Source organism: Rhinolophus sinicus, chromosome 1, assembly GCF_057876585.1.
Source record: "Rhinolophus sinicus isolate RSI-liver-muscle chromosome 1, RSI-T2T, whole genome shotgun sequence".
Taxonomy (NCBI): domain Eukaryota; kingdom Metazoa; phylum Chordata; class Mammalia; order Chiroptera; family Rhinolophidae; genus Rhinolophus; species Rhinolophus sinicus.
In genome coordinates, this window is record NC_142501.1 from 26,391,221 (window position 1) to 26,448,622 (window position 57,402).

Consider the following 57,402-nt stretch of genomic DNA (forward strand, 5'->3'; position numbering starts at 1 on the left):
GAAGAGAGAGAAATAATTTCTCTCTATTTCCCAAATGCTCTAATTAATTTTAGTTAACAAGAGTATGTACCTTTTTGATGTGATGTTTTCGTGATTAAAAAGTAGTTGCAAATAATGTTTATAATGTCAGACATTGTAAATGTCTGCAATAATGATAACATTCCCAATCTTTTGCAGATGAAACATCTACATACTAAACCACAGGTTTTCCAGGCTTCTAAATGTATCATTTCACTGCACATTTCAGCTATCAGAACAGACGACCTCCCACAATAAAGCATAAGATGCATTCAGTTGACAAGTTTCTTTAACTACATATGTTCCAACTACATACCTGTAATGGAATTAATCATATTTTTAAGTTGCTTGCTCCAATGAACTAGAATGGCAAGTAAGTTTAAAATAGCATCCTTTTGCAAAGAACTCAGACTTTTAATTCACTATTATAAAATAAGTTGATACTCATTGCCCAAGATTGGTATTATTGAGTTTTTGTTAAAACAATCTTAGTGATTTGCTTTGTTTAAAACAACACAATCACAAATGTCACTGTCTCTCAGATATTTGAAATTTTTGTTTCAGTTTAGGTACATATTGAGTGAACACATTAATCTAGGCAGAGAAAGTTTTTTCTATGCCTCTACTCCAGAAATTAGCACATATTTCAGATAAAAGGGGCAATTTTTAAAAAATACTAATTTTGAAGACTTCTAAAAAGAAGACCAGAAAAAGGTCAACACTATGGCCTAAACCACTTACCCAGAAGATATATACATTGTACTTTAGTTCCAAAGTACTTTATTATTAAAAGCAAACAACTTTTACTTAAATTACTTTATTTCCCATTGATGTATGTAAGTCAGGGCTCTTTGAAAAAATCAACATCTAATAAAAACATGACTTTGTTTACTGAAATTTAAACTTGATGTGATTTTTCAAATAAAGTCAATGCTTTTAGAAACATAGTGAATGTGTTCCTAGAGTTCTGAAATAGTATATTAGTAATTTTACGTAATACCTATTTTAGAAGCTGGAGAAAGAAACGAGAAAATAACACAAAGAAAGCAATTTGAATGCAATTTCTAAGTTTTCTTTTTAGGGCTCTGAATTTTGCAATGGTCCCTAGAGTCAAATTACGAATTATTCCATTGGTTTGTGTATAAAAATATGCTACGGAGAACTCTAGAGAAAACAGAGAACTTCATAATCTTGGTTCAAAACTTATATAATTTGAAGGTGTCTGTTATATATCAGTATTGCTGAAAAATAAGCATAACCTAGTGGCTTAAAACAACTACTTCGTTATTTTCCACCATTCTGTCCATTGATTGAGACTCAGCTGGATGATTCTTCACTTAAATGTCACTCTTTAAACAATAAAATTACATAAAATCTATTATATACAATCTTGATTTAATGGTGATCTAGGGAATATTTTTTAAAATAGGCTCTGAACCACATTCATAAATGTAATGTGCAGAGAGGAGAAAAGTTCCAGCACTAATATTACCATTCTTCTTTTCACTCCATTTTAAGCATATCTATTCTGACAAAGGCATTTAATAATGTAGTTCTTTTTGCTCTTCCTACAATCCACTCCCAGATGATTGAAATATAATAATAATGGGAAAATCTCACTGTAAATAAAGTTTCCCCAGAATTATTATGTAAGTTGCTCTCTGGGAAATAAACTGGTAAATTCTATATACAATAAATATGATCAGACCTGTATAAAAATAACTAAACTTTAGATATTGTTTGGAAATAAGTGGCAAATGTAATTACTGAGTTGTATCAAGAATATCAGGGTATGATCTCAGGTCATATTGGGATAACCATGGTGAGGATTAGCTTTATCATGATCAATTATAACTACTATACTAAAGCAATGAATTACAGGCTTTATTGTAAATATGATATATTTTATATTGTTGTAGAAAGAAAATGATCTGTAAGAACTGTGGTAAAAAGGGGACTACAAATACACCAGAGGACCTTTGGAGTGGCAAACCATACATAGAAACCATAAAACTTAACCAAAGAAAAAAATGTATCAAAACACCTGAGGAATATAAATCTGTATCAACTCACCAGTGTTAACCTAAAAACAAAAGGCCAAAGTGAGAGGCAACAAGCATTTGAGATCCAAAAGCTATGATTCAGGCAGAAACCCAAATAGCGTTCCAACTATAAGTTGAAGACAAGGTGTGTTTATGAGAAAGGTGAGGGAAACAATTACATGAATAGAAGGAAGGGATTTCTATAGGTGCAGAAAGACTAACATAGTAATGCTATTTCTAAAGAATGTCTTTAATTTTCAGCCAGGTAGTCATAATATCAGCTTTTTTTGTTATCCTTGCAAACAGCTGTTTGGGATACAGTGCTCCTTTAGGTCCAGTACAAAGGTTATTTTGCCAAGTTTTAACATCCCGAAGGAGGAGTAAGACATGCAAGGCACTTCTCTGGGATGGCAACTCCAACTCCCTTTTTAAAGAGGCTCTGTTTATATTCTTTTTCACACCAGTAATAACTATAATTCTAAATATCCAATACTCAATCTCTGATTAGTCTATGGCTGTACTCTGATGTTAAATAACAATCCAAGACCAAACAGAGAATGTTAAGAGCCCAAGAGCCCACTGGACCAAAGCTGGAATTTATCTTACACTGAGGTATATAATATTCCAACTGCTACATAGTTTGCTTTCAGTGAAAATAATAAATCTCTCTGAGAAATGGAATGTAATATTCAGTATTATTTTCTTTTGACCAACCCATAAAGAGAAAAATCTACATCATATCATTATATCAGTATCAAACTCCTTAGCAATTAGACCAAAATTGGGATGGAGGCTCATGCTTCCTCTGTTTGTCTGCAGGTAGGCTCTCCAGTATGTGTCTGCACATGGAAAATGCTCAGTATATTTTCATTTTATTAATGAATAAATAAATGAATGTGTACACTGATTTTATCATAGGTGGACTAGGTGATAGCTTACTGGAAAATTCTATGGAGATCACTTATACAAGCTTATACATAAAATTTAAAAAGCAAATTAGGGGCGGAGGGATGGCTCAGTTGGTTAGAGCCTGAGCTGTTAACAACAAGTTTGCTGGTTCAATTCCTGCATGGATGATAAGCTGCAGCCCGTGCAACTAAGATTGAAAACAGTTGCACCTTTCACAACTAGATTGAAGGACAAAGATTTGACTTGGAGTTGTTGGGCCCTGGAAAAACACACTGTCCCCCAATATTCCCCAACTAAAAAAAAAAAGGTTTGAAAAAAAAAGTAAAAAGCAAATTAGCTCTCTTTAACGGTGGACACCAAGTAAACCACATGTTCATGGAGAATTTTCATTCATAAGTAGATCTTCATCATCTCGCAAATTGATCTGTGAGGTAGATCACAGGGGACATCATTCAAGCCCCATCTCTGCTGACGAGTATTCAGAGAAGCACAACGCTCATCATGATGACTGGGTTCACCTTGGTGCCAGAATCTGAAAGGGGGAAAAAGGATGAGGATGTGTCTTCAAATAGTGAGAAGGATTAGAGACAGTGAGGGAGAAAGCTAGGGTTTAACTTTGTGAAAGTCAAGGCAGATGTGCCCAAATCATTCCTTTCCTTCTTCTCATGCAATGTTTTCTCCATCTGTGTCTCTGACATTTCCCTTGAAAACTAAGCCTACACCATCCAGTACTGTGTTATCTTAGGGCATAAACACTTTCCTAGTAGATATTCCGGAGGCTCCCTTCTATTTGTCCATCTATTCGCCCTGTTCCTAGGGAACTGCCACTGCTCCATTAAATGATGACAAGGTTTTACCTTGGTCCCCTGGTTCCAAGTATCAATCAATGTAGTTTGTTTCCTTCTTTTTTTTTAAATGTACTGCTTTTGGAGTCTAAAAAAATAACTAAAATCTCTGAATCTGCTACTATTACTGTTATCTTGGACAAGTATTTTAATTTCACTCATTTACATATCTTAAAAAACAAAGAATAAAGTAGTACCTCTATATATTTCACCTAAGGACCAAAGGCAGTAATGTACTAAAATGTTCTAAAGTACTTAAGAGTTTCAAAGTACCTTCATAAATATGAGATATTATAAAGCTATCAGAATTTAGCTTATTTGCTTTATGAGAGAATATTGTCAATTGGTTATAATCATTACAGACATAAATATTAGTTATATTTAGAAATATAAATGTACTGGTTAAAAGCACAGACTTTGGAATCAGATAGACTTGGTTTAAGGACCACTGACACCACCACTGGATAATATTCACTGAAGTATCCTAAACTCTCTAAACTCAGCTTTCTCAGCTCTACAGTGAGAAAAATAATGTGTGCCTCATAGAATTCTTTGTGATTAAATTAGATAATAAATAAAATTATTTAACATAGTGCCCAAGAGTTAAAAGAAGAGTGAGCTATTTTATTTTAATACCTGACAGTTGGCATTGATAGTCGGGACCCCCTAAAATGCCTGATGATCCAAGACACAGGATTCCTTTACCTAATTCTATACTCACGTGGCACTTTGATTGTATGGTGTCTGATCAACCCACTGCCAGTGTCCTGTCCCCTCTGGGTCTGACAGCCCCACAAAATAAGCGTTCCTTTTTTCCAGTTTCCCAGTGATAAATTTCTGAAGGAAGAAAAGAAAGCAGTGACAGACTTTAGAGTATTCACATTGAATTGATTTCTTTATGGCTTTAGGGAGAAGAGAAGGAAAGGAGAAGATGCAGGAACAAACACATGGAGGCCCTGCCCAGGATCCTAGGCCTTCTCCCACTGTGCAGTGCAGGACCATACGTAGACATCCCTTGTGAGCATGATATTTGTCTTAATCTACTTGGGCTCCTATAACAAAATACCACAGACTGGGTGGCTTATAAACAACAGAAATCTATTTCTCACAGTTCTGAAGGCTGGAATCCCAGATAGGGTACTAGCATGGTGGGGCAAGTCTGGCACCTTCTGGCTGTGTCCTCACATAGTGGAAAGGCGATGTAGCGATTTGGGGTCTTTTTGACAAGAACACTAATCCAATTTATTGGTGCTCATGACCTAAGCACCTCGTGAAGGCCCCACTTCCTAATACCATCACCTTTGGGAATCAGAATTTCAACATATGAATTTGGAGGGGACACAAACATTCAGAGTATAGCAATGTTCAATACATATGGAAGCAGTTTCTATCCATGATCATAGTGAATTCTCATCTCAGACTCACTACCCTTCTTTTCTTCACTAAGAGATGATATACTTCAAAGTTATGCATGAGAAAACATTTGCAGATTAAGTTATTTTCCTTTCACAACCTCAGATTCTTTTACTTCATTTCTGATTGTTGATGGTGACTCTTCCTGATTGAACTTTATTTCCCTATTTGACCTAATACCCCTTCTCTGTTAAACTGTAATTTATAAAATACTTACATGTTGCAATAATAAACTGATATCTCAGGCTGAAATAATTTCATTCTTCCTTTCAATCCCCACATATTATATTTTAAATGTCCCCATTTATTTTGAGGGAGATCAGTTTCATGGAAGCAGGAACAAGGTGTGGAATGTAAAAGCTTAAGTGACATTTCCCATCTATTTTAAAGTCTTTTGCCACAGCGCCAATATCCCAAAACAATGAAAGATGTTCTCCCTAGCCAAAAGGTGGACAAAACCCAGACAAAATTCCTGACTTCATTATTTATTAGAAAGTACCTGCTCAGCCTTGGTGTTGATCACTAGAAGGTGAGCCTTCATTCCTGAGCAGTTCTTCTTACTCTCATCCCAATTTTCGTCTTTAGTAGAGATGAAGTAGCAATTCAAACTAAATGGCTCCCAACCCTTTGGGCAGCAGCTCCAGTCTTTGTCTGTAGTGACATAAGGCCATATAGGTACAATATAAGAAAAGTAATTCACAAAGTGTGTGTTAAAATTAAGGACCAAGAGGGATCCCATGGAAACCGGAACTCCCGTCTGCATCCAGAGGTAACAAGGAGCCCCCGTCCATCAGATGTAAAGGTCAAGTCTACCTACAACAAGCAGTAACAAAGCAGGGCCCCCTTTCCCTTGCCAGAGTGCTATCAGGAAAAGCCAGCTAAAACAGGTTTAAATAAGATCCAGACACTCAGAACATTATACAGAAACATCTAGGTTTCAGTGGGAAATCACTCATTATACCAAACACCAAAATGTTCTCAAAATTAATGTAAAAGAAAAAGAAAACAAGTACATGGCAATACAACAGAAATATTAGAATTATCTGATCTTTTTAAATTAAAGTTTATTGGGGAGACAATGGTTAGTAAAGTTACATAGGTTTCAGGTGTACAGTTCTGTAATACACCATCTATATATCATGTTGTGTGCTCACCACCCAGAGTCAATTCTCTTCATCACCATATATATTACCCCGTTTACCCTCTTATACCATCTCCCTCCCCCCTTACCCTCTGGTAACGACTAAACTATTGTCTGTGTCTATGAGTTTTTGTTTCCTTATTTGTTTGTCTTGCTCTTTTGTTGCTTTCTGTTTTATATCCCACATATCAGTGAAATCATATGGTTCTTGACTTTTTCTGTCTGATTTATTTCTCTTAGCATAATAATCTCAAATCCATCCATGTTGTTGCAAATGGCACTCTTTCGTGTTTTCTTACGGTAGAGTAGTATTCCATTGTGGTATATATACCACATCCAATCTTCTATTGGTTGTTTCCATGTCTTGGCCACTGTAAATAAAGCTGCAATGAACATCAGAGCACATATGTCTTTACAGATAAAAGTTTCCAGATTTTTTTGGGTAGATACCCAGGAGAGGGATTGCTGGGTCATATGATAATTCTATTCATAATTTTTTGAGGAAACTCCACACTGCCTTCCATTGTGGCTGCACCAATCTGCATTCCCACCAACAGTGTATGAGGGTTCCTTTTTCTCCACAGCCTCTCCAACATTTGTTATTATTTGACTTGTTGATGATAACCATTCTAACTGGTGTGAGGTGATATCTCATTGTGGTTTTTATTTGCATTTCTCTGATGATTAGTGATGTTGAGCATTTTTTCATATGTCTATTGGCCATCTGTATGGAGAAATGTCTGTTCAAGTCCTCTACCCGTTTGTTAATTGGATTATTTGGTTTTTGTTGTTGAGTTGTATGAGTTCCTTATGTATTTTGGATATTAGCCCCTTATCCGAGGCGTTGTTTGCAAAAATCTTAGGTATTAGATCCTACTGGAATGTTTGGTAGAATTCACTAGTGAAGCCATCTGGTTCTGGACACCATACATCGTTATTACACTACTGGTTATATTCCTTATGCTATATCCTACACCCCAGGACTACTTTGTAACAACCAATTTGTACTTCTTAATCTTTTCCCCTTTTTCACCCACACCCAACCCCACTCCCATCACCATCAAAATGTTCTCTGTATGTATGAGTTTGTTTCTGTTTCATTTGTTTATTTATTTTGTTTTTTAGATTCCACTTATAAGTGAAATCGTATGACATTTGTCTTTTGCTGTCTGACTTACTACACTCAGCAAAATATTTCTAGGTGGTATTGGCCTAATTGAGTTGAAAACTTATGCCCACACTAAAATCTATATGCAAGTGTTTACAGCAGCTTTACTTATAAGCATCAAAAACTGGAAGGAATCAAGATGTCCTTTAATGGGTGGAAGGATAAACAAACTTTGGCACACCCTACAAAGGAATAGTATTCAGTGATTTTTAAATGAACTATTTAGTCATGAAAAGACATGCAGGACCCTTAAATGCATATTGCTAAGTAAAATAAACCACTGTAAATTGACTACCTACTATATAATTCTAATGATAAGGCATTCTGGAAAAGGCAAAAGTTTAGAGAAAGTAAACATTTCTGTGATTACTAAGAGTTTGGAAAGGAGGAAGGAGCACAGGAAATTTTTAGACCACTGAAACTATTCTGTGTGATACTGTAATAATGAATATATGACAGTATGTATTTGTCAAAAATCAATAGAACTTTACATATTTATTGTATGCAAATTTTTAAAATTCATTTAGGAGGTCAGGGGATCCCATTAAAGAATGAAGACTGTGACAATAGAATCTAACTGTATTACAAGTGTAGGAAACAACCACACTGAAGAGGGTGATGACCTAAGTATCTTTGGAAATGGAGTCTATAAAAGACAAAAGAAACTGTGCATAAGCTCTGTATTCTAGTTATAAAGTTGTTTCCCATGGTGGTATGAGTTTCTGATTCTGATACTATTATCTATGTTACTTGGAATTGAATAATTAAGTAAATGTATTGGGCAATGGTGAGAACCAGATTTGTCACTTAAAGATATCAAGGGGTGTAGACTAGAATGATGCATGTGATAATGGATTAGAGTTGGAGACATCAGTAAAAACTGATGTTTAACTTATAGGTACAGATAGTTACATGTAGAAATATTCATAGATATATGTAAATACACAGGTTAGTACACACATATATAATTTTTTGCTCTATCAGCTGAGAAGGCCTAAAAGAAATGATACCCCAGTAGCAATGAGCATACCTAGTGTGCAGAGCTTGGTTTCTAATACCGGTCTTCAAGAACAGGAGCCATAGCTCCTCAGACCCAAAACATAACCTCTCAGGCTTTTCTGATAACTTAGGACACATCTTGTTGCTAATGGATGCACAAAATAAATCAAGATAAAGCACCAAAGCTCACAGACACAGATCAAAGCTGTGGCAGCTTGATGCTGAGATGCTGAGTGCAGTTGCCTGGGAAGGAGCTTGGCGGGGCCACTCTTGCTGCTCAGGTGTGTGCTGTCTCTGTTAACAGCTTGCTGCAAAACAAACAGTAACTGCTTTGCTTGCTTTTTGCTTTGTTCTGTAAAAGTGAAAATCCTCTTCAGATTTACTTTGGTTAACAAAAACAGATACTAATTTAGGTCTTTTGTGTAAGTGAAGTGGCAAAATGCAAACTTCTGAAAAGCGGGGGATACCTATGTTTTGTTATGGCAGCCCAAGCAGACTGATACAATGCTCCACCTTAAAGGACAGGGAGGATAATTCCTCAATACTTAATTGTGGGCTGCATACAGCAACTTCCCTCCAAAGAGTACAGCATGAAAAGGGGGGGGGGTATAACTTTATAATGGAGAAATATGACAAACATTACCTCAGCCATGTGATCAAAGTCAACATCAATTGTCAAAAATCATGTTGATAGTATATAATGTGATGAAAATATGATATAATGTGATGAAAATGGTACTTCATGTCTGTGATCCTCCTCTCAAAAACCAATAACCACAGTCTAATCATTAGAAAAATACCGCTACTTTCCAACAGAGGGGCATCTGACAATATACCTGGCCAATATTCCTCAAAACTGCCAAAGTTATCAAAACTAAGAAACATCTGAGAAACCATCACAGCCAAGAGGAGCCTAAAGAAACATGAAAACTAAATGTAATGAGGTATTTTGGATGGGGTCCTAGAATAAAAATTTAAAAAATAACATTAGGTAAAAGCTAAAGAAATCTAAGTTGTGGTATATATACACAATGGAATACTATTTGATGGTAAGAAAAGATGATATAGGAACATTTGTGACAACATGGATGGATCTTGAGAGTGTAATGCTGAGCGAAATAAGTTAGACAGAAAAAGCAGAGAACCATGTGATTTCACTGATATGTGGTATATAAACCAAAAACAACAAAAGAACAAGACAAACAAATGAGAAACATAAACTCATAGACACAGACAATAGTTTAGTGGTTACCAGAGGGTAAGGGGGGTGAGGGGTGAGAGATGAGGGTATGGGGGATCAAATACATGGTGATGGAAGGAGAACTGACTCTGGGTGGTGAACACACAATGGGATTTATAGATGACATAATACAGAATTGTACACCTGAAATCTATGTAATTTTACTAACAATTGTCACCCAATAAATTTAAAAAATAAATTTAAAAGAAAAACTAAAGAAATCTGAATAAACTATGAACTTTAATTAATGCTAGTATATTAATACTGGTTCATCAGTTGTAATGAATGTACCTTACTAATGTTAAGATGTTAGTAACTGGGGAAACTGTGTGCAGAGGGGAGGGGAGTGACATGGGAACTCTGTATTATCTGCTCAATTTTGCTATAACTATAAAACTGTTCTTTAAAAATTGTCTATTTTTCTAACTAAATAATTCACATTCACATTTATATCACTATAAAGTATCTTTATATCAACATCATCATCTTCATAAAACAAAACTATAACTTTCTCTTCCAACATCTTCAATCCTAGTCTCTATAGGTAAAACCCTGTAAGAGTATTTTATGTGTTCTTCCAGAAATGTTTTATGAACATACAATATGTTTTCTTCCATCACCATGTGATATATAGATGATGTATTACAGAATTGTACACCTGAAACCTACGTAACTTTACTAACAATTGTCAATCCAATTAATTTTAATCAGAAAAAAATTTTTTAAAAACACAAATGGCTTAGATCTCTCTTGAGAGTGTAAGTTTTAACTGATATGTGAGAAAAAGAGGAAGTGTGCACAAAAATTTCGGAAAGAAGTGAAGGCTGAAGAAATCCAAAAGCAATGTAACCTTTTTTACAACTAAGACTATTTCCTTGCACAGATAAATTAAAGATATTCACATAAGAACTTTAGATCCTATATATCTGTATACTTAAAGTTTAAAATGATCATGAGACCCAACTTAGTATGACCCGTGAATTTTTTTCACAGAAATATTGATTGAGGATCCTTACACAGTATAGTCAACAATTGAATTATAGGAACATTAATTTTTACCTTCCATGGTCAAATTTTCTTTCATACAGGCCAAAGATGTGTGAGTGAATTCTTTTACAGTCTTTTTTTCTTTAAGAAGCTGAGAATATTTTTGAAAGAAAACTGAAAAAGAGATTAAGACCATTCATTTTCCTGGCAGTGTTATACCTTTGTTCTTTATTGTTCCTATTCTTTATAGGAACAAAACCTACAAATGCCTAATTGTGCAGAAGAAACCTGACTGGAAAGATTTCCCATCACCCCATATTCAATGTTATCCTAAACCTGCTGATTTTGAAACCATAAATTTCTCCAGAAATAGCTGAAAGATCAGTAGTTGAAAGAGGACCTAACAGGTGTATTATATATCTAAACGGACTTATCCATGTTCTCTTTCAGTGCTAAATATATGATGCATGCAAAAGCTAAGGCTTGGAGAAAAGAGAAGTAGAGAGAAAAATGGCTTCTGCTTCCACCACTCCAATAAAATCACCCTTGCAATGGTCATCAGTAATATCCTAGGGCGCCTTCCTCTTTGACCTCCCAGTTCTCTTCCCCCTTAACTCCTGGTGTCAGCCATGATTAGCTGAGTGCCAAATCACAAAATCATGAGCTAAATAAATAGCCGCTGTTTTCATCTATTAAGTTTTTGATTGGTTTATTAAGCATCAGAAGATAACTGATACAATCACCATCAGGGAAAAAAATTAATTCTTTAGAATTGTACACACTTCATGATTTGAGCCCTGCTTATTTTTCCCACCTACAACTTCATTTCTCACAGTTCACTTAGCACCATATGTTCAGTCATTTATACTTGGGTTTCCTAATATTTTTCCATGCTCTCTCACATCTCTATATCATTTTTTGGTACACACAGCTCAAGATGTCACCTCCTTCAAGAAGCGTATTTTGGCCTTCTGTGCTTCTTACCTATACAACACTTAGCGTGCAATGTTGTAACCACTGGTTCATGTGACCAGTTACCACCATTCTCTGAACTTTTTGAGAGACTAAGGGCTCTGTCTAGATTCTGTATGGCACAGTATCTAATATAAAGTTGATGGCCATCCTTGCTTATTGAATGACAAAATGAATGAATAAAATATCTACCCAAATGGATGTACTAGGTTTTATGCCTTTTAACAACTTGATAAATTCTTAAAGCCAAAAATAAACAGAAATCCACCTATTTGCCAATTTGGCCTTTAGATCTCACAAGTCTTGTGCAGGACAGAAATAATTAAGGTAAAAATTCAATGGGAAATTCTTCCTGGAATATTTCTTCCCATCTCCTTGTCCACCTGCTCATCCTCAAATATGTATCTGTGTATGAAAGAAGGCCTCGCCTTATAAATACTACTAAGGAAATCTAGATTTGCCGTCACTTACACAACTGTCTAGTGTAGAAATGGTACCCGACAGATTTTACTTTACAACACAAACACATTGTACAAACATATAGTCTTCAATTTCTATAAAGAGAGTGGATTCCATTATTTTTATAGAAAAGTAACTAAATTCAAATAAAAAACATTTCCAGTGGAGTCCCACTAATTATATCACCCCCTCACCCAAAGAAGACTTTTTTCCTAGATTTCTGGATAAAACCATTGTTAAATATCAGTATATAATGGATATCCTCTCTTTGTGTAAGGCAGACATTCCTTATAGTTTAATTTGGATACTTACTGATGAAAGCGATAAAAAATGAGATTGCCAATAGCAGCAGAAGTATCAGCAATGAGAGAAAAAGTGCCTTGGAAAAACCAGGGTTACTTTTATAAGGGCTGGTCTTCTCTTTGGGAGCTGAAGGAGAAATTAAATTAGTTTCATCAGTAATATATTCTGACCTTTAATTACTCTTTCTCCTTCTCTTCCTCTTCTCCCTTTTCTTGGATGACATACTAGGTATTACTAACAATACAGCGTTTGAAATAATGTAAAACTACGAAGGAAATAATGTTCATTGTAGAAACTTTGGAACATAAAAAGCACTAATTTCTGCCATTGATGACAACTATTGTTAACACTTTGATATATATCCTTCCAGCAATTTTTAGAGTATATACCGGGGGTGTCAAAAAAATGTACACACATGACTTGTAGTCATCTTTTGTTATTAGTATATATTGAGTATTACAATTTTAACAGTTTTTTTCTTTCTTATAATGTGTATACATTTTTTGGCACCGTGTGTGTGTGTGTGTGTGTGTGTGTGTGTGTGTGTGTGTAGAAAGAGACAGAGAGAATACGTATATACCCATACATTTTCCCACAGGACTGACACACCATATATCACACCATATATAATGGTTTCTGACCTATTGTTTTTGTACTCGCTATATCATGAACATTTTTCATACTGCCATATTTCTTCTACAACACTCTCTATTGTGGTTGCATAGTATTTGATTACATATATTTAAATAACCTTCCAGATTGTTTCCAACTTTAACTACTTTAAATAATACCATAGCACATAAATCTTTATAATCATCCCTCATTACAGCTTTAGGATAAGGTCAGACCTTTGTAGTCAACATTTCATGGTTAAGAATTATTTTCTCAAAGTTATGATATATTGCCGGTGGGGGGGGGGGAACCCTCAGAAATGTATACTATGATCTCATTTTTAGAAAAAAATACATATACACATTTATGTATATATATATCTCTATCTAGAAGGATGTATACTAAAATGTAAGTTATAGTTATCTCTAGATGGTAAGAATAAAATAAAATTTTTTATGTACCTCTAGTTTTTAGTTTTTCTTTACAGTGAACATTTTACCACATAATAAAGAAGATACATACATTTTTAAGGGGGGAAAAAAACAGGTTTACAGAGCATTCTCTATGTCTCCACAGAAGTGTCTTGGAAAACATGAGCAATCATGAGATGACCCCCTCCCCCATGGCTTCTTATACTTCACATGCCTTTTTTCTTTCTTTTGCTCTATATCTGAGATATTATATGTGCTACTCAAATTACCTTTTATCGATTCCCAAACTTAGTTGAATCTATTTCAGAGATGCAGTATTCAACGGATTTTCTGATTACAGAGCAATTTCCCTTGAGATATAAGGGACTTTTTAAAATAAGGCTTTGTAGTCTTTTATCTGCAATGATCTTTTGTTCCACTTTAGTCCAGTATAAACAAATACACCCACAACACTCTCCACCAAACTCTTTCCCTCTAACTAATCAAGAAACAAAGTCCATGCACCTAAAACTAAAACAAGCAAAAACAAAAAACTAGAATAAACAAAAAAGAAACAAAGCCCACTAGTTCATCAATCTGCAGGGACTACAGATAATTTAGTGGGCTTTGTTTCTGTACCCAAATTCTTGACTACAGTCTCACTGAGCCTCAGAAGACACAGGAGGACAACTTTTCCACATAATTAGCACTCTCCTTAGCTCAAAACTAGAGTGGATTTCTCACATGTGTTTTATTATAGTACAAACGTACAACACCTAATGCTTATCCTCAAGCAACTCAATCGTCTAAGAATCCTATATTTCCAAATGTGGCCAGTCAGAAAACCAGCAAGTAATATCACCTATGCTTCATTTATAGTACTTTTTCTTTACCCTTCACCTCATCATTAACTCTGACCACTAGAAAATGTTTCTTACCTGCCGGAGGCTCTGATTTGGTACCTGAGGACTTGGATTCGTTTTGGAACCTCACTTCAGCATAAGTAATCTCTGAAGTCATATTGGTAAGAGATCTTCTACTTCCTTCAAAAAATCACTCTCATCTCTTCCTTAAAACATTTCAAAATGAAAACCAAACATGATGGCAACTTGTCAGACTTCCTATTGTGCAGCTAGATGAGAACAGAGGCCCCAGTTAGGCAAGTAGCCCAAAGATGAATTTCATGAGAACTGAAAACCTTACAACAGAGACCCAGTCTCCAGGAACAGCACAGTGAAAACCATAACTTTTAAAGATATGCTACCAAAGTAATAAAAGTAGAAAGTCAAAGGGTAGGAGTAAGAAATAGGAAGGAAAGAAAAAGAGGAACTAAGCAGTTAGAGAAATATTTTCTGAGAACTGTGTCATCTGAACTCACAGCAAGAATAAAATTCAAATGTTTGCATTTATCTTAACATGCAAAACATGATTATTTGTAGACCGATCAATATTGGCATATACTCACTCACGCTACATTCTCATCAGTTTTGGCCGTATATCTGTCCCAAAGCAACTTTTTGGGACCACATTCTAAGAGGATCATTGACAAAAACTCACATGTGAGCTTCCCACTTTCAAGAGTCAGCATCCTCTGATGTATTGGGGAAGTGAAAGTTTAGATCATATGCCTTTTAAAGCCGTACCTCAGTGCTCTCTGCTTTTCTCTGTTGCTCTTAACTGCATCATGAATCTCCATTCATTTTGCTACAGCCAACTCCAGCAACTTCTGAAAGCATCTCTTTCTATTGGATGTTAGAGGACTAGGCCACCCTTCTCTATCCCTTTAATCTCCACAACACCACAACAAAAGGCTACACAGGTATGTATTACTATTTTAACAGTTAAGATAATTGAATGGAATCACAGTTTAGAAGGAGATAAACTGAGTGCTAAATATGATTCTTTTCCAAAGGCCAAGAGAAAAACACTCCCAAAATTATATCCTTCTTGTGGAATTTTTCCACAGACATGCTCTCCTGCATAATACACAGACACAGACACAGACACACACACACACACACACACACACACACACACACACACACAGACACACACACACCTCTATATTTATTTCTATATCTAAACATATTGAAAATATGAGTTTACACTTCTACCTCTAATTCCAATCCAACACCAGTTATTCCAGTTTTCTCCCTTTCCACATTTCTAACTTCTGTGACAGTAAGAAATTCACTTCCATTATCTTTAACTTATTTCCTTATTGGATCAACCCCTTGGATAGAATCAATCTTCAATCTTTGTCGCCACTTCCTCACTAAGATGCCTTTCTCTCCATGATTGGGCTCTGAGCACTCAATCTAGGCACCCATTGTTGATGATGCCCTCTTCATTCTGCTTGGGTGTTTTTGCATAAGGCCAGCCAACACCCATGGACATCCTGTTCACTTCCCTCAGGCCTGATACCGTATGCTAGGTCACCCTCCATAACCTTGCTTTCCCTAGACTGATTCTAGATGCTGATCCCTCACCCTCACTTGGATTCCATCCTACCACTTAGGCTCTAACATCCTACACAAGCTCACCCTCATGTGTGTAAGCCCTCTTCACCCTGCCTGGGCTCTGACTCCCCATATTGGGCTGCCCCACCACATGGACACCCTCCTTAGCCTGCTCAGTCTCTGAAACCCACACCAGTAAGGAAAGGGGAAGAGCTAATCCATACAAATTTCTAGCAAATAATTACTAGATCTAACAAGCACTTGCATGTGGACGGGTGTGCATGCACACACCCTACTCCAAATAATAATCATTGATTATCAGAGGCTTAACAATGTAAGCTTATAAAGAGAATGCACAATTTGGGGAATGTAATCAATAATGTTAAAGATTGTGTAGGGTATCCGATGGGCACTTGTCTCATTAGGGAGACCACCTCAGGGATGATGTAGATGCCTGATCACTGCACTGTCCACCTGAAGCTGAGGCTGAACAATAATGAATGTCAACGACAATTATATATATATATATATATATATATATATATATATATATATATATATATAGTTACAAAAAGTGGAGTACAGCATTAGGAATAGAGGCAGTGGAAATGTAATGGCTCTGCGTGATGTCAGAGAGGTAGTAGATGGGGGGAGAGGGGTTATCACTGTGTGAGGGATATAAATGATAAATGTTTAACTATTACATTGTTTTGTACACATGAAACTAATAAAAAATGTTAAAAAAATAAAAATAAAATAAAGAGAATGCAAACTGTATTCCTAAAAGCATCTTTCTTTCTGTGGAGTAAGTCACATTCTAACTGGATTATATTGTATCACAAGCAACCCATAATCTGAGCGGCTAATGACAGCAAGCATTCATTTCTTACTCACATTACATGTGGGCTTAGGGTCTGCTGTAACTTGGCTTGGCTCTTCAGTATTTTCTCATTCTGGAACCGAGGATCATAGAGCAGCTCCTTGTAAGCCAAAACATGTAGTAACATTCAAATCCTCTATTCAGATAATGTGTACATTACACCCACTTTGATTCCATGGGCCAATGCAAGTCACCTGGATAAACCTGTGAATAGGGAAGAGAAGTACACTCTACCATACAAACAGATATGTCAAGGGCAGCAAAGTTTAGTACTCACACAGAGGAAGAAATAAACACTTGAGAACAATAATGTAAACTACCCCAATCCTTTCCTCTTAGTCATCTGGTCTGCCATGACAAAAATACTATAGACAAGGTGGCTTAAACAACAAACATTTATTTCTCACAATTCTGGAGACTGAGAAGTCCAAGGCAGCAGGTGACAGCAGATTCAATGTCTGGTGAGACCCCCCTTCCTAGTTCATAGATGGCCATCTTCTCACTGCAACCTGATATGGCAGGAAGAGCAAGGGAAGTTCTCTTGGGTCTTTTATAAGGACACTAATCCCATTCATGAGAGCATCAGCCTCAGGACCTAATCATCGCCCAAAAGCCCCATCTCCTAATACCATCACACTGGGGGTTAAAATTTCAACATATGAATTTTAGGGGACCGAAACATCCAGTCCATAGCATTCTTTTAACTATTAAGCCAAGGGCTCTCTAGGGCAGTAATCTCAAAAATGGAACACAACTATCCCAGGTGGTATAAGAGGATACTTTAGGACACAGAAATAAAACACTAGAACTTAATATATATTTAAAATATTAAGGAAAATAAGCTGTATGAATATCATATGCATTTAGTGTTGGTTGCAATGTCATGTGTGGTAAGGGATCTATCATGAGGAAACAGTGAAGGTTCCACAACCCTGAGAAGTTGATGGTGTATCTTCACTAGTTCATTCACTTTCTGCGTGTGATGTGATGACATCTGTGCAATCAAGAATTTGGGTGGCCTTTGTACCCAGTTCCCAGGAACCTCTAAATCTTTGGTATTTCCTGAGTAATGAGAGTGTCTTTGTTACATATGGTGAGCCTGGATACTTTATGTTAATGAAGTCACTCACAGTGGGCTCCTAGATAGTGTATGCTCACAAGATGATTCAAGATGGGGACGGGCCAAGCCAGAAAGACCAAGCATGGGATTAGAGTTGGAGCTTTGAGCCATGAGATGTCAGTCCAGACAGGACAAGGATGCTGAAGATAGAGTTTGACCTTGTGTCAAATGATTCAATCAAGCATGCCTACTGAAGGGGTTCAGAATAGGTCTCCTCCAAGATGTGACACTTTGGCACGTGAACTATTTTGAGCTGAAGGCAATTGAGACACTGTGGGCTCACGAGAAACTTCTTTGAGTCTGGCATTTTAATAGCTAGACTGAATAATCAATTATAGGAAAGGACTAGTGTTTAACAGAAAGAACTAAAAAAGCATGGACTGCCGTATTTTTTTCTTCTGACCTTACTTTTAAACAGAGAGGGATAAGTTGATATCAATTATTGGGGAAATAAAACTGTTCTATGTTTTTCCATTGCTGGTTTATGATGCTTCTATCAAACCCACACAAAGAGTAATAATCAAGACTTCTTGGGCTTCTAAACACAATTCATATGATACGATGGCCATATAACAGCAATCCATGGACTAGTACCAGTCCATGAAGAAGTTCTTAGTACCAGTCACTCTAAAGGCCATCTTCACCTTTGACCTTCTTGGTTATGTGAGTCAATCATTCCCCTTTATTGTTATGAATCAACATGGGTTTCCTCCATGCAAATACTCCTGCTAGTAGAGTAAGCAACAGTGAAAAAGACTGCAATAATGGTTAACACATTTGAGCATACTATGTCCTATAAACTGTGATGCATACATTGCTTTTATTATCTCACTTAATATTCAAAATCGTTCTGAAAAGTATGCATTGTTATTCTTCATTTTGACCAATGAGGAAATTCAGAGTTTGAGAAGTTAACTAATTGGCCAATAATATATCCAATAAAAACAGACTTTTAATTTTAACCCAGGCCTGCCTAATTCCAAAACCCAAAATTTGTTCGTATTCCAACAGGTTAACTTCCAATGAGTGAGCTACCCAAGCAGGTAATGCAAAACTGTCTTTTAAGGATATTATAGAAAAGGATGTTTTCTGCAAAATTGTCATTAAATCTCTTTCAAAGATTTTATAATTCCTTTGAGTCTAAAAGAATATTAAGTATTTTGATTTAAAAAAAAAAGGGGGTTTATGTAGTGACTGGTGAGATATAGGAAGAGATGTGGGTGCCCAGGCCCCCTACTGTTGAATATTATTTTTATACAAAACTTGGGCAACAAAATATAGGTTGTGGCAACCTGTCAATGGTTGAAAAACACTCCTCCTAACAACAATCAGCCCCTGAGAGTTTCCCCTACTGAATAACTGCAGGCTGACCTTCAATCATCAAGTATTTATTAAATATACCCTTTGGAAAAAGAAACTACATTGGCAGTAACATCAACAGACCTCTTGTATGGTACATAGAAAAGTTGTTAAGAGCATAAATCCTAAGAGTTCTGATCACAAGGAGAATGTCTTTTCCTTTTTCCTTTTCTTCTTTCTTTTCTTTTTATTGTATCTGTATGAGAAGATGGATGTTAGCTGAATCCATTTTGGTAATCATTTCGCAATATATGTAAATCAAACCATCATACTGCACACCTTAAACTTATGCAGTGATATATGTCAATTATTTCTCAATAAAGCTGGGGAAAATTGTGCTAACTTTCATCAAAATATGTCTAAGCTTCTGAGCATAAATTAGCATAATTAGTCACTCTTATTTATACTCTATTTTTCCAGCTTTATTGAGATAAAATTGTGTAAGTTAAGGGGGTACAAGAAGATGATACAAGTATATACTGTGAAATGACTATGATAGGATTAGTAATCACCTTCATAACCTCATATAATTAGGTTTTTTTTTGTGATGAGAACATTTATAACCTACTCTCTTAGCAAATTTGAATTGTATTATGCAATATTGTTAACTACAGTCACCATGCTGTTCATAAGATCCCCAGAACTTATTCATCTTAGAGTTGGAAGTTTGTACCCTTTGACCAATATTGTTCTATTCCGCTAATCTCCCCAGTCCTTGGTAACCACCATTCCACTTTGTTTCTATGAGTTCAGCTGCTTTAAATTTCACATATAAGTGAGCTCATATAGTATTTGTCACTTTTTTCCAGCTTTACTGAGATATTGACATATAACGTTGACTATGTACAAAGCGATGATTTGATACATGTATATATTGCAAAATGATTACAATAGGATTAGTTAACACATCCCCTCACATAATTACCACTTGTGTGTGGGTGTGTGGTAATAAGAGTTAAGATCTACTATCTTCACTTTCAAGTATATAATACAGTATTGTTATTTGTCACCAACAGCAAAGGCAACAAAAGCAAAAATAAACAAGTGGGACTACATCAAACCAAGAAACTTCTGTAAGGAAAACTATCAACAAAATGAAAAGGCAACATACAGATTCAGAGAAAACATCTGCAAAGCATATATCTAATAAGGGGTTAAGATCCAAAATATATATAGAATTCATACAACTCAGTAGAAAAAACAATCCAATTAAAAAATGAGCAGAGCAAAAATAAACCCACATCTATATGATCAATTAATCTATGACAAAGGAGGCAAGATTACATTAATACAATAGGATAAAAACAGTCTCTTCAATATGTAGTGCTGGGAAAATTAGACAGATGCATGCAAAAAAAATGATACTAGATGACTTTCTTATATTACATACACAAATAAACTTAAAATGGGTTAAACTTAAATGTATTCGTAAGACTTGAAACCATAAAACTCCTAGAAGAAAACATATGCAGTAAGCTCTTTGACATTGGTCTCAGCAATATTTTTTTTGGATATGTCTCTTAGGGCAAAGACAACAAAAGCAAAATAAATAAATGGGACTATATCAAACTAAAAAATTTTGCACCACAAAGGAAACCATCAACAAAACAAAAAGGCAACCTATTTAATGGAAAAAGATATTTGCAAATGATATATCCAATAAGAGGTTAATATCCAAAACATATAAAGAACACATACAGCTCAACATCAAGAAAACAATTCAATTAAAAAATGGGCAGAGACAGTTTGATGCCTCGAGTCCCACAAGGGATGGTGGGCAGCGCCCCCTGCAACTAAGATTGAACACAGCACCTTGAGCTGAGCTGCTGCTGAGCAACCAGATGGCTCAGTTGATTGGGGCGCATCCTTTCAACCACAAGGTTGCCGGTTCACTCCCGCAAGGGATGGTGGGGTGCACCCCCTGCAACTAGCAACAGCAACTGGACCTGGAGCTGAGCTGAGCCCTCCACAACTAAGATTGAAAGGACAACAACTTGACTTGGAAAAAAGCCCTGGAAGTACACACTATTCCCCAATAAAGTCCTGTTCCCCTTCCCCAATAAAATTAAAAAAAAAAAAACTCTTAAAAAATATGGGCAGAGAATATGAATAGACATTTTTCCAAAGAGGGCATATAGGTGGTCAACAGACACGTGAAAAGATGTTCAACATCACTAATCATAAGGAAAATGTAAATAAAAACCACCTGAGATATCACCTCCCACCTGTCAGAATGACTATCATCAATAAATCAACAAACAAGTATTACCAAGGATGTGGAGAAAAGGGAACCCTTGTGTACTGTTGACGGGATTGCAAATTGGTGCAGCCACTATGGAAATCAGTATGGAGGTATCTAAAAAACTGGAAATGGAACTACCTTATGAACCAGCAATTCCACTCTTAGGTATCTAAAGAAATCCAAAACACTAATTCAAAAAAATTTATGCTGCCTATGTTCATTGCAGCGCTATTCACAATAGTTAAGACATGGAAATAACCGAAATGCCCATCGGTAGACGACTAGAATAAGAAACTGTGGTACATTTATACAATGGAGTATTACTCGGCCATAAAGAATGAAATGTTACCATTTGCAGCGATATGGATGGACCTAGAGAACATTATGCTAAGTGAAATAAGTCAGAAGGAAAAAGTCAAATACCATATGATCTCACTTATATGTGGATCTAAAGAATAGAATAAATGAACAAATTAATCAGAAGCAGTCTCAGAGATATACAGAAAAACTGAGGGTTGCTAGATGGGAGGGGGTGGAGATGAGGGAGAAGGTGAGGGGATTAGAAAGCACAAATTGGTAACCACAACATTGTCATGGGGATACGAAAGACAGTTTGAAGAATACAATCAATAATGCTGTAGAGTTTGTAGGGTGTCAGATGGGCACTTGTCTTATTAGGGAGACCACTTCAGGGACGGTGTAGATGCTTGACCACTGTGCTGTATACCTGAGGCTGAAGCTGAATAACAATGAATGCCAACTATAATTTAATATATATATTATGGTCACAGGGTGTGGAGTACAGCACAGGGAATAGTCAATGGAATTGTAACAGCTATATATGATGTGAGAGGGGTAGTAGATTGGGGAAGGGGGATTATCACTTTGTGAGGGGTATAAATGTCTAACTATTAACATTGTTTTGTACACCTGAAACTAATAAAAAATATTTTGGGGAAAAAAAATTATAAAAGAAGCCTGAGAAAGCTTTACCCTTTCCACCATGTGAGGTTATAGTGAAAAGACAGCTGTCTATGAGGAAGCAGGCCTTCACCAGACACAGAATCTGCCAGCGTCATGATTTTGGACTTTCCAGCCTCCAGAATTGTGAGAAATAAATGTTTGTTGTTATAAGCCACCCAGTTTATGGTATTTTTTTTAAGCAGCCTGATCAAACTAAAACAAATTAAAACAAATCTGTTGTCACCTTTAAAAAAGTGCCCATTGGAGACAAGACTTTTTAGGAGATCAAGTGACTGCAAGGGGCAAAAGGGTGTAAGGACTGGAGAATAGAATCGTTGCTTCTATGGCACTGGACAAAAGAAGAGTAACAAGCTCAAAGCCCTACATTCTTGGCTTAAGGTAAAACCTGCAAACCAGAATTTCTATGACTAGGTTTAAAAACTCCTTTATTGTTTATTGCTGTAGGGTGAAGAAGCCAAAAACTGAACTCTAAGTTTGATTCTACAAGTTAGAAAACTAGAAACTCAGTTGAATTCAAGCTTTGCTAGGTCTCTTATTTTTTCATTTACAACAATCTACATTTATTCAAACAGTCATGTCCTCTTCTTCTGGAATGTCATAATGTACCAAATGTGTCTGTGATGATCTTAACTGGGGCTTGTTTTTGGGGTAGGTCTTATTTTCGGGGAAACATGGTCGGTTTCTTAATTGAAAACTAGAGGCTTGATTTTGATAAAATGTGGTCTCAAGAACTGATAAAGAGATATATAAAGGACTCCAAAACATTCAAAGTCTGATGAGTTTCCTTTGCCCACAAAAACAGTAGACATGAGAGCCTGAATCCACCCTATGGTTACTGCCCAAGCTCCTGTTGTACAGGTGGAATAAATAAGGTGCAAATGGCAAAATCCCCACATGGTCTCTTAGATCTGTGAAGATCCATTCCGGTGAAAAAGCCAAACTGAAGTCCCTGATACTCCCCTTTCGCAACAAAACAGTAAACCCCAAATTGTAAAGTATCCATTAGGAAATCACCGAGACTGATACTACTATTAATAGCAAAATTTCAAAGATGGAGACTTGGTGATTCCTATTATATTCTTGATTTAATTCACCCATCTTGCCAATGTAGATTGGTCTCAGAGAATGGCAGTGGATTATCACAAATTTAGTCAGGTGAGGTCTAGAGCAAATCAATGTAGTCTTGGTCCTATTAGTATAGTATATACTATTAATATGGCGGATAGCTTTTCCACCACTTAATAAATAAGCAAGAAAAATCAGAATCAATTAGCTTTTCCTCCTATCAGAAACAACAGCGTACCTTCACCATCCTACCTAAGATCTACATAACTCTTTCATTCTGTCGTACCATTTATACTGCAGAGAACTTAAACATGTCACCGTGTCACAGGACATCATGCTGGTTCATCCACTGACGGTATCACGCAGAGATCATGAGGGGAGCAGGACAAACAGGTACCTTAGGTGCCTTGGTAAGTCTCATGCTACCAAACTTCTGAGTGGTTTTTTGTGTGGTCGCCAAACTAGCAGTATCAGCATCACCCAGGAAGTTGTTAGAAATGAACATTCTTGGGCTCCACCCTAAACCAACTGAATCAGAAATTGTGGGGTTGGGGCACAGAAATCTGTGTTTAAACAAGCCCTTCAGGTGATTCTGATGGATCTCTAAGGCACTTAAATATCCCCTCCAGAATGAAAGTGATAGCACTTCTATAAAACGTTTAGCGAACTGTTTGAAAGCACATATAATAAAGATGTTTATGAAAGCGATAATTTCAGGGTACCTTGAGATGATGAAAAAATAGACAGCCATCCATAAACACAAATAGGTCTAGGAGAGCTCTGTGGTCCACTTAAAAAACTTCAGCTGCATGCCCGTGGAGCGGCCTCGGCTGACTGCTTCTTGCCTCCTGCAGCAGGCTGCTCCTGCAGCCTCCTGCCCTGGCTCGGCAGATGGACGTCTTCCAATAACAGACCTCGAGAAGACAGCTGGTTAAAATCTTTATTTGTCTGGAAAGTTGATCCAAGAAAAGATGCTCACTTTAGTCTCCTAGCCAAAAAGGAAACAAGCAGTCTATACAAATTACAGATTCACAAGGTTCAACTAGAAGACCTAGAAGCATACAACAAAATGTGTCAAGAGGTGTTGCCAAAGATGTAGGAAGATAAACATTACCCTTGTACTTTGGTAGGGACTTGGAACACGTGGTATGGCGAGCAGAATCAACATATCCACCTCTGGAGATATGGAGGAGGCTATCCCACCTTCACAGTCATGAATAAAACTCAGAGAAAATCAGGAATTTGTGGAATTCTGGAAGGCAAGAAGCAATATGTTTCTCTCTGGGAAGAATCAGCTGCTATTTGAATTCAGTTTCTGGAATGAGCCTGTTCCAATCAGGACCTCATGCATATGAACTCAGATCTTACCAACTCCAACCAGGAACTATGATTGAACGGGACAATTACTGGGTTCATGCAATTCACTTCAGACAGGACAATAATGAAGCTGTTAGAAGATTCTTCTCTCAGAGTAGGCAGTTATATATGGTGCATCCTCTTAGGGTTTACAGGGATCTTCAGACAATGGAAGATATACAGAATGCAGCATAGCATAAACATGGCTGGGAAGAATTGGTGTATTATACAGTTCCACTTGTTCAGGAAATGGAATCCAGAATCATGATCCCACTGAAGACCTCGCCCCTCCATTAAAGCTACAGAATTTAGACGTGCCTACATAAATTTATGTGACAAGTACTTGTCATAAATTAATTTTAACTGTATATCAAGTGAAAAACACTGAAATGCAAACCGCTGTACATAGCTTATGAGAGACCTCTTTTCTTTAAATTTTACATAATTAGAAGGAAACTATTACAGTTTGACTAATGGAACTGTGCTCTGTAGTCCGCTTTGGAACATCCCTGTGTTTGTTAAATATAACTTATCAGATTGAAACACTCCTCCCCACTCTCTGGGAGAAGAGGGCTCAAACTAAAATTTGAATCAGCTCTAAATAAGAATCTATCCATGAAAAAAGCTAGCCATTTCTTTATAAAAAGTAAATCTGTTTTATAATTACAGATTTTTTGGACAAATTTCTTATATCAAAAAGAAATACAAATTTTATCATGATTCTCTAGAAGTTTTTTTGTTTTTGGAGTCTCAGACTAGGAACAAATTATGAGTATACGCAATACCTGAATGTTTTAATTCACTTCATTTTCAATCAGTCAGCATGGTAAACAATGCGTCATTACTAAGCTGGTAGTGGCTGCCAAGGTACATTTAATCAGTAATTCAGTCTCCATCCAGTATGTTGTGATGTCTCTGTATAACAGGGGAACAATGGCTTGAACTTGTGTACCATATGTGATTTTGAACGAACACCCTGAATAGCACTAATTTTTATCTGCAACATCTTTCTATAACAAAACAAGAAGCACTAGAAAAATGGGTTTTAGTTTGTAAACAATCACTCATGACCTCAGACATTCTCCAATTATTCTAGTAAGCTCACGGCAGATACTTCCATGATCATGTATGACGGGTGGTGCATGGTGAGATTTAAATTAGCATAAAGTTTTGTCTAGCTCTGTTTGATTTAGTTTTCTGATACAGTGTGCTGATTTTGTGACTATAATCATGTAAAAGGCCTGTTGAAATGAAATATTATGTCTGACCCCCAAATTAGTTAATTTATATGTAAAAAAAAGTGTGAATAAATCTCATATCAAATATCAAACTTTTACATGTGAATGGTTTTCTCCAAGAACATATAAAAGTCAATAAAATCCTAATTTAAAAAAAAGAAAAGAAAGAAACTTTAGCAATACAGTGGAACAAAAACCCTGAGAACAACCACACAAGAACAGAAGGAAGAGTTTCATTTTGCCTGCATCCTCCCACCCCTCCAGCCAGCACTGCTCAGCACCAAGAGTCAACTACCCAGAGAGGAAGTTGATCACTCACCCAACTGGGAAAGGAGCAGTTGGGTGAGTGATCAACTTCTTTACCATTTGGGGGAAGTTCAGAAAGCCCCTGCTTCAGTGTCACCACAATGGCAAAGCTGAGATGCACAGAGATGGCTAGGAACAAGGGAAAAAAGCAGGGGCTACCAACATCAGCCATACAGCAGGAGAGATCAAAGTTCAGTGATCTGCTCTGCAGACAAACCCAGCAGATTCCACCACTGCAGAAACTAAGCACTTTAATGGACCACCTGCAGATTTCACTCAGCTTTCACCTGAGTCCCTTCCCACTCTTTCCAACACTCCCACCTCAAACCTTATTGGAGCCTTTGAACCACATCTGCAGCCAGTCCAGGCCCCTGCAGCTGCACAAATACAAAATGGCAGCACAGACCCCAGCAGGTGACTCCAAACACTATGTGCGCACTTGAGGCTAGCCTCTCCTGCTGTGTACTTGCATGCTAGTACCAGCCACCACTGAAGCCACACCCCGAGGGGAAACTGCAACTACTAGAGAGCACACCAACAGACAGGGCCCCTGTATCTGCCAGTAAGCCCATAGCTGGCTCCAGCCTTGCTACCTGCCCTGGCTCCCACCATTATGTGTATTTCTGTAACTGGTCGCAGTCACTCCATAAGCACCTGTAGCTGGTCCCCACAAACAAGTGTGCACACACCACTGGCCCTAGCCACCATCACTGGCTGCCCCGGTCTCTAGCCCTGGACCTGGAGGCATTGTAGAGGACCCCAAAAGCCTTTACAGCCTCTGTGACCCCCTGCAGTGCTCACCAAGGATCACAGTAGTCGATGCTGTGGACCTCAGCAGCCTGAGCTGAAACCACATCATGTCCCCCCCCCCCCCCCACAGATCCAGAGCAACTGCACACCCAGCATTTGGCACCCTGCACTGCTAGACTTGGCGGCACACATGCTCCAGCATGCTCCCACGTACAAGTGAATATCTTCCCTCACCAAAATCAGTCCACAAGTTTGCAAGAGGTGACTGCCTCAAACAGACAACTACAATAGCTGCAGGGATAACAAAGAATCAGGGAAACATTTAAAAGAATACAGTAAACCTCTAGTAACTGGCCCCCAAAAATGGAAATCAGGAATTACCTGACAAGGAATTCAAAATAGTTGTTCTAAAGATGCTCAGAGATATACAAGAAAACACAAGTAAACAATTTAATGATATCAGAAAAACAATTCAAGAAAAAAATGGGAAGTTCAACAAAGAGAACATAAAAAAGAACCACATAGAAATTGTGGACCTGAAGAATATAATGACTGAACTGAAGAATTCAAGAGCTTCAACAACAGACTCAACCAAGCAGAAGAATCAGTGATCGAGAAGACAGATCAATTGAAATTATCCAAAGGAACAAAAAGAAAAAAATGGAAAGGGAGGAAAAGCCTACAGGACTTATGGGAAACCATTAAGACAAATAATCCACACATCATTAGAGTCTCAGAAGAAAAGAGGGAGAAAGGAACTCCATTCTGAGGCTCAGACTGGTAGGAGTGATGTTTGGGGCCCATTCACATGGAAAGATGCTCAACACCAGTAATCAACAAGAAAATGCAAATCAAAACCACAAGGAAACATCACTTCACACCTCTTAGAAGGGCTATCCTCAAGAAGACAAAAGATAACAAGGGTTGGCAAAGATATGGGGGAAAAAAAGAGAACATCTGCACACTGTTGGTGGGAAAGCAAATTGGTACACCCACTATGAAAAACAGTACGGAGTTTCCTCAAAAAACTAAAAATAGAACTACAATATAATCTAAAATTCCACTTCTGGGTATATAGCCAAAGGAACTGAAAACAGGATATCAAAGAGAGACATGCATTCCCACGTTTACTGCAGCATTATTCACAATAGCCAAGATATGGAAACAACGTAAGTGCTCATTTATAATGAATGGATAAAGGTATGGTATACGAACCCAAGAGTATTATTCAGTCATGAGAAAGGAAATCCTGCCATTTGCCACAACATGGATGGACCCTGGGGGTATGATTGAGTGAGATAAGGCAGACACAGAAATACTATATAATCCCGCTTCTATGTGAAATCTGAAAAAGCCAAATTCTTTTTTTTTTTTTTTAAAGATTTTATTGGGGAAGGGGAACAGGACTTTATTGGGGAACAGTGTGTACTTCCAGGACTTTTTTCTAAGTCAAGTTGTTGTCCTTTCAATCTTAGTTGTGGAGGGCACAGCTCAGCTCCAGGTCCAGTTGCTGTTGCTAGTTGCAGGGGGTGCAGCCCATCATCCCTTGCGGGAGTGAACCGGCAACCTTGTGGTTGAAAGGATGCGCTCCAGCCCACTGAGCCATCTGGGAGCTCAGTGGCAGCTCAGCTCAGGTGCTGTGTTCAATCTTAGTTGCAGGGGGCGGAGCCCACCATCCCTTGCGGGACTCGAGGAGTTGAACCAGCAGCCTTGTGGTTGAGAGCCCACTGGCCCATGTGGGAATCAAACTGGCAGCCTTCGGAGTTAGGAGCACGGAGCTCCAACCGCCTGAGCCACCGGGCCACCCCTAAAAAAGCCAAATTCATAGAAACAGAGTAGATTGGTGGTTACCAGGGGCTGGGGGAAGAGGGGGGATTGAGATGTGGTTTAAAGGTAAAAAACTTGCAACCAGTAGACACTTAAGTCCTAGAGATCTGATGTACAGCACAGCCATTACAGACAATACTGTATTATAAACTTCAAAGCTACTAAGAGACTACATCTTAATTGTTCCCACCACAAAAAAAGAAATGATAATTATGTGATGTGATAGAAATGTTATCTAACACTATGGTGGTAATCATATCGCAATATATAAATGTATCAAATTAACATGTACACTTAAATGTATACAATGTTATATGTCAGTTATATCTCAAAAATTAAATATTTTAAAAAAGAAAAGCCCATCATGTTGCCTATATACTTACCATCTTATTGCACATTCTAATAGCCAGAATTAGAATACCACTCCAGGGGCGCCAGTTCGCTCAGTTGGTTAATGCGCAGTGTTCATAATACCAACATCGCTGGTTCGATTCCCACATGGGCCAGTGAACTGCACCCTCCACAACTAGATTGAAAACAATGACTTGACTTGGAGCTGATAGGTCCTGGAAAAACACACTGTTCCCCAATGTTCCCTAATAAAAAATTAAAATAAATTAAAAAAACCAAGCCAAGCAGCAGTAGTAGTAGCACTAACATAGTTTACCATGTGCCAAGCCCTGTTCTAAGCACTTTAAAATTTTAACTTACTTTATTGTCAAAATACTCTATAAAATAGGAACTATTATCCTCATTTTGCATATGAGGAAACGAAGGCAAACAAATGTTAAATAACTTGCCCAATGTCAAAAAGCCAGTAAGTAGCAAATTTTTTTTACCAAGGCCATCTGTTTCCTCCCATACCCATGCTCATAAACACTATTCTTTAGAGCCCATTAATCATCTATTTTGGTGGGACTCGGGGAGGGAGGGGGTATGAAAATTAATGAGTATATTCCCCATTCAAATATTTAAGTATTAAAGTCTGAAGGAAGTATTATTCTGTACTTCATTTTCTGCCTGTCCAAATCGCTATTTTTCCACATTCCCTACAAATTTTGAATCAATGCATTTAGACAGCATAGATAAAATGTCCTTGACAGTCTTCATTTATGTCTTTATTTTTAAATGCTTCCCATCTCCACCAAATCTGAGCATTTCCTACAATTGTGCTACTCGCTACAAGGAGCACGCCCTCTAGTGGCCCCAAGCTGACATGCAGCTACATAAAACGCACAAAGTGCTCCAATGAGCTTTCTTTCCTATTACAGGTTCAATGGCAGAGCACACAATAAGAAAAAAGAAAATACTGAAAAGCAAAATTTTACAAATCATAATGGGTCTTAATGCATTAGTGTGTCTGAGAGGGACAACACTATCTTTAGATTGATAGGATGGAAGGAGAGGTCACAATGGACAAGTATTTTACTCTTGGCTCAGCTATAGGCAATTCAAGTATGCCAGAGCTTTTTTTAAAAAGAGATACCATCCCTATATCTTGATTTCTTTCAAAAGGGGTCAAAAAATAGCAATTCTTATAAATTTCTGAAATAAATGCCAGACCATAAAATTGCTGTGAAAACCATCACAAGCCTATACATCCTCCAGCTTAAGGGACCTACAAATAAACTTTTTCTTTTCTTTCTCAAGAGACTATGTAATTGATGGGAAAAGCTTGAGTTTGAATTCTATAGTCACAAACCATGTGTAGTTTTCTTCACGTGTAGTAAAGAGGCAATAACAGAAATGATTTTTTTTTAAAGCTAGAAAATAACTAAAATATAACGAAAGTGCAGTGTATTCTTTAGGCAGTTATGGTAATTAAAATAATACAGTAAGCTACCAAATTTATCAGCAGCTGTCCCATACACTATCCAATTTTCCTTTTCCCAGGCCATCAGGTCTAAGTACCAAAGTAAAATGTCTTCACCACTGCTTCTTGATCCCTAATATTGATTGACTCTGGAGCACATAAATGAGATTTTCTGCAACTATGACAAAACATATAAGGAATATTTGTCATGTAGCTAGGAACAACCCAAGTGAGAATGAGTAAAGGAAAATACCCCTTCTAGTCCTTCTTCACTGAAATCACTATTAATTCAACAAGTAGTTAAGGAGCATCTACTATCTAGAAAGACATATGGCAAGTACAGTGAGCAGATAAAAATGAAGACATGGTCCTCATATTCGAAGAGCTTACGAACTAATGAGGAAGAGTTCAACAGCAACCCAAAGAAAATGAGAGATCAGGGTGAAAGGATAGGTAACATTTCATGAAGTAGTATTCGTGCTAGCTTTAGGGATGGGAAGGATTTCAACAGGCAGATATGGAAGGGAAGGTATTCTAAGCAGAGAGAATTTTAGTAAGCATTCAGTGTCATAGTGCTGATATTTGAAAAATGACTAGTACCCTGGTTTGCTGGCGCATACTGTGAGTAAAAAGGAAAACTGAAAGTTGAGAATGAAATGGTACTTTGGACTTTATTCTGTAAGCAAAGGAAAATCATTAAAAGCAATGAGTAGGGGAGGAAAGGGCATGAGCAGGACTTGGTTTTAGGAAGATTATTCTGGTGGCAACATGTAAACTGAATTGGAGCTAAGAAAGCTACAGATAAGCTGACTACCTAGGTTATGAGAATGGAGGAAGTGAGGAGTAATAAAGGTTCACAATTCAACACTGATTGAAGACATTTTTCCCCAAACGAAACCTGAGGATTAGGATATACTTCTATCAGTGACAGTGCCTCACACCTCAGTAATGTAAGAAAGGCCTTGGTTGGGGAAGCCAGTGAATCCCGACCCTAGGAGAGCAAATGGGGAGCTATGTTGGAATCTCTGGAGAGAACAGTATGTTACTTCACACACACACACAAAAAAAAAAAAGCACGCATATTATTCTGATTCTTCTCCTGTAACAATCACTGAATAAGAATTCCAAGATCCCTCTGGCTTCCAGTCTCTGACTCTGACTTTAGTTTTGTCTCTTACCCTGATTTCCTTCATTTATGCTGATTATATAATAGTTCTAGGATGTGAGAGGTGGCCTAGAAACATGAAGATAACTTGAAGCAAGTAAAATTAACAGTACCAGCAAATAAATACTGAATATAAGGAATCTCTAGGATTACTCTGGGGGTTTAGAACCATGAGCAGAGTGTAGCCTAACTTCTTAAAAGCTCCTATTTCTTGAAAAAGAATAATAGCTATAAAATGTCTTTTTATTACCTACTGGCCCATTTATATTGTATCAATTAAATAAAAAAGGTAATGAAACAGGCAAATTAAAAGATAAAGCGACACTACTTTTTTCCATACTTTTAATTACCATTATTGCACCAATACAGCATACGCTTTATATACATATATCTTAAACTTCATCATCAATTTTTCAGCAATTCAAATACATAATATATTATCATCTTGAGAATACAAAGAACACAACATGGAGGAAAATTGAGAAAATAGGTTCCCAATAGTTAGTCACTAGTGATTCTATAGACTTTCCTTTTAGTGTTTTCTATTGGAATTTTAAAATGCCCCGCCATGGCTCTACAAGTATAGAGCTGCCTAGAAGTGGAGGCAATGAAAAAAGGATGGATTCAAAGTTAAAAAGAGTCAAGGAGGAAATCTAGGACAGAGAACATATTTTGAAACTAAATATAAGGACTCCATTCAGCTAGAGTACACACGTCCAAACAGGTGCTAAGGGAAGAAATAATATCCTCCCATTTCATCCTCAAAATTGCCAATTAACAAACGAAACAGATAGTGCCCAATCAACTAAGAAACGGAACTCTCTTCACAGCATTGTAAAAGGAATGGTGGGGCAAAGGAAAAGAAGTGATGGGAGAGCAACTTGTTTTTGAGATATCCTGGGCGATGGGTATCAAAACTGTAACTTAGGCAAAACCTATCACAGGTAAAGCTGTGATTCTCCAGCTTCCTTCATAAATGATGATACATATAATAGCAGCTTTTTTATTGAAGAATTAGATAGACTGAAAAGCAAATGTTTATGGAAAGGGGCCAGGTACCCAGGCAGCAAGGCAATGCGGGTACTGAATAAGAGTCAAGTGCTTTCAACCTCTGTGCTCTACAAATCAGGTTAAAAATTCTAAACCCTCAACTTTAGGTCAAACAATGGGACAAATACAAAATAACGCTGTGCTTCAAGTGTAGCAATGAGATGGAGCAGCAAGAAAGTACAGGTCCTCCAATAATGTCATTTTGTCATACTGTTGATGATACGCCATAGGAACTTAACTCTTGTTTATATCAATTAGCCCATGGTAAAACTGGTTTTGTTGTAAGTTGTTTAAAGTCACAAAACCTACTGATGACGTTGAAGACTTACTGTAAACACTTCTCTAGAATGTAACTTGGAAAACAGAGCTCCTTGACTCTCCTTCATCCAAGAGACACCCACTGATCAAAGATGTTGCACTATTCAACAAACAAAAGAACAGCGGAGGCTCCACCAACACAACCCTCTTATTATAGGAAGAGACATGTAAACGCATGAGAGGGTGATGGAGCTGCACTCAGCACTAGATGTTCACTGAATTGGATAAGCCTGAAGGAGGATATATAGCACAGACCCAAGAAACAGGTCCTTCTTCATTTCCATCTCTATCAAAATTCTAAATTTGTAAACACTGAGGTCAGTCTGTCCATTTTCAGAGTCTTGGGTTAGCAGAAAAGAAATTTCAAGGTTTCTGTCCCTCCTGAAAAAACTCAATAGGGCTTCACAAAGAGACACACAGGGTCATGAGATGATTCTGAAATGTTAAAGAATTTAAAAGACGGAGAAAAATTATGCAGATGTGGGAGGTCATTTCCCCCTCACAGAGACCCTGGCCTTTTAAGCCCTGCATAGTCAGCCACAAGTATGAGAAAACCCACTACTCCCCTGCCTTGATGAAGAGGAGATAAGAGATACTTTCTTGGCTGTACAGCAAGTAACAACATAGGGGAGCGACATAAACCAGCTTGAACGTAATAGCGAAGCTATGAAAGATTGTCCAGTTATTTTGGTTCTGGGGAGAGAAGGGATTCCTAACTTCCCTCACAGATTGGTGCCCTCAAGGTCATTTTTATTCTTCAAGTCTGTCCTTAATGTCCTGCCCATGCTATTCAGAACTGGACCCAGTTAGATGGCTGTGGTGCCTGGTTTGGAACAGAGCTGCAAGACAGAACAGAGAGAAAGCCAAAGGCATAGTATTAGGACAGCTACTCCATTCTTTACTTAATAGTTTCAAAAAAATTGCTACCCAAAATTTCTGAAACTTCACAGCAATTCTACTTAGCAAGGCCTGAAATACCCACCTCCAGCTTCACCTTACAGTTTTCTTATCTCACCATCCCAGTACTCCTATACTTCCTTACCTAGAATTCCTGCCAAAGACTCTATATTACCTACGAATGCCCTGATCTAAGATTTCGTCTGACTGTACATATTATCCATACCCTGAGCGAGAGTATGTTACACCCATACCTGGATGCAGTGCTAAAGTCTCCCCACAAGTCATTGTTTGAAGACACTGGCGCTGGTGCTGATGTGGTGACAGGAGCAGGAGAATCCAGATCTAAAAGGACATCTGAATACAAGGTAAAAGAAGAAAAAAGGAGGAACAGGAAATAAAAACATATGTTCACACAAAAATCTATATACAGCAGCTTTATTTATAATAGCCAAAAATTGGAAACAACCCAGATATCTTTACATGGGTGATGGTTAAACATGCTGTGGTACATCCACAGCATGTATTTATTGCCATGGAATACTACTCAGCAATAAATAGGAAGAAACTATTGATATACACAACAATTTGGATGAAAGCTCAAGGGAATTAGGCTGAGTGGAAAAAGCCAATCCCAAAAGATTATATACTATACGATTCCATTTATATAACATTCCTGAAGTGACAAAAGTATAGAGATGGAAAACAGATTAGTGGTTGCCAAAAGTTAGGGACTGATGGGGAGGGTGAGGAGGGGAAAAGACTGGGAGGGAGGGAGGGATGGTTATTAAAGGGTGACACAAGGGATCCTTATAGTGATAGAAATGTTCTGTATGCTGACCATGGTGATGAACCCAGAAACCTACACACAATACAACTGCACATATACACACAAATGAGAACACGTAAAACTGGTGAAATCTTCACTGATATGTGGTATATAAACCAAAAACAACAAAAGAACAAGACAAACAAATGAGAAACAGAAACTCATAGACACAGACAATAGTTTAGTGGTTACCAGAGGGTAAGGGGGGTGGGGGTTGGGGGGTGGGAGATGAAGGTAAGGGGGATCGAATATATGGTGATGGAAGGAGAACTGACTCTGGGTGATGAACACACAATGGGATTTATAGATGATGTAATACAGAATTGTACACCTGATATCTATGTAATTTTACTAACAATTGTCACCCCAATAAATTTAATAAAAAAATTTTTTAAAAACTGGTGAAATCTAAGCAGTAGACAGTATCAATGTCAATTTCCTGGCTGAGATATTAGACTACAGTTTTGTAAAATGTTACCATTGAGGGAAACTGGGTAAAGGATACGAGGGATTTCTTGGTATTATCTTTATAACTTCATATGAATGTACAATTGTCTCAAAATAAAAAATTTAATTTAAAAAATAAAGAATAAATCTTAGATATTATCTCCAGTGTCTTCTGGTTAACACTTATTATAACTTCCAGACTATAATACCTGATTCTCTAGTCTTAGGAAAATTCCTTTCTGAGTTCTAATCTTTGCAATTCTTTAAATGTAAATATATCTATTATTTTCCCCACCAGATAGTAAAGAACAACAAAAATGCATTCACAAACACAGATGTCTCATTTTCTCCCAACTTCCCTGGTGAAGAAATGAAAAAGATTAAGAAATAACATTTACTGAATGGTTACTATGTGCCAAGTAGTGTGCTAGGTGCCCTCACATTACTTAACCTTCGCAATCCTGGGGTGGTTTTACGTCTCTATTTTGCAGATCAAGATACTGAAACTCAAGAGACTTTAAGTAATGTTACCAAGCATATTCAGATATAAAGGGGCAGAGGCATGACTGAAATCTTGGTTCATCTGACTCAGGCCTACTAGCACCTAACCAAGGTACAATGAAGGAAATAGTCTTTTTGATATCCACCCATTTTCTGCCAAAGAACCTACCACATACCATGACTCTCGGTCCACTAGAAAAGCTTTGCTCCCTTGCTAGAGGCTGCCAGAAATCACTTTGTCAGTACCAAGTGCCAATTGATAACAAAAACATCAACACTCTCCTTGACAAAAAGGTGTTCTCCAATTACAACCTAAGATATGATTTCTGAAAGTTAAAAGTACTAGAGAGATTTACCTGCATCACTACCTCCATGGTTAGATTTTGGAATGGGTGGTGGAGTGACATGATTGCTGATGGCAACTGAGGAGGAAGGTGGGGGAATAGTGATTTTGCCTCCAGGTGGGGGTGGGAGTAAGCTTAGGCCCCCAGTCCCTGCAGTCTTGGGCTTAGAAGCACCTCCTTTCTTGGTTGTAATGTTCTACAAAAGAAGAAAAAGAAGGAGAGCGAGAGAGAAAAAAAGAGGTCACAGGCTTATGGAAATATAGGAAAGGGGGGAAAAACCATACTCACCCCAATACTCAACTTGATGGTCTGTCCTTCCTTGAAGCCCAGATCCAACTTGGGACGAGTGTCCATTTCCTGAGATTCTTTGGAAATCTCAGATTCCTGCTTTACCCACCTTCAGTAAAAGAGTAAGTTATCTTAATTTGGGATTCCCTGAAAGCAGGGTTTGACACGCAAATTTTAGTGTAGCTAATTTATGCAAAACAAGATTCCAGAAAGCACAGTGAGGGAACAGAAGAGTTAAAGGGAAGGGGGGGGGGGCAAGAAAGAGGGCAACTGGGGCTCAATACCACTGAGGAATGAAACATAATGTACAGTAAACTTGCCCCTCCGAAGGAGGGCATTTAGTCACCAATTCCCATTCGCCTGGGTAAGGGCTGCCCCTGAAGGAACGTTAATTCCTCAGTCCTTCCAGGTTGTACCCCTGTATTAACTGGCCTTCTGAGGCAGAAAAGCAGAGGTATGTGCCTTGAGGTAGGAAGCGACAGCGTGGATGGTGCTGTCCACCATAGCTACGCCAAAGTCAGGTGGTCTGAAGAAATGTTGCAATAGGCACAAAACATGTCACTATATGAAGTAACAAAACTGGCATGTAACTCCCCACATATCTCATATACAGCCCTGTTACTGCATGCCTCTCTCAGCCACCTAAAAGCAAGAGCACCCCCAGAGGCATAAACAAAAGCATCATCTCAAACCATTGTACAAGGAATCAAAAACATATTCTGGGCTATAAGGAAAGGATAAACTAGATACAAAGATAATATACGGACAAAGAATCAATGGGAAGATTTATATTCATAATAAACTTGTTTACCAAATAAAGAGGGTAAAGTGACAGTGCCCATTCAACTGCGAAGCAGCTTTCCCCAAACCATTTAACCTGGTAACTAGGATGAGCTTCACTCACTTGAAGTGATCTTGCAAGGAGACATTAAAGTCAAATGCATCACCCCGATCTGTGAAGCCAATGCCAATGAAAGCACTACGCCCTGGGGGAAGAAGACAGGAATACTCAGAATAGGAAGTGCCCCAGGGGAAAATTCTGTCCAATGAAAATGTAAGTTACCCAACCTGAAGTCTGACAATGTCAATCATCTTCTCACAGACCAGGGGTTTGCAAACTACATACAGCCCGTGGTCCAAATGCGGCGTAGCTTGTTTTCAGTAAAATAAAGTTTTACTGAAACACAACCCCACCAATTTGTTTACATATTACCCGTGGCTGCTTTCACACTACAACAACAGAACTGAGTAGTTGCTATAGAGACCACTTGGCCTGTAAAATCTAAATATCTGTCTGTTTACAGAAGAAGTTTGCCAACCTCTGATACAGACAATGGAGAAAAGATAATGATTGGCCTAGATACAGATGATTTATGATGGTCCCACCAAAAACCACTACAAACAATGAATGGGCAATAAGTGTAAATTCTTTTGTTAGATATACACTTTGATTTATTTACATTTACCGACTAATTACCATGTCTTGAACTTGTGTTCATGTCTATTACAAATAACATGTTAATCCTTCTTTCATAACTACAGTTAACTTTACAGAAAGAGGAGGGAAAATTTAGTAAACTGAAGATAAATAAGATCAGGACATACTTTTATTGAAACGCATTAACTATTTTCCCAACCTCATCCCATTTCAAATCCCAGATCCCTTACCAGTACCGTCCTGGATCCGAATTACAAAATAGCGGCTGGAATCTGTCACTGTCTCCACAGCAATACCAGGATATTGTTCTACTGGTGCCTGAGCAAAGAGTTCCCCTGACAGGTAAAAGAAAGACTTCTTTGAGCAAAGGAAGCAAAAATCTAAAACTCTAATTAACAAGTATTTCTACTTCAGTCCCCAACTTAAAGATACTTACAAAAGCACAACAAATCAATATCCTTAATATGGTAGAGAGTCAAAAGCATAGATTACCTGAAATTTTATCTTCGAGTTTGATATAAGCAATCTTCCCTTTTGAAGTGATTCGGAGGCGACCAGTCCAATCAGGCTGGTCTAATTTCCAGTCAGAAGCCCTAGGATAGGAAAATATTATAGGAAACCTCAGGCCTCAGGTCCATGTCTTTAATATACAAAAACCCTATGCAGAATCATTTGCCATATTTCTATTTCCCTGTCTTGGATTGCTTACTATTTCTACCTATTAAGTGATCAATAAGAATAACTCATGAGGGGCGGCCGGATGGCTCAGTTGGTTAGAGCATAAGCTCTTCACACCAAGATCGCCAGTTCAAGTCCCACATTGGCCAGTGAGCTGCGCCCTCCACAACTAGATTGAAAAGACCGACTTGACTTGGATCTGAGCTGTGACCCCCACAACTAGATTGAAAAATAACGACTTGTCATCCTAGAAAAACACACTGTTCCCCAATATCCCCCAATAAAAAATAAAAAAGTTCTCATCACAAGAAAACAATTTAACTATACAAAGTGAAGGATGTTAATTTAAAAAAGCATAACTCATGATCCCCTCTACATAGTTGATTCATGTTAACACACAGTCCAAAACAAACAACACAATGTTACTATTTGGGGATTCTGGAGTTCAATAATATTCTTTTCATTGAATTTAACCAATATTTACAGAGTACGCATTAAGTCACGGACACTGTTTTAGGAGCTTGGATACAGCAGTGAACAAAATCAGACTCCTGCGGTTGTGAGGCTTACATTCTAATAGAAGATGTACAATAAAAAGGAAACATAATAAATAAGTGAAATAATTAATATCTCATCAGGTGGTGAATGCTAAGGTAAAAAGAAAATGCAGAGGCAGAAGAGGGAGATTGGGAGGGTAGAGAGAGTAAACAGGTTGCAGCATTTGAAAACTGCAGTGAGAGTGGTTAGGGTAGCCTTATTAACAAGGCGAAATGTGAGCAAAAATGTGTAGAATGTGAGAGTTACCCATGAAGACAACCGGGGTTTGAAAAGCATCCCAGGCATAGGAAGCAGCTAGTGCAAAGGTGCTAAGGTAGGAGCATGTCTGGAATGTATGCACTCAAGCAAGGAGGCCACCGTCATTAAAATAGAGACAAAGTAGAAAAGCTAACAGAACAGAAGGCCAGATTATGCTGGGCCTTATAAGCCATTGTAAGAACTTTAGGTTTTACTCTCAGTTAAGGAGGAGTCGAGCTGTTACAAGTTTTAAGCAGAGGTGTGACACAATCGCCTTTTTATTTTAAAAGAACTACTTTGTTTGCTATGAGTAGAAGAGATATAAAGATATGAGTGTTGAAGTCATTCAAGCAGGGGCATTATTTAAAACACTATTGCAGTGATCTAGGAGAGTCATGATGGTGACTAGTAAGAGACATTAGCTAGATTCTGGATACACCAGAGATAGCAAAAGAATGTGTACAAGTGGACACTTGGGTTAATATTACTCAAGCAGTAGTTCGTCGTAATCAGAAGTGCCTGGAAACTGATGGTAACCACTTTGAGCACCTCTTGTAATTGCAGAAGTCAAACGTAACTTGTATTCATCTTTTATCAGTATATATTGAGTATTACAATTTTAATACAGTTTTCCTGTCTTCAAATGTATGTACATTTTTTTGGCACCCTCTGTATTTAAGGTAAAGGCAGCAGGATTTTCTAACAAATTGGGTGTGAGGTAGAAGAAAAAGAGAAGTCAAGGATGACTCCAAGGTTTGTAGCCTTAGCAAAGGAGTTGCCAATAACTGGGATGAGGAAGGCATGTCTGGGAAGAAAGATCAGGAGTTCAGTTTGGCATATGCTGAGCTTGAGATGTCTAGTAGATTTTTAAGAGAAGACGGACAGTTTAATATGAGTCTAGAGTTTAGGAAAGACATGTGGGCTAGAGATACAAATGTCCATGGAAACAGTGAGTATTTATAATCTGTGTTATAAATGAATTTGAGTGAAATTTAAGACACTATTTAAATACGGACATTTTTACAAAACATTGCATTTCTGATTTTGTTTTGCCAGGAATATGGAAAAGGGAGGACAAAGTGAAAGTTATTAATAACTTATCCCTCAGGACCCTGAAAACCAACACTTCCAGGTTAGAAAAGTAACAACAGGGTATATCTGAACGAGTTTAGCTATAGAAGGATGAGTTTAACAAAAGGGTAAGTAAAGGTGGAAAGGAAGAAAGTGAAGATTAAAATTAGCACAGATGTTGAACAGGATTTTGTCATCCCCTTCTCTCTTGATGCCCTGCTCTCAAAGACCTTCAAGTACCTGAATCTGATCCAGATTAGAGCATTCTAAAGTTCCCTTAATAAATTTTTAAAAAACAGCTGTTACTTAGGCTACCATACCACAAAGAGCTAGATATAGTGTAAATAGCTATTGAAAATATTAGGAACAAGCTTACAAGATGTATTTGTTTGGACAGGATCCTTGTCTTAATTACTGTGTGTGTCTAGTGGCCAATATTTAACAAATTCTCTGTAAGTGAATTTGTTACTGAGATTCAAAATTCAAAAACATGGCAGCAGTTTCCCTCAGCCCTCAGCATTAGTTCCTCTCACACTCCCAAGACCTAGCCTGAAGAACTCTTGGTTTTGGTGAGAATACTTCTGACAATACTGTAAACTGATCTCACAAATTTTCATTTACTTTAGCAATAAATCCTTACAGCAGCCATATGAAATATGCATGAAAAGCCTCTCTCTCTCTCTCTCTCTCTCTCTCTCTCTCTCTCTCTCTCTCTCTCTCTTCCCGCTCCCTCTCTCAACAAAGGACAATAACACAGTAAGCAATAATGCCTAACTTCAAAGTCCAGCATTCTTTTCATTACATTAAAACATACTATAGAATTTAATATTAATTTAGCTGGGAAGGAGGGTAGCAATGAATAAAAAAAGTTTTATAGGTCAGGAAACCATTTTCTATTTATAAATTTCTCATCAACCTAAATTTTCCTTCCATTGGTCCAGGAAGCAACAGCTTACACTAGTTGAATCAAAGTTATTGATTCCTTCTAATAGTATTAGTCACTAAAAGAAAGGATTTTTTCCTTTCATGGCAGCCTAGAGAATAAATCATGCTCATAATGGAAAACGGGTTCTGGCAAACAACAAGAAAGATTATGCAGACAAAAAGACAGAAAAGCAATATTTATCAAGTATCTATTATGTGCCAGGCATGCCCATTCTTGTGAAAATTAAGTGAGAGTATCTCGTAACATAAGTAGTATTACATCCATTTTTATAGGTAAGGAAACAAAAGCTCAGAAGAGTTAAATGACTTGCCAAAGGTAACCCAACAAATAAATGAGAATCACAATTCAAACTTAGTTCTGCTGTATTCACTCACTATAGTAAGAGTGGCTGATGATAAAATGTCTCTTGGGGAATAGGAAATATTAGTAATAAGCATGGAAAACATAGAAGGATAATGAGAAAAAGAGTAAAAGGGGAAAATTAAGAAATTGTTTTGATGGCTCAATGCAATTAATTGACATAAGAATAAAGGGTGTGGATAAACTACAAAGTGGAGGTAGAAAACGCAGATGAGAGAAGGTCTTTAAAAAACCTTGAAGAAGAAGTAAAAGAATAGAATCCCATTTGAATGTGTATGATATCCTTTAGGAAGTTTTAACACCTTAAGTTGAAAGGTATGACTTATTTTCCTTATTTAACAGTTCAAGCAATGCTAATTTATGTGATTAAGTGTAATCTACTAAGTTGTTCTTTCAGTCAACATTTACAGAGTGCCCACTATGTGCCAGACACTGTGCTAGATTCCGGGAATACAAACTTAAAAAAGACCTCAAGTTCCTTACACTCTAGAGAAATAGGAGACCAAACAATCAATTGCAATACGGAACGAAGCGCACTGTGACACAGACAAACATAGGTGCTATGGAAGCACAGAGCATACCTAAGCCAGAATGGAAGGGTCCAGGATGGCTTCCCAAAGAAGGTGATGTCTCAGATGAGTCACACATATAGTACTACCAGCAAAAAAACACACAGATTTCTATTCATGCTCAATTTGGGGTCTGACTGAAAGCCTAAAATTAGGACTACCTCTTTGTCAAAAGGTACAACCCACAGAATCTAGTGCACAAGTCAGCAAGCACAAAGATAATGACCCATGAGAAATGAACCTCGGTTCATTTTGTCATTCAAGACAAAATAATGGACATAGAGAGAGGATAAATTGTTAGCCAAGGTAATAATAAATGCCAAGAGGAAAATTACGATGATGATATGGAATAAAAACAGTACCACATGTTTAAATACAGCTTTACTGTTTCCTAATTCTTTCACATTTATTGTATGATTTCATTTAACCCTCCAAAAACTTTTGTGAGGCACATAACTACAACAGGTTTTATCATTAACTTCTATTTTTTCTATTTTTACAGATGAGAAAACTGAGACTTGGAGAGGTTAAGAGATTTGTCCAAAATCATACAGCTGTTAAGTTGCCAGTGCCCATTCTCATGTTTTTTAACACGCAACCCAGTGAGTTACGTGTCAACTCTTTCCACTACATGACTTCATGGCTTCCTACAGCATCCCCAGACACTAACAGTCATTGAATTACAAGGTTACAACACAAATTTAGCTCTACAGAGAAAAGGCAGGTTAACTCTGGAGGGAAATATACATAGGTTAAGAGTGAAGGAAGAGAAGGAAGGTAGAAAATACTACATAATCATCGAGAAAATATATTGGAAAGAAACAGTATGGACAACCATTAGAAAACGTATGATAACCTTTGCCCACTGGCAGAAAAGCTGATGGTAAAACCAAATGGTGGATGATGTATTTGCTGCCAACATAAAAGATACATTAGACCATCCTGAGAGTGTCCAACAACACAAAGATGACCCACACATGTGCACGGAGTATTGGAAACGTGGTGGTGGAGATGAGGGTGACAAACTGAAGGACGCAGGGAAGAGGGAAGGAAAGGTGACTGACGAAGAAGCAGGCACGACTGGATGTGGGTGATGGAGAACCGATGGGTAACCCAGAGGGGTCCAGGGGAGGAGAAATCGAAGAGGCAGGATGGCAATTTTTTTTTTAAGCAGCGGAAACAAGGGTGATGGCAGTCTAGAGTGGGGTAAAAGCAGAAGGATAGGCCGATAACAGCCCAGGTGGGGAGGCTAGCAAAGTGACAACTCAGAGTTGGCAGTGGCGGGGACGCACGGCGAGCTATCTGAGAAGGAAACTGTCATCCCCGACCGGGTACGCACGTGCTGCAGGGCCTCGAGGTTAGTACCTGTAACCGCGGTTAGAGGCCCGGGGCGGAATCCGGTAGACGCTCACGTCGGGTTTCACACACAGGACAGACTCGTACTCCAACTCGGCCGCCATCTTGGCTTTGCTCTCCGTGCCACCGGGGGCGGGGCGTAGAGACGGAGGCGGGACATGGAGGGGGCAGGGAGTTGCGGTACATGACAACTTCCGCTTACGCTACTTCCGCGTCAGTATATCTTGGTTCCCGAGATTAACCTCCAGTGGCGGGGGTTGGGAAAGCCATTTTGAAACCTGGAAACAGTGAGGCTACGCGGCTCACCATCTTGAGTAATGGCAAAGATGCCATCCCAGTGCGTGACGCACGTTATGGAAATCTCCATCACCGAAAGGTAATGAGGGAAAGCGCCATCTTGCTCCCGGCCGGTACCCACGATGCTCTGGGAGGCTGAGAAACCTCTTGGAATCTGGCGAAATTTTTCCTTCCAAGAGTCAATTGTTAACCGTAGTTTCCTGGCAGAAAAGGGGTATCTGCACATCGATAATCCCCAGCTGGGTACCTACAGGAAATGTATGATCCTGTCGTAGACTTGGTGGCTTTTTAACCCTTCAGATTCTAAACGTTAAAATTGCTTAGCCTGATTAATTGCCTAAAAGCACTTTTCCCCCCCTCATATTTTCCACAACGGCACCTTTAGAAATGGTATTCCTCACTTTCAGTTGTATTTTCTGGTTATCTGTTTGGAAAATTTGACTCTGTTAAACTCTTAAGTGGTATTAACCCAATTCCTGGCAATTTCAGGAAGCATAATGAACTATTTAATGGCTGCTATTTGTTCCCAGTTCTATTATAATGATATATCCTACCGAACGCTCTCTATAAATGTTACTGTACACTCTAAATGTAAACTTGCCACAAAACTATCACTTAAAACGATTTAATCATCAGATAACAATTGACAAAACCGAGATATAAAAAGTCTGTCTGTTGCACTACTGAATTTCTCTGAGACTCTGCACAGCTGGAAGCAGAGCCCCTGTTTACCTGGTAGAAAAAAGGTGAGGATGATGAGAAGAAAAAAAATTTGCAATAGCATCAAAAATGAGATACTTTGGGATAAATTTAACATTGCTGAGAGACCTCATTAAATAGATATGTTCATGTGCTGAAAGATTTAATATTGTTAAGATGTTAGTTCTTCCAAATTGATTTGTATATTCAATGCAATCCCAATCAAAATCTAAGCAGGCTTTTTTTTGTAGAAATCAACAATCTGATTTATAAATGCATATGGAAATACAAAGGTTCTAGAATAGCCAAAACAACTTTGAAAGTTAAGAACTAAGATGGAGAATTTCCCTATGTCACATCAAGAATCAAGACACCACAGACAATAGTTTAGTAGTTACCAGAGGGTAAGGGGGAAGGTGGATGGGAGATGAGGGTAAGGGGGAACAAATATAAGGTGATGGAAGGAGAACTGACTCTGGGTGGTGAACACACAATGGGATTTATAGATGATGTAATACAGAATTCTACACCTGAAATCTATGTAATTTTACTAACAATTGTCACCCCAATAAACTTTAAAAAAACAAAGAACAACAAAAAAAAGAATCAAGACACATGGGCCGGCCCGGTGGCTTAGGCAATTAGAGCTCCATGCTCCTAACTCCGAAGGCTGCCAATTCGATTCCCACATGGGCCAGTGGGCTCTCAACCACAAGGTTGCCAGTTCAATTCCTCGAGTCCCACAAGGGATGGTGGGCAGCGCCCCCTGTAACTAAGATTGAACATGGCACCTTGAGCTGAGCTGCCTCCCGAATGGCTCAGTTGGTTGGAGCGCAGGCTCTCAGCCACAACATTGCCGGTTTGACTCCCGCAAGGGATGGTGGGCTGCACCCCCTGCAACTAGCAACGGCAACTGGACCTGGAGCTGAGCTGCGCCCTCCACAACTAAGAGTAAAAGGACAACTAGAAGCTGAATGGCACCCTCCACAACTAAGATTGAAAGGACAACAATTTGACTTGGAAAAAAGTCCTGGAGGTACACACTGTTCCCCAATAAAGTCGTTCCCCTTCCAAAATAAAAAAGAAAAGAAAAAAGAATCAAGACACATGAATCAAGAGAATGTTATATTGGCATAAGGGTAGACATACAGATCACATAAATCAATGTAGCATATAGAGAATCCAGAATAGGCCTACATCTATATGGTCAAATGATTTTGACAAAGATGATAGGGCAATTCAATGGGAAAAGATAAACTTTTTTCAACAACTTGTGCTGGAACAACTGGAAAAAAATGTCAACCCATATCTCACACCATATGTCAACCCATATCTCACAAAAATTAACTCAAATGGACCAGAAGCTAAAACTATAAAACTAGGAAAAAAATGAAATCTGTGAAAACTTAGGTTAGGCAAAGATTTCTTAGATAAAATATAAATACCACAAGCCATAAAATATTTGAAAATTTAGACTTTATCAAAATTAAAAGTTTTTACTCTTCAAAAAATACCATTAAGAAAATGAAAATGCAAGTCACAGACTGAAAGAAAATATTCACAATACATATATCTGACAAAAGACTTGCATTCATTGTGTGTGTGTGTGTGTGTGTGTAAATTAAATAGAAACCACAAGATAACACTACACACTTAAAAAGAAAATGACAACAACAACATGCTGGCAAGAATATGGAGCATCTTTCATACATTGCTAGTGGGGAGATAAAATGGCACAATGACTTTGGAAAACAAAGTTTTGTGTTTTCTTAAAAGTTAAACATACATTTATCATAAGACCCAACGTTCCACTCTGAGATATTTACCCAAGGGAAAATAACACATACGTCCACAAAAAGACATATATGTAAATGTTCATAGCAACTTTGTTTACAATAGCTAAAAACTGGCAATAACACAAAATGTCTATCAACAAGTGAATAAACAATTTGTGGTGTACCCACATAATAGGATACTGTCATATTGATATACAGTTGTAATATATAGGATAGCAATAAAGAGGATTAAATGACTAATACTCAGTGATAGCAATAAAAAAAATTGAACTACTAATAAACACAATGACATGGATAGAGCTCAAAAACATTACACTAAACAAAAGAAGCCAGGCCCAAAAGAGTACATACTGTATGGCTTCATTTATATGAAATTCTAGAAAAGACTATAGTTACAGAAATTAGATAAGTGATTGCCTGGTACCAAACATAGGAATTGAATAGGAAGAGGTACAAGGCTATTTGAGGTGGAGTGGAGTGATGGAAATGTTCTGCATCTTGATTGTGGTGTTGGTTACACAAAGTGTATATATATATTAGTTGAATATAAGACAGTGTATCCTTAAAATGCATGTATTTTATTGTATGTAAATCATAAGTAAATAAAATTTATTTTAAAAATCTTAAAGTCCACCCCCCTGCTCCTCAAAATCCATTCTCCTTTCATTCTCCATTGAATTAACTACTGTAAACAATGTTTTGCATATTCTTTTCTGGTAGTTTTTATGCATTATGCATTTATAAGAATGTGTGTGTTTGTGAGTATATGAATTTACACAATGGAATCACACTATACATACTGCACATATTTTGCTTTTTATTTAACAATACATCAACACCTTTTTATGTCAGTACATTTAGGTAGACCTCAAACTTTTTAGTGTTTCATACATTCCATTGAAAGACTACCTACAGAATCTTTTCAAATTGCCTGCAAATTAAATTAATAAGGTTAACTTCCAAAGAATTCTTACAAGGTAGCAGAAATATAAGAACTTTGAATTAGGAGAGACCTTTAGACATTAATACTTTCAAAACCTTTGGTTTCTTAGTAGTATAATTCACAGTAAGAACACATTTTATATTAGAACTCAATGCACCCATCTATACTCAAATATATATAATTGAAACAAAGGTTTCCCAAAATGATACCCTTACTAAATATGAGGGCAGTTTATGAGTCATAAACTCTCCACTGGCTGTACCATAAAGTCTAATCTCCTTAGCTAGATGATTCTTCATAATCTTGTCCCAACTTCTCCTTCCAATGTCACCTAGAGCCTTCTCTCACACCTTCTTGCTCACTGTCTTCAGCCCCGATGTTCTTTCTAGCTTAACTGATTACGTTGCCATGACTTTCCAAACACACTATCTTTGTTCTTGCTGAACATATTTGCACAGGCTGAAATGCTCTTCCCATTCATTCCTTGGTAAAATGCCTTCAGATGTAATTTACACATCAGTTTCTCTGAGCTTTCCTGAATGTCCCTAAATAGAACTAGTAATTCCTTCCTCTGTGCTCCTACAACATTTCTTTTTATGGCCATTTTGCCTGTTATACTGGTTTAGACTGCTTTCCCAGAGTTCCACAACATTTTTTATACTTTGGTTTTAGTTATTATCACATTGCATTCAACTGTTTATAGCCACATCTATTTTCCAAGGGCAAGAAGCATGTTTGTATTGCTCCAACATCTACTACAGTTTACAGAATAAAATAAGACCTCCATATAGTTTGTTGTTGTTGTTAAATGAATGATCATTTCTGTCCATCTTTACAGGATAGTTTGTTCTTTCCCAATTAAGAAAAATTTAAAAGTCTTGGCTGGAATTCACCTCTGTGGACCACTAGGGGGTAGTAGCTACGTAATTCACACGTTCTGGGCTGGAGAATAGATTAACTGTCCTAGAAACCAAGCTTATTTTCTCACGTGTGACTTTCTAAGTGTATGTGATTTAATCAAGTTCAACAAAAGCACCTTTGTTGGAAATGGCGGAGGCCTCATCCGTCTCAAATCTTGTTTATTTTTAGATACAATTTAAATATTTAAAAAGTTGTGATTTTCATATCTCCACCTATGTCATATGCAGTATGTATATGAAATAGTAGTAGGAAGAAATAGTAACATATTTCCCATCTCTTTCTTCTTTACTCACACACAATAAGTTATTTATCATATATTTTCAAATTCTGATTTTCCTTTGCTCAGGATACTGTTATCTAGCATAAAAGGGTACTTGTTAAAATACAATTTTCCTAAATCCTGGGGTTGAGGTTGCTGCAAATGCAGTGATAAATACTGTAATGAGATTTGAATCATGGTTTGCAGATCTCTATTGCTTAGAATGGACTTTAGTGCCCTTGTAGTTGAAATCCCATATTTCACATGTGAGAGGTTTGAATCCTTGACTTATTAAATCCTTTGTCCAAAGACACAGTTGGTGATGGAGTGAGAATTGGAACCTCATGTCTCATGATTTACAAACTAACTCTTTTCACCACACCACACCGTCTAATACAGGGCGCATCCAAGATACTGGTTCAAAAACAGCATTCTTGTGTAGTTTTGTATGTACATCTATAGTTTTCATTTAATAGAAACCATATAGATAGCTTCACAAGTACACAAAATATATGGAATATTTATTACAGCATTTTGTCATTAAAACTGGAAATAACTGTCCCTCAATCTGTAATTGATCAATTCCTTAGATAAATGGTACATCTATCAATGAAATACTATGTGTCTGTTAAAAATTGAGATTGATTGATATGTTCTGATACAAAAAGGTAAATTGATAAGTGAAAACTGTATCAATCAATTTTCAGTAGAAAATGTATGCTATTAGGTCATTTGTATAAAAATGAATATAAAATATTTAGACTTGATAAGCATAAAATAATTATGAAACTATAGGTGAGACTCTTAGCAGGGACTGTTACTTCTGGGAAAAAGGAAGGGAAACTCTTTTTCACCTTATACCCTTCTTTATGTTACACATAATAATAATAATAACTTGTAAAAGTAAATCAAAAACTATTCATTTAAAATGTAAAATATGAAAATAAAATTACATATTGTTTATGGAGTTACACATATGTAGTAAAATTATAAAAGCATAAGGAAAGAACAGTGATTATCTGGGAAAAGAAGGAGATAAAAAATTTGAAGAAGTATATATATATATATTTTTTTTTTTTTAAATACTTGAAATAAATATGGCAAAATATTAAAACTTTAATAAAGCTGCTTAGTTGCAACTTGATAAAGCTGGTGTTGTGTATACTTATTTGTCTGTTTTAAATATTTTGTAATAACAAAATGGAGAATGAGAGTCCAAGATGTAAAAATCAAACATTAAGTAATGAAGAAATGACCTGATAAATTACTGAGTAATATGAGTTGTGAAATTATATGTATTGTTTCAAATGAGTGTGTGCAATGTTCAAAAACACGTATTTTTACATGTACATAGCAAATTTTTTAAAAGGATACAGACCTATATCTAATAGCAGTCACCTCCTGGGAAATGGCCTTGGGAAGAGAAGTAAAGAAAGAATTTAAACTTTTTTACTTTATACATGTCTACATTTAATTTTTACAATGAGCATGTATTAGTTTTGTAATTCAAAAAATAAACATTTTAAAAAGTGAAAGGTACTATACTGGTATTAGTGATTTGATGATATTTTAATTAAATAGTAAATAAAGTCAGCCATTGACCTAAATCTAGCTAGCCCTACTCCTTGCTCCTATGTGTTGTACTACAGCTACTATGTCAGGTTAAATTGGGCCAGCTTCTGAATTTCACAGTCTCTAAATCTGAGGGGTAATTAATTCTAACTTTGATCGGTTTACTGCTATACCCCCAATACCTACACAACAACAGCAACACCCAAAATTGTCCATTTGCACAATATTCAAAACCAGACAAATCTAAAATTGTATAGTTTTGGTAAACACGCTTAGGTGGTAAAGCCATTTTTAAAATGTAGAGAAATTATAAACACAAAATCCCCAAATGTGTATATTTGGAGGAAGTGAGTGCAGGAAGGAGATCAGGGTGGGTACAGAGAGTGCTTGGGAGATACTAGTAGCATTCTACTTCTAAAACTAAATGGTTAAGCTAATGGTTAGTCACTTTATTATTATTTAAAATGTACATATTCATTATATACTCTCTTTCAAATATGTACCTCGCAATAACATTTAAAAGGTGATATGTGAAGCAACTAAGTTGTCAGTTATTGATATCAACAATAAACATTCTGTATAACAATGATAATATTGATTACAATATCACAAAATGTTTTCATATACACTATCTCATTTATTTCTCACACCAATCTTGCCTAAGGCAAGTAGTATTAGCCCCATTTTCGTTAAGAAACATGCTGGGATACAGAAAAGTCATTAACTTGCTCATCTACACACATTAGTGTCAAGAAAGGAAAACCCTAAATTTCTGACACCAACACAATAGCTGCTTATACCTTAGATGTAAATGTTTGCACGTTTTATTAGTATTCTGTGCCTATGGTTGAATTAGAGTAATAACTAATATTCTTTAAGTACTGAGTCCTGTTCTACATGCTACATGCTTTGTATCATTAATCCTCACAAGAGATGGGTACTGTTATTATTCTGCCCATTTTACAGGTGAAGAAACTGATACAGTGTAATTAAGTAATTTATCCACTGTCACAAGTGGCAGACATAGATGTAAGAGTCTTTAAGCCCAGGTCTTTAACCAATATGCAATCCTGCCTCAGTAATTCATTCCTTCTTCCTTCAATGTCTCCATCTAGAAAATAGACAGAGTATTCAAGAGTTTTAGCTATTGCAGTAGGTCCTCATTATTCGCGGATTCCATATTTGTGAATTTGCCTGCTAACTAAAATTTATTTGTAACCCCAAATCAATATTCATTAAAGTCTCACAGTCATTGCTGGACATGCATAGGATGACAAAAAAACATGAGTCACCGGTCATGGCACTTACACAGCTAAGGCCAAACAAGGTTGGCACTCTGCCTTCCTCTTTCAGCTCTCATATTGTAAGCAAGTGTCCTTTAATGCCAAGGTCTAGTTAATGCCAAGTTTTTCACATTTTTGTTGGTGATTTTGCTGTTTACAATGGCCCCCAAGCATAGTGCTGTGTAGTGTTCCTAAATATAAAAGGGCTGGGATGTGCCTTCTGGAGAAAATATGTGTGTTAGATAAATTTTATTCAGGCATGAGTTATACTGTTGTTGATGGAGAGGTCAATGTTAATGAATCAATAATGTGTATTAATTAAGGTGTCTTTAAACAAAGACACACATAAAACAAGGGTATGTATTAATCATGAACTTGTTTTATGACCAAATGCTGTGACCGGAAGCTGGCAGGAACCTAACCCTGTATTTCCCCTATGAACAATGGTTCAGTATCTGCTAATTTAGTATTTTTGGTGACTTTACAGAGCAAAAGTACCACAAATACCATAAGAATTGACTGTATTAGCATTCACAGGGAACATAGTGGCTAAAAACACGGAGTTTTAGAGGTCAACTGTCTGGTTCTAATTTTGTCCCGTACATAGTAGTGTGAACTTGGGTAAATTATTAGCCTCTTTGCATTATCAGTGTCCTTTTTGACAATAAGGTACTAACATTAGTACCTATCTCATCATTGGGGTGTTGTGAGTTAAATAACATTTAGTCAATGAAGTATTTAGCATAGTATCTGGTAGATAAGCCCTCAATGTGCAATTTATTACTATTATTAATACTAATTTACATTTGAAATCAGAATTAGCACATTTGTTCAGGTAAATATAAACACTGACACATTCATTATTAGTATTTCAGAAGCTGTACAACAGAGAACATAATAACTAGAATGGAGCTACAATTTCAACACCATTTTCCCTTATATAGCTGATAAATGTGACCAATGTAAAACGATTTGAAGAGAGTTAGAAAGAGCATTTATTTCATCTGAAATGAGTTTGTGTGATATTGTGATTTATAATAAGCAATATATATCATGGTTTCTGGCCCCAGTTTCTGACTCAGGGCTCCCAAAACCTTGTAAATTCCTAACTGATGAGAGCACCAGGAGCATATTTTGTTCTGTTAATACTATTTGGTCTCTGACTCCGGTTCCTAACACAGGGCTTCTGAAAGCCTTATAATTTCCTGGGTGATAGAAGTGAAAGTAAGAAATGTCCAAACCTGCAGAGAATTTTTATGAGTTTATTTGAGCCAAACTGACCACAATTGCCAGAAAGCAAAATTTCAATGAATTGAGAAAATTCTCTGGAGAACGGCAATTTTGCAGCTTATCTTGTACCTTAGAATCAAAGGAAGAGACATAAAGAGGGTTACATGAAATCTATTGGTGGTAGATTAAGGGGGCAGGAGAAAGCAAGGCAGGGAAATCTCTGGGATTGGATTAAAAGAATAATGAAGAGAAACATACTTATTTTTCATTGGTGGGTATAGGATAGTTAATAATTAACATTTACAGCACATAGAGATGATAATCAGGAAACAAGATAACAATGAGAGGTTCTGTGGTCTTGTGCTCTGTTACAGTGGGTGTGCCCTGATGGGTCTGGAAAAGGAGATTACTGATGTTTCAAAGGTCTGTTACTTAGATGCAAAAGACAGTAGACAGGCTCACTTAAGGTAAAGATTGACCTTTGTCAAGGAAGCTACAGGCCTAGATTATGACTACCCCCCATGACCTGCTTTTAGTTAGGAATTTTAATGTTCAGACCATCCTGTGTGGTTACTTTCAGTCTCTGAGTTTGTAGGACCTGTCATGCTGGCCTCCCTTGAGCTTATCAGGTTTAGTGCATGGTCCCTTTTTTGACCCAAAAGTGTATTTTATTCTTGCCACCCCCTTTCTTCCGCCTCCCCACCCCACTCTGGTTCAAGCCGTTGTTTCTCAGTCTAGTTGTGCAGGACACAGTGCCCTGGCCCATGCTGGTATTATGAGCCTTGCACTCCCCTAGCTGAGGCAGTTGGTCGCCAGTTGTTGGTTGGCCACTGGCTGCCAGCCACTCACGCTGGCCACCGGTTTCTCATGGCGGCATACGGTAGCCCATGGCAGCACACGGCAGCCTGTGGCAGCACTCAGCAGCCCACGGCAGCTCTCTCCAACCTCTGGCTGGTCATGGTAGCCCAGCTCCAGGGAGAGCTGTTGTTCACAATCTTAGCTCTAGAGAGCGCAGCTGACTGGCTCATGTGGGAATCCAACTGGCGACCTTAGCGTTGGGAACACGGTCCTCCAACCACCTGAGCCACCGGGCCGGCCCAGTGTCTTTTATTCTAATGAGACAATTCTGATTGGGCTCCTGGATGGCTCCTGGATGAGGACTAGTCACCAGAAAGACCAATCCATGATTAGATACCTGGAATTTTCAGCCCCCATCCCCTAATACTCTTAAGAAGGAAAAGAGGCTAAAAATGGAGTTAATAATCAACCACAACTACCTAATAAAGTCTCCATAAAACCTCAAAATTTTGGAGAGCTTCCGGGGACCAGGTAAGGGGGACACATTCACACTCGGAGGGTGATGCAAACCCAACTCCAAAGGTACAGAAGCTCCTGCACTCAGGACCCTTCCAGACCTCACCCTACATACCTCTTCATCTGGCTGTTTACCTGTATCCTTTATCATCTCCTTTAATAATCTGGTAAATGTAAGTGTTTCCCTGAGTTATGTGAGCTGCTCTAGCAAATAATCAAATCCAAAGAGGAGAAAGTCTTGGAAACCTCTGATCTGTAGCCAAGTCAGCAGAAGTTGGGGTAACCTAGGGACGTACTAGTTGAGATTGGCATCTGAAGTGGGGGACAAGCTTGTAGTACTGAGCCTGTAACCTGTGGGATCTGACACTATGTGCAGTTAGAGATAGTGCCAGGTCCCACCCATTTGGTTACCAAAGTGTCAGAAATGGTGTCAGCTGTGTGAAAGTAAAGGCGACACACAGGAGATGAAGAACTGGGTATTTCCCTACAGAGAGAGAAATAGTGAGTGGTTTTCTAACCCAGTATATTTGTAACACCACCTTCTTTTGCATGCATTCTAGTGGAAATGAAACCGGTAAAGAAAGGCGAAAGAGAAAGAAACTAAAGAAGACATTTTCCAAATAATGCACAAATAGGATAGCAAACCTAAAAAAAAAAAGAAAATCAATCAAAATTTACTCAAAAGTTTATCTAGATCTACAAAATTTATGAGAGCCATGCACCCCCTTAATAGTCCTGAATTCCGTGCCCCGCCCCCAAAAGTTCCTATGTTTTCTCATTAGATTAGATAAACACAAATTGATGCCGTGTGCCTTGTCCACTTTCATTTTCATGGAACTAAAGTCACAAAATGTGTTAAACTCAGTGTACTTCCCCTTCACTCTCCCTTCTTTAGCAGTCCTAGATGCATACTGTAATAGAAAATTAATAACCAACGAATAAAATAGAATAAACAAAGTTTGTTAAATTTTCTTTAAACCACTCAGATTTGACCTATTTTTCTTGCTAAATTAGGTTGATTTCTTCAAAAGCCAAGCATGAGTGCATTAGATATTTGTTATTATGATGGGATTAACCACTTTATATATATATATATATATACACTTTTCAACTGAATTTCTTTAATTTGTGGGCAACTTTTGTGTTCTTCAATTTGTGTTCCTACTTGGTTTTATTGTAACTGTGCATAATTAATTAGGCAGTTATACGGAAGGGAGCAGAAAGTACATCTAATCCACATGCTTGAGAGACATGGTTGGGATTTGATTTGACAGAAAGCATGTGACTTAACACTAGGAAGGGAACATTTTGTAGGTCATTTGATACATGTTCAAGATGGGAGACTGGTTTTAATCTTATAGACAACTGGAAGCCACATTAGTTTTCTTGACATAATTGCTAACATTTACCGAGTACTTATATGCTAGCACTGTTTTAAATGCTTTGCATGTTGCATGTATTAATTCATTTACTCTTAACAATCCTATGGAATAGGTACAGTGAATATTTTCTGAATTAGTCATTGCCCAGCCAGGAAACAGAAACCATTGTATGTACTTCATATAGGGTATTTAATACAAGGATTTGTTTACAAAAGTATTGGAAGGACTGGAGAAATAAATGGGGAGAAGATGACATAACTGCAAGAAGCTGCTTTCCGAAAATTGGAAGACAAAAGTGGAAAAGGCTGTTACCTAGAATGAATAAGTGTGTACTTGGCTTGGAGACTGGGCGCTCTTGCTGCTGCTTAGCAGGAATCTAGGAAGTCACAGGTCCATGGTTGCTACTGGAACCAGTAATTCTGCTAGAGCCCACAGCTGCCATGGCCACACCCACCATTTCTATACTACTGTGTTTCTCCGAAAATAAGATCTAGCCGGACCATCAGCTCTAATGAGTCTTTTGGAGCAAAAATTAATATAAGACCCGGTCTTATTTTACTATAATATAAGATCCGGTCTTATGTAAGACCGGATTTTATGTTAATTTTTGCCCCAAAAGATGCATTAGAGCTGATGGTCCGACTAGGTCTTATTTTCAGGGAAACATGGTAGGAGATCATCTCTATTATAGAGCTGTCTGGAGTTGTAGGAACCAAAAGCTAAATGATTCCCCTTTCAAGCTCTCTCTCTCTGTTTTATTTTAATAGTTTTAATGTTTATCCTATTGCTGTAGTTTTTTTTCTTTTACTTTTAAAATACGAGGTCTGGGCCAGTCCGGTGGCTCAGGCAGTTGGAGCTCCATGCTCCTAACGCCAAAGGCTGCCGGTTCGATTCCCACATGGGCCAGTGCCAGATGGCTCAGTTGGTTGGAGCACAGGCTCTCAACCACAAGGTTGCCAGTTCGACTCCCACAAGGGATGGTGGGCTGCACCCCCTGCAACTAACAACCGCACCTGGACCTGGAGCTGAGCTGCGCCCTCCACAACTAAGATCGGAAGGACAACAACTTGACTTGGAAAAAAGTCCTGGAAGTACACACTATTCCCTAATAAAGTCCTGTTCCCCTTCCCTCCCACAAAAAAAACTAAATACAATGCAATAAAGTAAAATACAAGGTCACACAATTAAGTTCACAAACTTGTTGCGATGATGTTACTAACCTTTTTTGATATCAGAGAGATTATTCATTATAAATTTGTACCAAACGGACAGTTAACCAAATGTGCTATTTGGAAGTGCTGAAAAGGCTGCATGAAAAAGTTAGAGGACCTGAACTTTTTACCAACAATTAATGACTGTTGTGTCACGACAATGCACAGCTCAACGGCACTGTCTGTGAGGGAGTTTTTAACCAGTAAACAAATAGCTGTACTGGAACACCCTCTCTGTTCACCTGATCTGGCCCCCAATGACTTCTTTCTTTACCAGAAGATAAAGGAAATATTGAAAGGAAAACATTTTTATGATGTTCAGGACATAGCTTCCCAAGGCGAGTACTTCGAGGGTGACCACAGTGATATTCAGCATTGAGGTATGTAGCACTTTTTCTAGGATGAATTCGTGAACTTAATTGTCCGACCTTGTATTAAGCATGTAAGTGATATTATTTGAGATTTATTACATGGGGCTGTGCAGGTCATTCCTCCCAACTACTCCCCATCCCCACCCACACATACC

At 37.6% G+C, this 57,402-nt stretch overlaps 2 protein-coding genes and 1 pseudogene across 7 annotated transcripts; 1 reads left to right on the forward strand and 2 right to left on the reverse strand.

The window, feature by feature from the left end:
- Nucleotides 1-1,881: 1,881 nt before the first annotated feature.
- LOC109435523 (C-type lectin domain family 4 member A) lies at nt 1,882-24,879 on the reverse strand. Of its 6 annotated transcripts, none has more exons than XM_074326074.2 (9): nt 24,742-24,879; nt 24,350-24,615; nt 16,872-17,061; nt 14,457-14,650; nt 12,506-12,622; nt 10,835-10,936; nt 5,727-5,878; nt 4,536-4,651; nt 1,882-3,501 (listed from the first exon to the last, which is right to left on the reverse strand). In XM_074326074.2, exons 4-9 carry the CDS (start codon nt 14,536-14,538, stop codon nt 3,360-3,362), a joined length of 711 nt encoding a protein of 236 aa, XP_074182175.2. In that variant the 5' UTR covers nt 14,539-14,650; nt 16,872-17,061; nt 24,350-24,615; nt 24,742-24,879; the 3' UTR covers nt 1,882-3,359. The 6 variants fall into 6 exon arrangements, with proteins under 6 accessions (XP_074182175.2, XP_074182178.2, XP_074182177.2 ...); XM_088797732.1 differs by having other exon boundaries at nt 3,399-3,501; nt 4,520-4,651; XM_074326077.2 differs by lacking the exon at nt 12,506-12,622.
- Nucleotides 23,999-25,296, forward strand: LOC109435567 (protein NipSnap homolog 2-like; annotated as a pseudogene).
- Nucleotides 25,297-32,407: 7,111 nt separating this feature from the next.
- On the reverse strand, nt 32,408-44,160 carry NECAP1 (NECAP endocytosis associated 1). The gene is made up of 8 exons (XM_019713517.3): nt 43,979-44,160; nt 38,687-38,787; nt 38,425-38,529; nt 37,661-37,742; nt 36,757-36,865; nt 36,481-36,664; nt 34,602-34,704; nt 32,408-34,289 (listed from the first exon to the last, which is right to left on the reverse strand). The coding sequence occupies exons 1-8, from the start codon at nt 44,071-44,073 to the stop codon at nt 34,241-34,243; spliced, it is 828 nt and encodes a 275-aa protein (XP_019569076.1). The 5' UTR covers nt 44,074-44,160; the 3' UTR covers nt 32,408-34,240.
- Nucleotides 44,161-57,402: the final 13,242 nt, after the last annotated feature.

Coding starts and splice junctions, on each gene's coding strand:
- NECAP1 (XM_019713517.3), bottom strand. CDS start 44,073: ATGGCGGCCGAGTTGGAGTACGAGTCTGTCCTGTGTGTGAAACCCGAC. Junction 38,788..43,978: donor GCCTCTAACCGCGGTTACAG/GTACTAACCTCG, acceptor TTCCTATCCTAG/GGCTTCTGACTGGAAATTAG. Junction 38,530..38,686: donor ACTCGAAGATAAAATTTCAG/GTAATCTATGCT, acceptor TTTACCTGTCAG/GGGAACTCTTTGCTCAGGCA.
- LOC109435523 (XM_074326074.2), bottom strand. CDS start 14,538: ATGACTTCAGAGATTACTTATGCTGAAGTGAGGTTCCAAAACGAATCC. Junction 5,879..10,834: donor AGAAAATTTGACCATGGAAG/GTAAAAATTAAT, acceptor ATGTCACTACAG/ACAAAGACTGGAGCTGCTGC. Junction 3,502..4,535: donor CCATACAATCAAAGTGCCAC/GTGAGTATAGAA, acceptor TCCCCCTTTCAG/ATTCTGGCACCAAGGTGAAC.